Raw genomic sequence first — 72,089 nt, 5'->3', positions numbered from 1 at the left:
AAATTAAAATAATACAAGACTAACAAGGGCCAGAGGCTCCTGACTTGGGACAGGCGCAAAATGCGGCGAGGTCAAACATGTTTGTGATATCTCAACCATCCTGCTATATCGCTAGCCAATGTAGAAAAGTAAACGCATAACAATACGCACATTAAAATTCAGTTCAAGAGAAGTCCGAGTCTGATGACCAAAGAAAATAAACAAAATGACAATAAAACATAAATAACAACAGACTACTAGCAGTTAACTGACATGCCAGCTCCAGACTTCAATTAAACTGACTGAAAGATTATGATTTCATCATATGAACATCAGGCACAATCCTTCCCAATAGGGGTTTAGTAGCATACCATCATAACATATATGAGAAGAACATAACCCGTGTCATGTCAACAACTGGTTTTTGAATAAATATGTTTAGTTCCGATTCCGAAGACCCTATAAGTGAATCAATATTAACGCCGAAATATGCAATCTTTAATGACCTGACAACATTACCGTAACTATATCCCTTCTAAGTAAGTCTATTCAAAGGTTTTGTTAGTTTCTGAGGTGAATACTGACACCTTTGTACTTCTTAAAAAATATTTCCAAAAAAAATTGGATGTGAAATACCGGAACGTATAAGAATTTCTGCCTTCCTTTTATGTAGAATTCTTTTGTAACAGAATCGTTCAAAATTTCGTGAACACGTCAGGGACTTTTGTTAATTGGACCCTCTTAATTAGAGTATACATAATCGATCAAAATTTCGTGATCACGTCAGGGACTTTTGTTAATTGGACCCTCTTAATTAGAGTATACATACACAAGAAAAACAAGAAAAGGTTATTTTCCTCAATTAATGTCCGTAGCATGTTCATTTTACAAGCTGTATTATTATACTGTAATGATAACAAAGATATAATTTTCTTTGAATGAACATAAACAATTTTAGATAAATTTTCCTCTCGACAGTAACTTGCAAAATCATGTTTCTCATAGATCTCCTAGATCTGTACGTGTTGCCGCTTATTCAAGAATATAAACGCTACACCTCTTGTATCTAGTTTAGTGCTTTTTGAATCTTTGTGTCTCAAAATTTTTTCAATGTCCAGATTTGAGAATGAGCAAAATGTTGAGGCGGCCGCAATATTTTCGAGATGTAAACAAGCGATATGACGACTCGAATCTCTGTTATTTTAAACGTAAAATGTTCATCAAAAACAATTATTTTTGATACACTGTTTTTCCAAAAGAGTTATTTGCTTACACGATATTTGCCGCGGGAAAAGGAAGTTCTTCTCCTTGAAGGTATGAACAACATACTGTAATATCTAATTATTTTATAATTGGTTGCTATAGTAAAGTATTACAATATTGATTAATTTATTGTAATGATATGACATAATTAACTCATTTCACAAACAAACAATTTTAATACCTATATTTTTGTACTTTCAAAGTGTCTTTGCATATCAATAATCGTCAAGTGGATGTGCATGATGATGGAAAACTAAGCACCTTAAATGCGTAGCTTGTCTGTGAAAGGAAACAAATAATCGTTCCCTTTTATTAGATTGATAAGGGGCCCCGCTGAACTGTTTGTCTCACCGACGACTGTTGTGTCAGTGTAAAGTGTAATGTTGTCATAAATAGCGCGGTAAATGTCCGAGTCGAAACCGTGACAACACCAAAACAAAAAATACATTGACATTACAAAATATATCTGATCAATGCCAGGATTAGAATGACTCATGTCAACAGACGTTTATCAACGATCAGTAAAAATTACGGTCGTCCCCGAAGTCTTTGCATAATTTTTGTTTTGTTTTGTGCACATCGATTTAAGATGACTTTTTATCAGATGGACATCCATTTTATATTCATTGAAAGACCTGATATTTTCAAACTATTTGGCATTTTTTTTTCTACACGTTAAGTTATTTTTCATGTATTATACAGTTTTAACATTATTCACATAGCTTATATTTGTGAATAAACTCATCAAATATACCATAACTAACATTGTGTACTCCAGACGTCGAAATTTTATAAAAAAAATATATATAAATACCTATATAGCCTATGTAGCTCACCTTACTCTTTGATTAATGATAGATATGGGTTCTATAGAACCTGGTCGCTCATTTAATCATTTGAGTAATGATAGATATACACTATATAGTGCCTTGCCGCTCATTTAACTATTTGAGCAAAACAGCTATAGGTTTTATATAACCAATGTCGTTTATCTTATTCTTTGCGTTATGATAGATAAAGGTTCTATAGAGGCTTCGTCACTCACCTTACCCTTTGAGTTATGATAGATATAAGTTCTATATAGCCTACGTCACCCACCATAATACTTGAGAAATGTAGATATAGGTTCTATTGAGACTACGTCACTAACAATATTCTTTGAGTAACGATATATAGGTTCTTTATAACCTATGTCGCTTACGTAATTATCTGAGTTATGATCGATATAGGTATTATATATCCTTTGTCACTCGCTTTAATATTTGGGTAATTATAGATAGAGGTTCTATATATGATATGTCGCTCACCTTATTCTTTGAGTAATGATAGATATATAGTTATGTTATGTTGAAGTTTCGTAAATCGCTTTGTCAGGAATATGACAGTTGTTGTCCATTCGTTTTTGATGTGTTTTGTCATTTGGTTTTGCCATATAATTGGGACTCTGAGATTGCATTTTCCTTACAGTTCAGTATTTTTGTGATTTTACTTTTTGGAAGACAAAAATCGGCGCTTAATTTTGAAGATGAGAGTTAGGTATTCACAAATCTGCAAAGACATTCAAAAGTTTAAGCAGACCATATTTAGGTCTAAAGTTTTAAATTCTAATACCTATTTTTATTAATTGGGTCAAAATGTCGATTATTTAAATAATTTTTTTTGCAAAAAACAAATCGCGTATGCCGTGAGAATGTTGATAGCAGAACACTGCTCGCGTTATTGTCATGTAAAACGGAGCTATTTCATTTTTTTTTAAAAGTTGTCGCTGGTAATATCACAAAATCAATATCATGAATGACATTATGCAAAGTTTTCCACAAAATATAACCATTGCTTCATTAATGTTATGTTTTCAATATGGTTAAAAAGTCTGATCGATGAAACCATAATTCCTGAATATGTAATTTATATTTTCTCTCTGACACTGAAAATCGTCAAGCATATGTCTTCATTAAACGTTTTACTGTAAATTATTTTTTTTTTTTTTAAATCCATTACTTTTTTTTCGTAACGTGTTTATGTCATTAGTAATGAAAGTGGTTAAGCGTTAGTCACTTCTTAGATGATTTTATGAAGTTGGACCAATCTTTAAATCTGAATTCAGTATGTATGAATGCATGATTCTCTTTGTAAAACAACTACAGTTCGATGAAATACTCGTGCCAGGAATGTTGAGATCACCAACTCAATGGTTTAATTTAAATTGATTATGATATGCATGTACCTACATTTAGAAAAGAAGCAATAAAGAGAATGAAGCCAGGTGCAGCATATTCATGTTAATATTTTTTCATTTATAAAAACTCTACAATGGATAATCTGTTACGATTCTTTCAGGAGATACATTTCCACAAACATATTTGCCTTGAGCTTTTAATTTTGCAATTTCATAAGGCATGGACTTTCCGTTTTGATTTTTCCTCGGAGTTCAGTATTTTTATATTTTCCTTTTTACTGAGTACAATAGTTAAACGTAAGAAAAATTAAAAAAATATCTTGAAATAGCTTAGTTGTAAGATATAAAAAATGAATAATTATTCTTGAGCAACGGATATTGAAAATGAGTTATAATTCAAATGATCCAAGGCAAAGCAGACTTTACATCTACCAATATGTCCATGTCATATATAGAGTCGATCGTTCGCGTATAGTATTCAAGATATGGACCTGACCACGGTAAGTAAACATCAACCACTGAACCATATAAATTATAACTATGTCAGACAGATATGGACAACTTTTAATCATTACATACACACATTGAAAGAGACCTATTGCATAAAGTAAATGAAAAATGACTTTCCTACGATAACACTGACATTGACAAACGATTGGAAAATAGCTGATGGTCAGATGAAAACAAAACAACTTAATATCATTCCATACGTAAAATGTTGTTGCTTAACGTATTTAAAACATTGTCAAAACTACGAAAACGTAACGTTGACAAATGACTCCTGACTATGAGGTCAACGTCAGATGAATCCGACCAAATGGACATGAAGATATTATAATCTTTCAATGCATCAAAGATAGTATACATTTTACTAATTGTACACAACACACAATTGTTAAATTGAGCAATACGAATTAATCAAAGTTAAAAGCATGTATTCTGCTGTTCTTCGATTGACACTCGTATTTATTATTAAAAAAATAGTTTTTATAAATTGAATTCTATATTCAAATGTATTTTTCATTTAATTTTTATTTTGTTTAAAGTTTAACAGTTGGAAGATTTAACACATTGTCAAAATCGGTATTTAATACTGAACTTTTAAAAAATATTTTGAAATGTCAGTAAACAAATTGTTTATTCTTTTCTTTTGTCTAAATTGAAAAGAAACAATAAAAAGTCACAATACATTCTTCAATGTCAAAATTATGTTTCAAAAACAAACTTCTCAGCAGTTAATGTTGATTCATCTCGATCACATTTGAACGACGTATTGGTTTTCCAAAGAAGGACGATATTTCTGCTCTCATCTTTTTACTCATGGTTATATAGATGACGAAGTTAGATAGACATCCAACTATTGTAAATAATTTTACACCCTCAATGATATTTGCTAAATATATGAATTTTTCAATTGCGGAGGAAGGACTAAGGGTTAACATTCCCAATAAAATTGCAATACCGAACTCATATTTAAAGACTACACATTTGAGAATAGATGTATCAAAAGGGTGTTCTGCACTGAATTTCACAAAAAAACCAAGCGTATATAATCACTTTTGGAACTTCTGATATAAGAAACACAACCAGAACGATGACCACCATAATGATCGATCTTCTTTCCTGTACTCTTTGTTGTGTCATCCGGGCTCTTAATTTGTTGGTGGTTAATTTGTACGTGATTAATATGGTAGACATCAGCATAACAAGACAGCAACATGAAACTAGTACGGCCTGTATCATCAGGTAATACAACGAAGAGTACTCCAAAAATAAGTCGTTGACTGAAATTTTACATCTATTTGAATCTTCTGCAGGCTCAATATACACAGAAAGATGGCGAGGAAGACTAATTGCCATAGACAACAAAACACAAGAGAAACAACACATTATAGATTTTCTGTTTGACATTTGACATTTCGTCCAAATAGGAAATTGAATTGCAACGACTTTCTGTATCCCGAGGCAGGTTGTTATCATGTAGGATGCAGAATGGAAAGTGACGGATAATATTGACATATGTGTAGCAGCAGCACATTCCGGGTATGGTAACGTACATACTTGGACAATTGTTTCAGTAAAAGGTTTAAACTCCTCTATCACCGTACAAACATATTTTGATTGAAACAAAGGTTCTGCCCCATAGGATGAAAATGCTGTCAAAAAGTCAGCTAGAGCTAACCCTTGCATTAGTATTGTTGCAGGCGAGAATAACGTTTTACGGCAAAGTATAACAAACACAAAAAAGTTAAATATCATCGATATGTACGACGTTATTGTACCACCAGTTGAAATATTTTGCAGGTATTTTTCTTCGCCTAAGTCGAAAAATTCGTAATAGCGCGACCCCATTATTCGTCTTTGTTTAATTTTTTCACTTCGGTAAATCCAAATTTGTGATTGAATCTGCCATTTTCATCCCATCTTCTTGATTTTGCTATAAGTGCTTCCAAGTTCATTTTTCAATGGATTTATTAGGAAACTTTCGTGCACATTTTGTTCGTCACTATCTTATTACTAATAAAATGTACATATAGGCACATCCCTTCATAATAACTTTGTGTTTTTGAAAACATGGTATTTATAAAGCGACCGAAAATCAATTTACAAATTAGTTTGAACTTTTAGAGAAATGTATCATTTTCATTTCTCGCTTTTACTAATGTATTTTGATGAATATTCAGATAAGTATTTGTTATTTTAGAAGTAAACGTGATATCTTTAAATTTTATTCCATCTAGGAACTACATTAACTTGTATCAATGATAATCAGCCCCACCTTAAATTATTTTTTAAAAACCCGACATAATTCACAGGTAATAAAAGATTTTCTGCAAGCAGAAACACCAATAAAAAAAAAGATTGTAAGGGTTCCGCGGAACCCAGTGTCTCGCCTACTTTTGCTGTTAATCACACACTCAACAAAAATGATTAAAAAAATAAATAAAATTATTCCTCTTGACACTATCTTTGGATTGTCAGATGCTTCTGTTCAAGTTTGGTAAAAATTCAGGCTAGTTTAAGAATCTTAAAAATGTTTTAAAAACTTTAACTGCAGACTGTATGTAATGTTAACTGGAAGAAAAACTAAGTTCATTTATAAGAAAATGCGGGAATTATTTTAAAAAAAATACTTTTGGATGCTATCTTCTGATAATAAACAAGCTTCTGGCTAAGTTTCGTACAATTCCAGGATAGTTTAAGAAAGTTATAAAATTTTTAAAAACTTTAACCACAGAGGGAATGCAATGGTTCCTGGCAGAAAAACTAAGTCCATTTATAATTAAAATACGGGAAAAATGGAATTTTATTTTTACAAAATTTACTCCTGGATACTATCTTATGAACATAAACAAGCTTCTGTCCAAGTTTGGTAGACATCCAGGATATTTCAAGAAAATTATTAAAATTTCAAAAACTATAACCACAGAGTGAATATTTGTTGACGCCGTCGACGACGCCGACGCCGACGGAATGTAGGATCGCTATGTCTCGCTTTTTCGACTAAAGTCGAAAGCTCGACAAAAACCAGCAGCCAGATACTTAATTATGTAAATTACATATTTTGCCTTATCCTACATATGGGTCATTTGATGTTTTCCTTAAAAGCTAAAAGTCTTACATTGAATTCATATATTTATAGCTTTAAGACCAAAACATTGTCGAAATTGTCAAAAAATCAAACAGAACTGTCGTATCAGATGATGTAAAGGTCTCGGTAAATCGCCGAATGCACGATACTTTAATACCTTTTACGCATATATAAATGTAGTTGGAGATTCAAAATATTCATTTTATTAAAATTATAAAATTAAACATAAATGTATTAAAAAAAATATTAAAAATCATAAAATTAAATATAAATTTCCAGAAGATGATTATTAATTCTGATTAAATTGTACATAATGATTTGACTATACATGTATTCTATATTTAAGGGGGGGAAATAATTTTAGAATTGTCTTTTTTCAAATAATACAAATAAAATTGAGATTATAAGTAATCAGTATGTGGTTTTAATGAAAATATAAAATCATGCTTCAGCAGTACAGAAAAAAAATATCCTTTTAGTTCACAAAAATTTAAAACCGTTTTTCGTATATCCTCCTTCCCCCTCAAATGGTCGTCCCCTAAATTCAGAAAGTCACCTATGAAAAGTTTAATGATGTTTTTCAAATCAAAATGTGTATCAAAACTCCGTCTTTAGAGATCTAAAATATATGTTTATCATACAAATAAACAGGCTCTTTCGTAATTTGGTTTATTGCTGTCATATTTCGCTTACGCTTATAATGAAATGGTGTATCACGACTAAAGCCATGTGCAAATGTCTGCACAACGTTTGTTTGTCTTTACGATCTTGACTATATAATTTAAATTTAGATGTTACACGTCTTCTGATTGTATGAAAGTTTTTTGTTTTTTTATTAGCTCAGAGATATAGTTTTGTCATGTGATCGTGACGTCATTAATGTGTTTTTCATGATTTAATCCTTAAAATGGAATTTAAGTATAAGTAATGACTTGAATACGGTTTCTGTCTATTCGAAGTATTTAGTGTATACCACATTTTTAGATTATTTCTTTATAAACAGAAAACTTATTACAGTCATCCTTATATGTATAACTACTAGAAAACCTTTAAAACGCTACATGAACATTACCCGCACATAACATTGCACGAGGTAGATCCGATACTCAAAGATTTATATAATATTCAGAGAGGATAATGAAGTTTATTTTCAATGACACATGGAATGTCTCAACCAATCAACCACCGATTTTGATATTAATATCAACGTACATTTTATATCTTTTAAATCGTATCTCATTAATCTGGCTACAAACTCATCAAAGATGAATCCTTATATTCTTTTACGTCAGAGTGCGTTTTGTTTATACTAGTGTTAATAAAACAAACAAAACGCGCTCTGACGTAAAAACAATATTAAGCCAAATCTTTGATGAGTTTGCAACCCATCTAGTTAAAACCATTGAAAAACCAAATCACTATGGACAAAAATTTAATTAAAAAAAACAAGATACATTTACTGCAGACGGGTTGATGCAAGCAGTGTCAACAGGACCAGCGTACTATGTTGGGGAAATATCTTGACACACATTTCTAAACTGGCGTGGTAATTGCAAAGTCGGAAATTATCAAAACAAAACAATAAATGACATTGAATGACATATCTGTCCAATGCCAGGATTAAAATGACACTTGTCAACGGACCTTTATCAACAATCGGTAAAATTACGGTCGTCCCTAAAGTATAATGTATTAGTATAGTTTTTGTGCACATCGATTTGTTGATGACTTTTTATCAGATTTGTGTTTATTCATTGAAAGACCAAGCTGACATTTTCAAACTATTTGCCATTTGGTTTTCTTTACGTAAAATATTTTTTACGTGGTATACAGTTTTAATATTATTTACATAGCCTATATTTGTGAATAAACTCATTACACATACAAGAATAAAAAATATGTATGCCAAAAGTGCGTTGAAAATTGATACAATGAATGAACTATTATAACAATTCAAAACTGGAAGTTTTGATAAAATGATATATAAATAACACTGCCACTGAAAATACGTAGAAATATGAAAAACAAATCAGTTTGATTGTTCAATTGTATTGGACATTATCATTATGCTTATACATTAGAATGGCAAATACTCAAAAATCTATTCTTTTGTTATCCTTTAAAATTATACAGCCAACAAATATTTATTTTCTGTTTGGATTAAATATCCAGCACTGTGACGTTTGTCCTCTAAATCAAATGACTCCAAACTTTATATTGAACATTATTATTATGATTATAGCTTAGTGAGGTTGATTACTTCAAAATGCAATTCTATTCTGATTACTTTCCATTTTACAGCGTATAATTATTTATTTACTTATTTGAATTCAATATCGAGCGTTGTGACGATTGTGCTCTTAATCATGTGGCTCAATTAGCGATTTAAAACATGGTTTTCCTAACGAGTGTCATTTTGGTTTATTGTTTTCTTGATGTTTTCTAATTTTTCAAATTAAACTTTGAGCTTTTAAAAAAATGCAGAATTAATGAGCCCTTTTTTCATGTTATTGTTTCTAAATCTCTTCTATTGCCTTATGGTAATTTTGTTTCTCATTGTATTTTGAAATGATTTTTATTGTTTGTTAACTGTGATTGACATAATTCATCGAAGATCAGGAATATATTAAAATTACGCAAACAGCCAAAAATATGACTGACCAGTTAATTAGTGTTGAAAATGAGAAAATAATCAATATAAAAAAGAAGATGTGGTTTGATTGCCAATGACACAACTATCCACAAGAGACCAAAATGACTCAGATCCTCAATGCTCTTCAACTTTGTACTTGTTTGGTTTTATAAATATTTTGATTTGAGCGTCACTGATGAGTCTTATGAAGGCGAAACGCGCGTCTGGCGTACTAAATTATAATCCTGGTACCTTTGATAACTATTAACAACACTGGGTCGATGCCTCTGCTGGTGGACGTTCCGTCCCCGAGGGTATCACCAGCCCAGTAGTCAACACTTCGGTGTTGACATGAATATCAGTAATGTGGTCATTTTAATAAATTTCCTGTTTACAAAACTTTTGAATTTTTCGTAAAACTAAGACTTTTTCTTATCCTAGGCATAGATTACCTAAGCCGTATTTGGCACCACTTTTTTGGAATTTTGGATCCTCAATGCTCTTCAACTTTGTACTTGTTTGGTTTTATGACTATTTTGATTTGAGCGTCACTGATGAGTCTTATGAAGACGAAACGCGCGTCTGGCGTACTAAATTATAATCCTGGTACCTTTGATAACTATCAGACATTAACAAAACTGTTTGATATGTTTATCTACGTTCAGACTTGATACTTAACTTTTTTTAATCAATATTTGTTTCAAATTAATTAACACTAACGAAGTGATGCTTTCAACTTCACAATTTGTAACTCTTGAATTAAAATGAAAAGGTCATAATTGGGAAGCCGAAATCATCTCTTTTGTCGCAAAGTTTGTTTTCAACCGACCCTCATAGTCAATTTCTAGATATAAGTCATAATTAACTGGCAAAATCAAAATCTCAAACACATAAAAAACGAAAGGATAACAACTGTCATATTTCTGATTTGGTACAGGCATTTGTTTTTTTTTAATGTGGAAAAAGGTGGATTGAACCTTGTTTTATAGCGCTAAACCTCTCACTTGTATGACAGTCGCATCAAATTCCATTATATTTACAACGATGTTTGAACAAAACCGAAATATTTTCACATTGGGAATGGTGGTATATAGGGTTAAAATATCAAAAGTTATGTTAGAACTAATTTCAGAAACATACCGAGATTTCAAATTATCCAGAAGTTCTTAAGAATTAATATATGGTCAATACCACTACGCAAGTAAAACAATTTTGTCGTTCAAAGTATTTTCAAATTTATTACAGAACAATAACATTACGACATAATATAATAGAACAATAACATAATGGCGGGATCTTTAGAAGTACAGAGTCACGTCATATGAACCGAAGAAACACAAAAAGTCGCACATACAAAACACCAGCAAAAATGAAAGATATTAGTACTGAGCCACGTCAAACGTCAAACAGAAAAAAGACCAAATAGTAAAAGTAATATTAATACTAGAACAAAGACAAATAAAAGAACAATATAACACGTTGTAAATATGATTAACAACGTCAGTACGTAGAATCTATACAGCAAGACCATCATGTATTATGTGTGGAGTTAAAACGGGAAAATGATCAACAAGACCTACCCCTGGTTCATCAACTTTCTGCTCAGACACTAGTGAAGTCTAAGAAGGAGCTGCAAGTTCTTGAATATCGAATAAATTGGGAAATGTATATCCCATATGGAGGTGAAGTTGTTATATTGCTACTAAGGTGGAGTAAATCGATAATATCGAAATTAAAATCGTCTCGTTTGTCATCGATGCTGGTACTGAGCTGACTGTGTATGTCAAATTCGAGGTATAAGTCTAAAAATGAAGCGGAGGAAGCCATGTCTGTTGTTTCTTCAATTTCTATTTTTTGTGGATATATCAATGGAACCCAATCAGAAAAGTTAGGATTAAAGATGAAAAGAACGTCATCAATACATCTGGAAGTGAAATTAAATAATCTGGCTTTTTTTTATCTTTTTGTTTTTGACAAGTGTCTGAAGGAACTCCGATTCATATGAAAATAAAAAGAGGTTGGCAAGAAGAGGTGCACAATTCGTTCCCATAGGAATGCCGACAATTTGTTGAAGAAAATGTCTAACTCCAAATTCAACACATATGTTGTCGATAAGAAACTTTAGAATTACAGGTGCATTGGGGACAAGTGCATACAGAATGTGGCTTGGTTTGACAATACCTACTTAATAAAGATTAAAGGTGTTTCTACAATGTTTTACTTATTGAAATTATAATGGATGCTCCACCACTTGATCCTCAATGCTCTTCAACTTTGTTCTTGTTGCTTATGAATATTTTGATATGAGCGTCACTGATGAGTTTTATGTAGACGAAACGCGCGTCTGGCGTACTAAATTATAATCCTGGTGCCTTTGATAACTTTTAATAGAAATTCCTTTTGCATTTTTAGGTTAATCATTGTTAATGTAATGAAACAAATGTTAACTTGTTTTTTCAATGTTACATTTCAAATTTAGAAAATTTCTTGTTTGTTTGTCATCTTGCATTGGCATGAATAATATATATAGTTAATGAATGGACTTTGATCTTATCAATGTCGCTAAAATGGCGTAAAATCGAAAAAGTACACTAATTAATTGCATCAAACCAAAAATATATATCAAACGTTTCAGACTTTTTCGGTATTGTAATCAGATTGGAAGCATCTTGTGAATAACACAGAAAGTATTGTTTTGAACATGTATCTATGAATGTTCTTTTAATAACACATCTAAAATTGGGTGACCTATAACTGTAAATGTTTGTGTGATTTTGGTCTTTTGTGGATAGTTGTCTCATTAGCAATCATACCACATCTTCTTTTTTATAACCTTAGCGAAGTCGATACTGAGAACAATTGGAACGTCTGTGTTTACCTTGACAGTAGCACATAGACATTAAAATATCAAACTCATTCGGTAATACCTGTACCAAGTCCATATTATGGCAATTGTGTTTCACTTGTTCTGTTGATTGATAGCATTTGCTATTGCCAGTTTGTATAGATTTTCGATTATTTTATATATGTTTTACAGTGCGTTGTAATTCGGTCTTCATTTTTTGGGGGTTATATTTCATTCTTCATTTGATTTGTTGACTTTGTGGACATGTTGTATATGCAATGGGCTTAGTTTTACATATTTGTTTTTTTAAATGTAATAATATGTAGATCTGAGTGTCATACATTATTCAGCCGCTACAGTGCACATGCTGGAAATGTCTCGCTTAATCTGGTAAAGTGACAACACCAAAAAATTCAAACATGGACCATTGTTGCATGAAAATGAGACTAATGTCAGATGAACCCGGCCAGACAACTTGATCACTATGGCCTCATTGGCTGCATATATGAATAGTTAATGTTAGTGTTTAGCTACTAATTGGCCTTTGGTACTGCAGATTGCTTGATTTTTTCCACAATATCAAGCATCCCTTCAGCATAAAGTACTTAAATCAGAAGTGCTATCAAAAGTACGTATTTATAATCTTGATATGGATATTGCATCATGGGGAGGTTGAAAACTTATGCAATGGGAAAGATATTTAATGTAGACGGGGTGATACCAGGAGTGTAAACAGAGCCAGCCTATTTACTGAAATATAACATACCTATTATCTGTATGTGGATGCTTTTATTATCGGGAGCTGGTTGAATAGTTATTAAAAGAACCAGGATTATAATTTTATATGCAAGACGCGTTTTTCGTCTACATAAGACTCATCAGTAACGCTCAGAACAAAATAGTTACGAAGCCCAAAACGTACACAGTTGAAGGGCATGTTGAAGGACCCAAAATTCCAAAAAGGTTGTGCAAAATACGGTTAAGATAATGTATTCCTGGGATAAGAACATCCTTAGTTTTTCAATTCAAAGTTTTGTCAACAGGAAATTTATTTAAATAACCATATAAATGACACTGAAATGCTAACTACTAGGATGGGCTGAAAACTTACACAACTGGAAAGATGTTTACTGCAGATGGGATGATCTCCGGGGTTTTTTTTACAGAACCAGCCTATCCTATTTGGTGAAATATTCGTCACACATTTAAAACAATCGTGGTACTTGTCACAGAGTCGGAAAATGACAAAACCATAAAAATCAGATTGACATTATGAGACATTTCTGTTCAATGCCAGGATTAAAATGACACTTGTTAACAGACGTTTATCAGCAATCAATAAAATTACGACCGTCCCTGAAGTATTCGCATCATTCTTTTTTTCTACACATCGAGTTCGGATGACTTTTCATTGAATTTGGGTTTAATTCTTTTTCATTGAAAGACATGACATTTTCAAAAACTATTTGGCATTTATTTTTTCCTACACGTAAACATATGTTTCCGAATACTGTTTAAACTATATTTGAATAGCTTATATTTGTGTTTAAACTCAACATATATACCAGTTTTAAAATTTAAGTGCATTTTGTGTTTCGTTCCTATTGTTGGTGTAAAAGTAAACAAACACCTGAACTACATTTGATACTGTCCCCTTAGTTACAAGGTCCCTTAATTTACCTATTGTTGTGAAAAATGATTTTATCTTTCTTTAACACAAAATGCATTTAAATCTTATATTTTTAGTGGATGCTAGGTCTTAAAACTTTTCTAACTGCACATGTTAGTTTGTACTCAGGGAACTTTTTATGGTATAACACACCATTTTCAGCTCTTATTTGACACAAAATAGTGCTTTTGATGTCAATGTTTACTTAAACAAACCAACAAATTTACAGAAATAAAACTTTTGGTGAAAGAGAAATGTATTTAGAACATTATGAGCTTAAAATATACCTGTTTATGAGTTTGCAGTAAAAAATCAGGATTAATGCGCTTCATAGTATAATAATTAAAGATATCAAGAAAACCCGGGGTTATTTTTCGAGTACTTCTGTTCGAAGGTCAGTTTTTGTTGGAAGATTTTTAAGGTATGTTGAATATTGGCATAAAGAAACCAGGGGCCGTGTCAATGAAAGTATCCTAGGATATGTCCTAAGATAGGTCTTAGGACATTATTTAGGGTGGTCTTAGGACGTGTCTGAGACATGTCTTAGGATGTAAAACAAAGCTGTCTTAGGACAGTCCTAACTACGATTGTCCTATGACCATCCTAACACATTTATTTAATTGAAAATATATGTAGAGATTTGTATGACATAGATTGAATTGTATTTTAGAACCTATATGTGAAGAGAGGGAGGATGACTCTTATATAGAAAACAATTAACGCAAAATAAAAGTTAAAGTTTTTACGGAATACTAATAAATACGTTATTAAATACGATAAAGATATAAATGAATTTAATACTAAAACAAAAGTAAATGGTCACAAAACTTTGTGATATTCGTGCTGCAATTTTAGTACATAAACTAGTTTTTTCCTTAGGTCCACTCGATTTCATTACATGTATAGAATCAGAATTAGGTAAAAAAAGAAGTAAACTTTTTCCCATATTTGAATTTTTTGAAATATGTTGCTCAAGGTGATACATGTAGTATTGTTTATAGGCTTCAAAAAAGGCAGCATGGAAAAAAATATTATAATACAATTATATCTTTAACAAACATTAAACGATATTTTTTTTTATTAATTTTATCTAATGATAGTTTAATATTGTATTAGTATTGGATTAGTAGTTTATGGCCTTAAATTTTCAAAATCTTACTTTTTGACCTAAAAAAGATTGAAAGTGGTTACTATACTATCATTTCAATTGATCAGTTAGAACAAAAATTCTATCATTTTCTGATTTTGGGGTTTCACCGATTTCGCTGAACGGTGTCAGAGCACCAATTAAATATCCCTATCTGTTCAATAAAATATTTACAATTTTCACAGCTTTCTTAAAATTTTAACTTAATTTTAACTTCTAGGGCTACTTTTACATACGTTCTAAATTGGAAGGAGTAATTGGTGGTCTGACATCTAAATTAGTTTCCGATATTTGTTTTAAACTTTATAATATGTAGATGAATCTGAGTGTAATCCATTATCCAGCCGCCACAGTGAACATGCTAGGAATGTTTCGCTTTCTTTGTCGTGATTGCACTTATCTTGAATGTCTTTCAAATATGCACAGATATATTATACGTATATAATCAAATCTGGTAAAGTAAAAAAGCAAAAAATTCAAACAAAGACCATTCAGCCATGAAAGCAAGACTAATGTCAGGTGAACCCTGCCGTACAACTTTTACACCATGTGCCTCATTGGCTGCATAAATAAATAGTTAATGTTATTGTTAAGCTACTAATTAGCATTTAGTGCAGCTGTTTGCTTAATTTACCCACAATATCCAGCATCCTTCAGCATAAGGTACTCAAATCAGAAGTGCTATGAAAAGTACATAGTTATAATCTTGATGTGGATATTGCATCTTGGGGAGGTTGAAAACTTACGTAATGGAACGACATTTAATGTAATACCAGGATTGTAAACCGAGTCAGCCTATCCTATTTGGGGAAATTTTCGTCGCACATTTCAAAACTAGCCTGGAAAATGTCAGAGTCGGAAAATGGCAAAACAATAAAAAAAAACCAGATTGACATTATGAGACAAATCTGATCAATACCAGTATTGAAATGACCCTTGTCAACAGACGTTTATCAACGATCAGTCATTTACGGTCGTCCTTGAAGTATTTTCATAATTCATTTTATTCTGCCCATCGGGTTTGAATTAATTTTCATATTTTTTTTTTCATCAAAAGGCCTGACATTTTCTAAAACTATGTGGCATTTTTTTCTACACGTAAACATATTTTTCACGTAAAATACAGATTTATCTATATTTAAATACCTTATATTTGGGAACAAACTCATCATAGCTACCGTGTTAAAATTCACTAGATACTGTGGTATATAAAATTTAAGTGCATGTTCCTAATTGCACATGTTTGTGTGTACTCATGGTAGTTTTTGAGGTGTAAAAACAGCCATTTTTTTCTATTTGTGGTGATAACCTTAATGATAGATATAGGTTATGTAGAGCCTTTGTCGGTTCCCTAAATCTGTGCGCATTTTTCAACATTGAAGATCAAAATTGTGATTTATAAATACTAGACTTATTTTCGATCATATTATTTAACTCAAAATACTTGACTTGTTCTCGACCACTTAGTAACCGTGCTGAAGAGCCTGAATTAACTGGACTCAAGTCTGGGTCATGTTAAAAATCAAGAGGGGAAAATGGCGATAGTGGGATGCTACAAAAGAAAAGATGATAATGGGCAAAAAAATATAAAGAATAGTGTTAAATGACATAAATAAAATTAAAGAAATTCATATAGAATTGATGGACTGCCCATGTAGACCCTTCTTACTGTTAATCACCAATTCATCATCAACCTGATTTTCATTTAAATTCCAAATGTGAAGAAACTGATATTATAAAATTAGGGTCTTATTTGGCCCAAGAACGTGTTAGAATATGTTAAAAACAGTTATAAATAAGAAAGGATTGTTCAGTTTCTGTATGTATAAATTGACATTGAAATTCCAATTTTTTTCTAATCATTTGTGTCTTTATAAGCATTAATAAATTTGACATGTGTACACTTTATGAAAACAGTCCCCCACATTCTGTTGAATAGATTAAAAAACAAAATTTGTAAGAACCGCGCATTTTCGTGCTTATTTTACGGTATTTTCCATTGATCTTTTGTTGTTTTCTCTTTCATCTCCACTCAACCTAGATCTCACAAGGCATGGGGCGAATTCCATTGCAATATGCATTATATTACAATTACTTTGACAAAACCATGCATCATATTTCAATTACATGCATTTATCAAAGTAATGCATTATATTACAATTACTTTTGCAAAGTAATGCATTGAATTACACATTACATATTTAATCAAGTGAAAAACAACATGAAGTCACAAACGTTTCGAGCATTTGCAGAAACTATTCTGTTTACTTCATTTAAGTAAACATGTAAAAAGTCTTTTAAATATGACTATTACATTTACGCATCATATTAAATGAATTCCAAAGGTTTATCTCACACATGCTTGATGTAGAAGATTTACCAAGGCTGACGACAAAAGAGTGATAACTCTATATCTATAAATGATATGTTCACTTACCTGATAAAAATCAGATGTTGTGATATGCAATGATTCCTTCTTAGTGTGTGTAGAGTATCAAACTGGTTTTAATAAGATTGTACTTTCACCAGACAGGTTATTTTTCTTTCAGCATTTTTTATGTTAAATTATCAAACCAGGTGCCCCGCAATATACGACCCCAGTGGTCATACCCTGAAAATTTGGGGCAAACTTGGTCACAATATTCAAGCTTGATACTGTCTGAATTTGGATTGTGATAAAAAAAAAAATACATAATATGGGTTTTTGTCACAAAATTAGTGTGGTCAAAGATCGAACCAATCTATTGCACCAATACTGTGCAATTAAATATTCTTCTTTTTTTTCTTGAAAAAAAAATCTTTAAAAAAAATTGAACACAATCCCCCCCCCCCCTTTTGAAAGCCCCATTGGAGCAATAACCCTTAAACTCAATCCCATGCTTTCTTTGTTAGTATTGAACCTTGTAGTACAATTTCAGAGAGATCCATACACTTAAACACAGTTATCGTCATGATTGTTTGGAAACTACAAACATGCTTCTTTTTGGCACTTTTTAGGCCCCTACATATTTCGGGCAATTAACCCAAAACTTGATCCAAGCCTCCTCTGTGTTACAAGGTACATTGTGGTACAATTTTAGAGAGATCCATACAATAACACACAAGTTATGTTCTGGAAACTAAAAAAAATGCTTGTTTTGGCCCTTTTTTGGTCCTTAATTCCTAAACTTTGGCCCCATAACCATGAAAATGAATCCAAACCTTCTACTTGTGGTTTTAAACATTGTGATCTAATTTCAGAGCAATTGAAATACTTGTACACAAGTTATTATCCTGAAACTAGAAAAATTCTTGTTTTGGGCCCTTAATTCCTAAATCCCCTATCATTATACTGATATATATTTCGATGATTGCTGTACGTATAAAATTCACATTAAAATAGGTTAATATGTGATAACTCAATTCATCTCGTTGTGTTATGAGGACATTGGAAAAAAAATGTACTGACATCCTCTACGTAGTAACAAAAAGTAACTGTCAAAGCTGCTAAATTTGGGTAACAATTCTAAAATACGATTTTCCAAAAGATTTATATAATCAGACATGTCTTCTAATTTCTCTTTATAGGCAATATTACTTATTCAAAATTTTGAAAGCCTCGTTTCGTCCGATTTGAACTAGTTTATTTTAACCTTACTCCTTGTTCATCTTGCGATTTAAAACATAATATGAACCAATCTCGGTAGGAATCATTTAAAGGAACAGCGGTATACTACTGTTGCCTTTATTTAAAGGAAAAATGTCGTTTGTGTATGTGTTACATATTTGTTTTTCGTTCATTGCTTTTATATGAATAAGACCGTTAGTTTACTCGTTTGCATTGTTTTACATTGTCGTGTCGGGTCAAATTTATTCGTTCATTGTGTAATCATACGTTTTTTGATTGAGTTAAGTCTGCCAATTGATATTTTATCGTGTGTTTTTCTATGTTGTGATGTTATGCTATTGTTTCAGAAAAAGGGAGAAGGTTTGGATCCATTAAAACGTTTAATCCCGCTGCAAATGTTTGCACCTGTTCTAAGTCAGGCATCTTATGTACTGTAGTTGTCGTTTGTTTATGTAATATATACGTGTTTCGCGTTTTGTTTATATAGATTAGACCGTTGGTTTTCCCATTTGAATGGTTTAACACTAGTAATTTTGGGGCCCTTTATAGCTTGTTGTTCGGTGTGAGCAAAGACTCCGTACTTTAACCTATAATGGTTAACTTTTTAAATTGTTACTTGGATGGAGAGTTGTCTCATTGGCACTCACACCACATCTTCGTATATCTATCTACTGACTATGAATATGGGCTTTCCTCATATTGTTGTACAGTGACCTATAGTTGTTAATTTCTGAGTCATTTTGTGGAGAGTTGTCTCATTGGAAAGCATACCCCATCTTCTTTTTTATATTATCTGGAAAGCATAAAACCTTGAAGAAACGATCATTTTTTTTATTCGACACTGTCTGTCTATAGTTTTATTTTACCCCGATGTTTTAAAACAATATGATAAAGCATTTCCTTGCAGTTATTCTGGATGTATTTTTTTTAACAGTTTTATTTTCCAGTTTTAACATCAGTATACCACTGTATCCATTTTGACTACTCTAACATTTTTCCAATGAGAAGGTGTTGGATCTCTCATGTATATTTTTTGTACTATTTAAATATCAAATAGTTACTGAATAAGCAATGGCAAATTTTTCAGGCATGTTCATGATGAGAAAAAAGTCAACTTTGTTGTTTGGTCTCTTAAGTGAATGATTAGTTTTTTCATTGGCAATCACATCAAATCTTTCTTCTTTTTTTTAATACATATTGAGTAAAAGACACTTTAATGATAAACTCATCATAGATACAAGGACTAAATTTAGAATATACGCCAGACGAGCGTTTCATCTTCAAAAGACTCATCAGTGACGCTCGAATCCAAACAAAGTTAAAAAAGCCAAATAAGGTACAAAGAGCATTGAGGACCAAAATTCCTAAAAGTTTTGCCAGATACAGCTAAGGGAATCTATGACTGGGGTTGAAAAGCCTTAGTATTTCAAATAATTCGAAAATTTGTAAACAGTAAATTTATAAATATAACCATATCAATGACAATTCATGTCAGCACAAACAGTGCTGACTACTGGGCTTGTGATACCCTCGGGGAAACAAGTCTCCACCAGCAGTGACATCGACCCTGCGGTTGTAAATGAACTCATCATTGGTACAAGGACTAAATTTGGAATATACCCCAGACAAGCGTTTCATCTTCAAAAGACTCATCAGTGACGCTCGAATCCAAAAAAGTTAAAAAAGCCAAAAAATGTACGAGGTTGAAGAGCATTAAGGACCAAAATTCCTAAAAGTTTAGCCAAATACAGCTAAGGTAATCTATGCCTGAGGTAGAAAAGCCTTAGTATTTAAAAATATTCAAAAATTTGTAAACAGTAAATTTATAAATATAACCATATCGATGACAATTCATGTTAGCACAAAAAGTGCTGACTACTGGTCTTGTGATACCCTCGGGGAAACAAATCTCCACCAGCAGTGGCATCGACCCAGTGGTAGCACACATATATCTCGAGTATTTCTCCACATACTCAGACAGTTTTAATGTTAATGTACTCTTTTTTCAAAGAAAAATTGAATTCATTTACACACTACTTGCATTTTATCATAAAAAGTACATTTAAATCTTTTAATTGATTTATGTTGTTTATTTCTGCACTATTTGATGTATCCTGGTGAAAAGTTCTTGTTGGTGGTGGAAACCTTGGTTGCCAGAGAGAAGCATCCCTTCAACAGGAAACTTTAAATTTCCTTTTATTATATTATTCAGGGTCAAAAGCAGGAGAAGGGTCCATACTCACATTCTTTTGTGTTGACATGCGTAAATAACATTATGAGAAGCTAAAAACAAAAGTCAGATACTGAATGAACAATGTTTGTTTTTTATTATCAACAGACTTTTAGACTGAAAATATAATTCTTCATATAAATTATTTAAGGCACAGTACTGATATAACAGTGTTAAAAAGTAACAACAATCAATAAGACATGAATTTTGTAATCTGATTTTTTTTTGTAGTTATACTAAATATTAAATATCTGAACATTAAATTTTAAAAATTGTTAAAAAAAAATCAGCAAAAAAAATAACAACGGTATTTTAAGAAGCTGTAAACACATTTCTCTTGCAGTCTTACAATTCAAACGAGAAAAATTAGTTAACATTGTATTTATTGACTGCAAGCATTGTTGATGCCAAGTTGATGTACACTTATACCTAACATCTCTATATATTAAGAAATCAAACCTTCACATACATTTCAATTTATAGTAAACATATTAAAATGTGTATATTATCTTGACCAAAGGCACTTAAACGAAAAAATTAAAAGTAACTGCCATTCTAAATAAACTAAGTTATTCTAGCTCATACAAAATTTGCTCATGTGTGAAAAAAATTATGTTTGAAATTTTTGCAATGGAATAAATAAATGTGAAACTAAAGTTCATTTAATGAACAATTAAGAATACATATTAGCATTTAAACACTTATAAGTTAACATTCAAACGAAGCTCCATTTGGCCAACAATAGGGTTTCAAATTATTAGCACTACACTAAAAAAAATATCTTTGACTGCAAAGCAAATGTATATCAGTGAATGATTTATTTTAGCAGCACTTTAGAAAAAAAATCGGTTTACAAAACTCTGAGAAAATATGCAATAATATTGATATACTGATACATGTATATATAACAATGCTGGAAATACAAAAATAAATAAACAATTGAATTTGGATCATATAAGAACATCTAACAATACCTATTGAGCGCATCAGTGGTAAATCCAAAAACCAATCCATTTAATTATTTTTTTGTGTCAAAATGTCTCAATTAACATGTGCCACTTGGGCTGGCATATTCTTATACAGTTCAACTATAAATGTTCATATACTTGTTATGCATTTTCAAGCTCCTTTTCTACTGTAAAAGTTGAATCAAAAGGTTATCTCCCATATTTGGTTACCTCCCATTTCAATAGAAATAATCAAAATGTGAATGTATAGAAAATGTTCACAATTCATTTTTTTTCTCTCACTTTAATCAAGTTTCACTTAAATTTTTATACCCAGAATTTTATGTAATTGCTCCATATTTTTATTTCTTAAAAATTGAATGAAAAAAATAGTAAAAAAAAACACAACACAAAAATTTTCAGAACATGTATACCTTTCTTTTGCTTACAAAAATGTATAAGGTGTAACATTTAAACACATTTATACATTGGATCTAATGATGTTATTATGAAATGAATTTTTAAGTCAAAATATTTTTAAGTTCAACATTTCCATAGCCATATCAACATTACAATAATGGCGAATTGTAGTTTGCTCTAGTAAAAATTCTACTCTAAAAAAATGACATGGCATGTAACTAGACATATATAATGATTAAGATAAATAAAATATTTTAATCAGAATGAATTTATGTGTAAGAAAATAACTTTAATGAGTAAAATGTAGATTAATCAAAAGAAGAAAATATATATTTAGAATGAAAAAGAAAACCATTGTAAATATAACCATATAACTTAGAATGATTCTATTGAACCAAAAAAATAAAGTTTTCTGTGTTGTTTTTTTTTAATTTTCCTTCCTCTGCCCCATTAAATGATACTAATAAAATTGAGAATGGAAATGGGGAATGTGTCAAAGAGACAACAACCCGACAACAATAAACATATACATGTAACTACATTTTATAAAAAAGAGCAATTTAATTACACAGTATTAAATTGCCTTTAGAATATAATCTGATAATCTCCTTTGATTTGCACCTCATTAAATATTTAACACTTTTGATTTGTAGTGTAAAACTAAGGTATGAGGGTTTATCAAGAAGTCTAAGAACCATGCATATTTGTACCTTAGTATTTGTATAAATTTTGTAAATGTGTACATGTAGCTACTTTTATCTCTGTCACACCAGAAACAACAATGCTGACAATTTATGTGAAAATTATACACAATAGTGAACACAAATGTTTGTAACAAAAAAGTCTCAGGGTCTCTTTTTACAAAACATCTTATGACAAAAATTGATTGTTAGTTTTACTGAACTTTTCCTGACTTACACATATTTTTCTTACACGATTTTTTGGTGAAATGAGTCTCAGAAATATTAAAGCAGTGGAAAAGTTTGTGTCTACAGATTTTGGAAGAAAAATAACCTTTCTCGTTGATTCTGAGTTTAACTGAAAGCAAAAGTTGATATTCCTTGTATGATAGACATTACAAACTATTTATAGTACATGTATTAATACATATTTTAATGAACATTCAAAAGCATTAGTAATATGTTATATTAACAGACATGAAGCTAACAAATCTCACTTTTGTTTTTTTGGCAAGTACCGGTAAGTAAAATACACATTACAATATATGTTATACTTATATAAAAATGTCTACTGGTAGTTTGCAGAGTTTAAAGCATGTGTATGATGTGGTTAACATGGTTACCAAATGACATAAAGTGCCCTTGGAAAGTAAAAATACTTGGTAAAATTTTATAGCTAAAAATATATACATGAGCAATATTTTAACAAATATTAAACAATACATTGGAAGATGTTTAATAACAGAAAATAATTGGATAAAAAATATTATTTTTAGCCTTAACCTAGATAAAAACTGAATTAAAATGAATGATTATACAAAAATATTGGAACTTTGGAAGGAAGTATTACTGAATAACATTGTTATTTTTGTTGGCATCCTGTGTTCAAATAAACAAATTTCTTTATTTTTAAGGTTAATGTTTTTTACCTTGGATGTTTAACAGATTTTTTTTAATATCCTCTTATGACCTAGCTTCAGCAAAAATTAACTTTTCAGGACAGTTTGCTAGTAAAAATGAGCACATTGCTTTATTCAGATGAATTACTGGTTTACCATACATCAATCTGATGTCATTTAAATGAATATAACTCTTTAATAAATAAATTTTATAAAGAAATAAGCAAAAAAAGCATCCAATATGATATGATTATAATCCCCTTTAAGGTGGTACCCAACACCTGGACTAAAATTAATTTGGCTCGTTTAATTTTCATAAAATTTTAACAAAGTATTTACTTTGACACATTGACAAAAATATAAAAATTTCAATAAATTTGAACCAACAGTTTTATCTGGAAAGTTAAACTGGTTATATAGCAGTTTGAAAACACTTATTTTGATCATTGATAAGCTTGATATTCCCTTAACATCACAACGTAATTAAAATGTTTAGCTGATTTTGTAGAGGTACCACCTTAATTCAAAATTAAAAAAAAAGCATGTTCCCTTGTATCAATAAGCAAAGAGTTGTCTCTTAAATAAGCTGGGTGGTATTTAAATACAGAGCACTTTCAAATTAAGTGATTTGGTTCAAAATCAATCTTAATGTCTTATATATATAAGAAAAAACAACTGAAATTTGGAAAATGAATAAAATTGTACAAAGCTCAAAGTTGTCATACTAACGCCAGTAAATAAAATTTTGAAAACTAAATACAATAAATCACTTCTTCACTTAGCTAAATTATAAAAGCTTTCAACAAAAAATATTTTTTAAGTCATTTTCAACATTGAAGGAAATAATATCCTTGAAGAAGTTAATGATTGATAATTATAAATATATCTTCAAAATTGAGAATGAAAATGAGGAATGTGTCAAAGAGACAACAACCTGACCAAAGGGCAGACAACCATTTCAATCCATTTTTTTTTTATAAATGTTCTAATAAATGTAAATTGAAAATGTTTTGGCAAATGAAAAGTTCCTTTTAATTTTCTTAATCTTATAAAAATATATGGAATAAAGTTTAGACAATTTGAACTATCATTCCCATATACATATATGTTTAACTGAGGTTGTAATATGACCATGATAACCCTTTTTAAAAAGCCTTTTCCAACGAAATTCAAATTAAACTAATTTAAAGGCAGTGAAAAGGGCAGTCAAACCATATTCTATATTTTCCCAATAACTTTTAACACTAATATAGTGCATTCTTCATTTCTTTCAGTTTGGACTGCAAAAATAAATTAACCACAAAGAAAACAATATAAAAAAAACAACAGATCTATATCTTAGAAACTTTAAACTTAAATCAAAAATTATATAATCGGAGGTAGATCTTAATATTCTGTTCTAAAAACAACTTTGTTACTCACAATGAGATTCAAGAGATTTTTTTTCCCAATAGTCAGTATCATTTACAAGATTAAGTAAGAATATAAATATATATAGCTGATAAGATAAAACATGTAGTAGATACAAAATGTATATTAACATTCCACCATACTACTGGAAGTCATTGTATGACTAGGTGCTAGCTTTTTTAAAGAGGAAAAATCAGCAATGGCCACTGGTGAGGGGTGAGTATCACGAATTGAAAGACGTTCCTGTTCTCTGGTCTCTATCCCAGAATCCTCCGACAATGGAGAACCATTGCTTTGATATTTAGAAGTCCAACCAAGTCCTTGAGCTTGAGCATAAGCTAAATATCTTTTTCTTCGATTTATTTTATACAATTTAATTCTTTCTTTTTCCTCGTCACTATCAGAGACAGCATTTTCCCATCTTAAACTTTCCGTAGATTTCAGTTCGTTTCTGTTATTTCCTTTCCTTGGGTCACTGACGGTAATCTTTTTTAAGTTTTTAGCACCACTTTGATTCCCTGATTTGCTTTTAGTTTTACTGCCTTTAGAAGAAACAGTTTTAGATTTGGATGTTACTTGCATATTGGTCATTGATTCCGATAAAGATTGAACAGCTAAGGGTGAAATAGGGGAGGCTACTGGTTTGCGATCCTGTTTAATGTCAGATAAGACTGTCCGTTTGTCCTCATTCTTCACAACAGGGGTATCTAAAGGTTTTTCACTTTGTCCTTGAGTAGAAGAGTCCGATTCATAACCTGAAAAGATATAGAATTAGAAAAACTTTACATTATGAGATGAAAATGATGCAAAGAACAATTACATGTATCTGAAACCACTACAAATGTATATGCATGCTTAATTTTTTTACATAAATAAGGCCGTTAGTTTTCTCGTTTGAATTGTTCTACATTGTCTTATTGGGGCCTTTTATAGCTGACTATGCGGTATGGGCTTTGCTCATTATTGAAGGCCGTACAGTGACCTATAGTTGTTAATGTTTGTGTCATTTTGGTCTTTTGTGGATAGTTGTCTCATTGGCAATCATACCACATCTTCTTTTTTATATTAACTGCTGAAAGAAAAATATTTAAAAACAAGCTTTTCTGCTCACTGATGATACCCTTGCCCAAATACATTGTATGCATATTCAACTTCTTGGAAATAATTGCCATGTGTAAAATGATGTTATTAATGTTGGGTAAACAGTAAGTTGTTAAGTCATGTAAGTGAAGAATCTGTAAATGATTCACATCCTATAGCTGACTTATACATGTTATATAAACCCTGAAACCAAATTTTAAAAATCCTTATGAAAGAATTGTTTTAAAGTTCCTGAGAAAGATGCTTGACAAACAGTAATTAAAAACAATACCTTTTTTATTTTATTTTTTGTTGCACTTTAACTATTTTATTCAAGGCTAAAAAAATAATAATGGAAAAATGCTTGACAAACAGTAATAAAAAAACTTTACCTTTTTTTTCAAGAATGCTTCAAAAATGAAATTTTAAACAAAACTTTACAATTTAACTTTTCCTGTGTTTTTCTCCAAGGAAGATTTTTGCGAATCCATGACATTCAATAGTTCAAAGTAAAGAGTTTTAAACAAAATGTAACTGTGTATTCCATAAATTAACCTTAATCACCGGTGAAAAACAACAAAGCGTTAAGTTATTGAACGACTAGTCACTATACACGCGATTTAGGTATAAAACTTTCCATATCATATGTTTAATGCGTGAACGATTTAAATTTCAACGAAAGACAAAAGCTACAATATATGAACAATGACCAGAAATCGGAGATTTAAAAGGATTAAATTGGATGGAACATCATGCTCAACCAAGTGTGAATAATTAGGAAAGTAATATCTTTAAATATTGATAAATGATTTTTTAAATTTGCATACTGTGAATTCATTATTATATGTTGGATACCAATTTTTATATATTTCGTTAGTACAGGTCTTGGGAAACTAGGAATTTAAATGTTTTATTTATTTTTCATTGAAACAACAAGGTCCTTTTAATATTCATGCATTCAAGTGTTCCTCACTCCACCAAAATTGCTACCCACTAAAAATAAATAGCATATAGTGTAACTTGACTAATTTTTAAATAAAGTAGAGTTATCTCCCATTACACATTCTTTTAATGACCAAAACTTATGATACATGTATACAAACTTAAAGTAAAATAAGACTTTAGAAACTCTGTTTAGTGTTAGGGAAAAACCTTTTATCAATAATGGTGTTGGATCTGAAGGCCTGGTAGCCATGAATTCTTTGTTGGGCTTTAACTTGGAGTCTTGTCACTTTAATAGTCAAAATTTCATCTGAATTTTGACCCTTTTTGATTTTTTTTTTGTGTATAAATCAAAGTATGGTCTAAGTAATAAAACTTTCAAGTAGGATTATAGAAACCAAAATCAGAAATTATTTTAGCTAAGCAACATACTGGATTTGTCATTTTTAGCACATTTTTTTGTATTTTTGAGTACATTTCAATGTTAGTAAAGTTTTATGACTGTTAATAACTTTAAATCAACCAGCAATGATCTTGTTTCAGTGTTTATATTTCAATATCATGTAGAGTAAACATTGCACCTATTGGTTTTTTTCTTGATATATTTAGAAGTACATGCACATATATGTATACTGTAAATTCAGAATTTATTGCGAGGTTTTTATTATAAGAAAAAATATTTACACATATGTCTGTAAACATATTTTTCAGAAATTGAAATAATAAATGTTGATATTTGTCCATTCTTCAAAAATCTAAAAAATAAATCTAAGCAATAATTTACAGTAGTTTATTTTTCCTGAAATTTTTTAAAAGAATAAATCAAGTTCAAATGAAGACTACAAACGGACTAGCACAATTGGTAAGTAAATTATTCTGTAGCAGTTACAGAATGTTTTTTTTCTTGTGTCATCATTATAATATTATTCGCCACAGAGACGAGTAGCTGAGTTTTTTCTGTTAATATATATAGTCATTATGCGCATTTAATATAAATCTTACACTATATAAAAGCATATACATATGTACATTTAGTATCAAAAATTTGTAAGGGTTCCGCGGAACCCAGTGTCTCGCCTACTTTTGCTGTAAATCACAGGCTCAACAAAAATTAGGAAAAAAATCAATAAAAATATTCCTCTTGATACTATCTTTTGATTGTAAGAAGCTTCTGTCCAAGTTTGGTAAAAATCTAGGATAGTTAATGAATCTAATAAATGTTTTGAAAACTTTAACTGCAGACTGTATGAAGTATTAACTGGAAGAAAATCTAAGTCCATTTAAAAGTAAAATACAGAAAAAATGGAGTTATCTTTTTACAAAATTTACTTCTGGATACTATCTTATGATCATAAATATGCTTCTGTCCAAGTTTGGTACCAACCAAGGATAGTTTAAGAAAGTTATTAAAATTCTAAAAACTTTAACCACAGAGTGAATGTAATGTTTCCCCACAGAAAAACTAAGTCCATTTTAAAGTAAATAAAGAAAAAATGGATTTTTTTTTACAAAATTTACTTCTGGATGCTATCTTTTGATCATAAACAAGCTTCTGTCCAAGTTTTGTACAAACCAAGGATAGTTTAAGAAAGTTATTAAAATTCTAAAAACTTTAACCACAGAGTGAATGTAATGTTTCCCCGCAGAAAAAAACTAAGTCCATTTATAAGTAAAATAGTGAAAAAATGGAATTTTATTTTTACAAAATTTACTTTGGATACTATCTTATGATCATAAATAAGCTTCTGTCCAAGTTTGGTAGAAATCCAGTATAGTTTAGGAAAGTTATTAAAATTTCAAAAACTTTAACCACAGAGTGAATATTTGTGGATGCCGCCGACGACGACGGAAAGTAGGATCGCTTAGTCTCGCTTTTTCGACTAAAGTCGAAGGCTCGACAAAAATACTGAAAGTTATCAGATTTGAACAAAAATACATACATGTATATTGTTAAAATTATCTAAAGTACAAACTATGACAAATCATGACCATATCATTGTTAGGACCCTCGTAGTAGCAATATATTAATGTCAATGTTTGAAAAACTAATCTCTAATAAATACAATAATCTCTAATCTATATGATCAATAATCAAAGTTACATAAAAGCTTTAACCTATTGACCATCTAGATAGGTTTAATTTGGTTTATTGGTTTAACATTGTGTATTGTCTTTTAAATTGTGTCAAGTCATATATTTTATACAAACAATTCAGTCAACTCATCCAAGTCATTCAAATTTTAGTTACTTTAAATTATGACATGTATGATATGATGTACTATGATGTGTATACTTAAGATTTATATAATACCCATTAGTTATGAAAGTACTTAACATTTTATATTTAATCGTTTAAAAGATTTTGATGAAATAAAGGGTCTACATCTTAACCCTTGTCGTGCGGGGGCCGTAATATTACAGCCGTACCCAGAATACCGTTATTTTGGCATCAATGGCGCTCCATACATTTAGAAGTCATCGTAATACCATTTATTTCGTAGTGTATGCACGTTTCCTCAATCTGAAACTATTCATGTCATGTTTCTCACTTTAAATATTCAATTTGAGCTCAAATACGAACTTCAAAATTTGATATTGGACAAAATTGGGTTTTTTGGAGGGGTGGGCTTACCTTCAAGGTCTGAATCACGGAGTTCAGAGGACTGAAACCTTGACAAATACCGTTAACCTAAAGGCACATAACGACTGGTCGTGTCTATTATCAAAATACGCCGAGGAAACGACTACTTCCGGTTACAAGTCCAGTTAAAGTTCAAAATTGGAAAAATTCCGAAAAATGCAAATGACCTTCTTTACACTGATGAACCCAGATCAGTTTCACTCCGACCTAACAACTGTTGTGATAAAAGTGTTCACTGGTGTCCACGCTACATGAAAACTACAGATGGATGCATCTATTAGCATCTCTCGGACTTACAGGTCGAGAAAAAGAACGAAAAAAGGTCAAAATTGACGCCTTTTGTACCTGAGGACCAACTTTGGGGCAAATTCCTGCCAAAAAAATTCCGCCTCCTCACCCTGACCACCCCACCCCGTGATCACCTATTTTAGATTTATTGTAATCAGTATGCATCAGCATCAGGGTAAAGCTCATTTGCATATCATTTGCATATTTTTGCAAATACTCAAAATTTAGACAATTTCTGAAAACAACTCAGCATGGTAAGGGTTAATAACCCCCCTCCCCAAAAAAAAAATAAAAAATAAAATAAAATAAAATATACAGATATTAATTTTGTAAAATAAATTTTATAACTATAAACAAGAGTGCCCTTGCTGAAATGTCTCGTCTCCTTTACTAATCATTGCATGATATTAATTATGTTGTTAGTCCTAAAAATAAAGCTTTATTACAACTGTCACATAAACTTAACATTAGACAAGAAAACTAAACATTGACCAATGAACCACGAAAATGAGGTCAAGGTCAGATGAACCATGCCAAGCAGCTATGTATATCTAAAAATTCTTATATACATCAAATACAGTTGACTGATTGCTTATAGTTAGAAAAACAGACCAAAACTAAAAAACATAACACTGAGCAATGAACTGTAAAAATGAGGTCAAGGTCAAATTAAACCTGCATGACTGACATATACATGTAGTTCATAAAATATTTCAATACACCAAACAAAGTTGACCTATTGCACATAGTATTAGAAAAAATTACCAAATCTCAAAAACTTAACTTTGACCACTGAACCATGAAAATGAGGTCAAGGTCAGATGACACCCTGCCAGTTGGACATGTTTACCTTACAGTCCTTCCATACACCAAATATACTAGACCTATTGCTTATATATAGAATCTGAGATATGGACTTGACCATCAAAACTTAACCTTGTTCACTGATCCATGAAATGAGGTCGAGGTCAAGTGAAAACTATGTGACAGGCATGAGGACCTTGCAAGGTACGCACATACCATATATAGTTATCCTATTACTTATAATAAGAGAGAATTTAACATTACAAAAAATCTTTTTTTTTTTTCAAGTAGTCACTGAACCATGAAAATGAGGTCAAGGACATTCGACATGTGACTGAAGGAAACTTTGTAACATGAGGCATCTACATGTATATGTACAAAGTATGAAGCATCCAGGTCTTCTACCTGCTTAAATATATAGCTGTTAAGAAGTTAGTTTACACCTCCGCCGCTGTAGCCACCATCGGATCACTATCCCTATATATGTCAAGCTTTCTACAGCTCGACACAAATTGGAAAACTTCTGTGTTTACATGTACATGTTTCCAGTAGATATAGGTTTCAAAATGCATTTTAAAAAACTAAGAAATGACTCAACAACTAGTAATTGATTAAATTGAGTCTAGTCTTAACTTAAGTCAGCATATTCTGTTAAAGTGTAATTAAACAAACAAAATTTTACATAATTTTGGGAACAAAAACTTTATACATGTACCTGCACTCATTCAGGCTAACTGCATATAGTGCAACTATTAAGAACAGCCAATTAATGAGGCTCCTGGGTATAAATAAAAAAAAATTTAATGTAGGATTTCGCTATATTTTTTTATAAATGAACTTTATCATATACATGTACTTCAAAGATTGATGAAATAAAAGAATGGGGTCACCGTTAATTTAAGCCCACAACCTGCCTCCAGAAGAAACATACATTTTTGTTCATGTCCTTTTTTCTGTTGAACTAAAAGGAAAAATAGAGGTACTTATATCGAAATAAAAAAATAACCTAATTACAGAAATCGCTTACATTTAACAATTATTTAGTTTGTGTACACCAACATTAAAAAATATAGGTCACTGATGAGTTAAAAAGATATTTCAAATTTAAAGCCAAAAAAATGGCATATTTGCACGAAAGGGAGATAATTTGGAGCTTTTTCAATAATATAAACATTTTAAAAGTCATCTTGGGCCAAACTGAATAGATTTTTTGGGTTGATTTTTGTACCATACATTTATCATAAAGCAATAACTAATAGTGTAATGAATAAAACTTGTAATGAAAAAGTAAAGGTTTAATATTTTGCTGAAATTTTTGTACCCAAGAGCCATCTGAAGGCACGAAATAAGTGGTGTTATTTGTATTAAGTCCAAATAATTGTTTCAGTCTTAAAAAGTAGTTTCCAACTTCCAAGTTCTAATCATAAAACAATTGTTAACAATTTTTTTCATACATTTATTTCATGCATACACACTGTAGTAAAAATTCACAGAATCAGTCATACATATCATTTTTTTTTCCATTAATCTGACAAATTCGTTTTAGATTTTAACTACAGACATGACAGACCTGTCAGAACAAATGTCATGCATTATACTCTATGACTTGTATTTTCTTTAAAGTAAATTATCTTAATTACTGTACTAGTGCATCAAAGTTCATTTACATATTGTTGAAGGTTTATAAAAAAAACAAAATGTACAAGTTTATATATAATGCAGCAAATTATTTAAAATATTTTATAAATTCATTATTTCTGATAATTATGACTACATTATGTACTTTCCAGCATGCCCTTGAATAAACTGGTTCCGATATGTCTATATTTTACAGTACGTCTGTATCCAACAACCCCCCTCCCCTGATTAAATAACAAAGCTATAGTACATATAATACTACATTTGTACATTGAAACAATTACAAAAAGTAACCAGGAAGACTCATGTTACTTATCTCTACAACAAAGTTCTAGGTCAGGTAACCGTTTTATTCAAGCTTTAGTAATATGATCACAACAAAATTAATTAAGAGAAGGTTGTATAATATATTGAATGACCCCTCTTAAAGAATTTGCTACAATTGCTTTCATTTCATTTCTACATATCAAAATATTTTGAAATCAACATATTAAAATGTAATCTATCTTGACAATTTAACAAAGAAAGTCAAATTGATATATTAGTACATGTATTTATATTTTTTTAAGCTATGTCATGTGATAAAATCTGAACAAAAAGAACATAGAATGAGATAAAAGGATTGAATTTTACACATGTTTCAATATTTTTCTAGCCTACAGTGACTGTTTAAATGTTGATAAATTTGTATTTCAGACTAAAGTTTCCATACTTAATCCTTTATTTTGATTTCCTTTGATTCCTGAATTCTTCACCTTAAAAACTTATAAAAGAAAAAGCAGAAGAGTAAATTTCCCAGGTGTTTTTAATCCACAAGACTTCGTTAGTTTCATATTCATGTACCTTATAGATCCATATTCAATTTGGGCAATTAAAGTGAATTTACGAATTAACAATCCAGGATACTCAAGCAATTATGTCAAAACGAAGAAAAAATCACCAAACATAATTTTTTTCTTAATCATCAGACCAAATACATGTAGCTTTGGTAGAAGCTGATGCTTAACTTTAGAAAAAATTTCTTCAATTGTGTGTAATTTTGATAGTGTATATGCAAGGGAAGAATTTGGTTGATTATATAAGGAATCATCTAGGCATGACTGGAGCAGACCCCTCTCCCCCCTTTATATGTACATGTAGGTCTATCAGCGGCCGCCTTTACAAAAAGTTCTGGATCCGCTACAGGTTCCATTTAAACATGTTAAACTAACCATCACAAACTTCAATAATTGATGACAACCTCTGTTACCAAAAACAGAATTGTAAGTGACTAATTTGCCTCTGGGATTTCTTAGAGGCAATTAAGGCAAAATAATTAGAAAATTAAGACCTTCATTCAACAGAAAGAAAATCAAAAAGAACACCTTTTAAGCCACTATGACATAAAATGCTAATTTGTATGACTTGTATGAATGTTTTGGCCTTTAGTTGCATTAGTTTAAATTGTTAAATGATATGATCATTGAATAATTTAAATATGTCGTAATAGACCAATAAATGGAATTTTATTGATGCATTTCTTTATACAACTGAACATAATTTAAAGTTTGAGTTCAAACTGATTTAAACTATTTGCCTACAACATTGTAATTCTGAGCATGCTGATTAAAACCTTTAATTTAAATCTATTCAAGACAGATATATATCTCTATGTATAAGTACTTTCCCTCTTTGGTTATAAATTTTGGTTGGATGAGTCAAGAACTGTATATCAGTAAAAATAAATAAATTGAAATAAAAGTAACCTCATTATAAATTATTGCATTGACGTACATTAATGCAGTACTAGTGCACTAAATATTACATGTTTTTAAAGTAAAACATTACTCTGGGAAAGTCTTGGTAAGTTTGGTGAACCTTTGGAAGTTCAGTCTGAATATCTCTCCATTCATATGACAAAAGTAACTGGATATAATTTGGGCTGAATGACCTAAAGGGAGGCCTGCTTTTAGTGATACTCTATATAATCACCCCCTCCCCCCTCCCTCCCCCAGGACTGCCTATCATTTCAAATGTATACTCCCATATATATCCCACCTTAACTGTAAAACTATATTTTTTTAAGTACATTTAATGATCATGTTGGTTGCAGTGAAAAAACCTGATAACCTGATAACATGTACCTAGTGAAATTACTCCACTAGTTTTTTAAGTTTTTTATTTAGTAAAAAAAAATCCAAACATGACACAAATAGAGATTTGCTGTTAAATCTCATTCTTATTAATTATTGTGCAACCTTCTGACATGAAGTCATGCAGGGTATTCAAAAGTTCAATATTAGTGTTTCTTAAAATGATAGTGATTTTTTTAGTATTTTATTAAATGTGACATATGCATCAGTTTACTGTAATTTTGCAGAAATCAGAATTTCAGCTACATGTACATGTGTATCAATGGTTATTATCTATAGAGACTTTTCCTCACTTTAAAAAATTACCACACAATTTCCTGTAAAATTTGACATCAACATTTTACAAATTGTTGTTTAATGTCAGATGGTTTAAAGCAAAGACTATAATATATCTAAGGGAATTTGAGAAAAAACTCAGCTGATGTGAGAACAGTGATCTTGAAGGATTTTTTTCTCTATGGGGTCCAATTGGCCCAACAAAAATAAATTTAATGAGACATTTTTGGATTAATGGGTAATCATGGTAATGTTGTCAAATGGTCAATTGTCAAATGACCATTTGGTTACTACAAAAAAAAAATCAGCTAAGAGTATGAAGAGGGAGTGGAACTTATAAACCTGTTTGTTCTAATTGAAATCATGGATATTTTTCCTTTGCATTAATATTTACGAGAAACCTTTAATTACAATGTTAAGACTGGTACTGTTGCCTTGTCATGTTATTATGACGTTAAAGTATTGAGGTCATGACGTTTCCAAGGACATTTATCTATAACATCTTTTCAATGATTGAAAAGGAAATACAAATGTAATGTCAGCCATGTAGTTGAGAGGAAAAATAAAGAACTGAAGAATGCCAATGGCCATATGTCTTGAAAAATTGGTTTATTTATACAATTAAATAAAGTACAATGTATGTTCCCTATTGGAATTTTGAAAACAAGGATTGTTCTTTTACGTTAAATTTTGGTCATATGTTTTGTTATTACTTTATCACAATGACATGAATAACAGTAGAGAGTAACATTGATAGATAAGACTTAACAACAATTCACTGAAGGCATGTTTATACTAAAAAATGTACAAACAAGACCAATTATTGACAAGGACTGTTAAGCATCTTTCATGGAGACAAATACTACATTAATATTAAAAAAGTCCTTTTGGGTTTTCTTCGAAAAATAATTGTGATTAAACTTTAAAGATTATAAGTTGCGAAAAGTTCTCGTTCTTGTGACTTGTACTAGCCAAATTTCACAAATTTTAAAGTTGTTTATAAAAATTTATATCATGGATGACGGATAATTACTTTTTTGGGGCAATCAGTGGCGGATCCAGAAATTTTCATAAGTGGGGGCCCACTGACTGCCTAAGAGGGGCTCGCTCCAGTCACGCTTCAGTGATTCCCTATAAAAGCAACCAAATTTGTATCAAAAAGGGGGGGGGGGGGGGGGGGGGCGGGCTAAATCCTCCTCTGGCAATCAGTAAAACCGCATCATATGTTGCTTATATTACCATATGAAAACGCCCGAGCCATCCCAAAAATAGTTGGTGCTCCTATAACACAACACATTTACAAAAAAATGTATATACACACATATGGCAACACAGAAAACAATAGAAAATCTTTTTTAAGATATATCTATACCTTTAGATAAGAATTGAAATGTATTGTGTGCCATGTTGGCGCTTTCATTAGTCACTTAAGGCTCCATTTCTGGTCATTAAGCGCTGCAATTGGTGCATGGCACTTGACCTTCATGATTACTGTTTATAAAATCTTTGTAAAACTACATGTAAATGCGTTTAATAAGAGTCAAAATGGGAATCAAGACTACTAGCTGCTGTACTGTAGCTCTAAGGTACTTATGTTATTTTTCAACTTTTTGCAGTCCATAGCAAAATAAAAAAATATATAAAAAGGATAAGAGTTATGGTAATACACCTTATCGCTAATCCCTGCTGACCCGGCCACTTGAACTTTTGACGCATACAATAATCACTTTTCCATTGAGAAGTCAGATATTTTGTATTGTGACTTCAAAATTTTACGGGAACTTGTGTGATATCCAGTAATGGCAGACAAATAGCGATAAGGTAAAATTGAGAATGGAAATGGGGAATGTATCATTTTGCTGACCATAGAAAAAACAACAGCAGAAGGTCACCAACAGGTCTTCAATGTAACAAGAAATTCCCGCACCGTAGGCGTCCTTCAGCTGGCCCCTAAACAAATATGGCAGTGTCTGCGCGTACCCGCATGTGGGTACGAATAGTCAAATTGCCGTTCTAGGCTGCGCGTACCCACATCCGGTTTTCTAATAAAATGCCATTGGATCGGGTATACAACGTGAAATATCTACGGAAATTATCGATAAAATGTGGATATCGTGTAGAACGAGTGAAAAGTATGAAAAATAATATTTTCAAATTGTATTTATTAAATAATGATACATAATAATCATTGCAAAATTAAATGCACAATGATGGAAAATGAACCTGTACAGTCCCTGTAAAAGAAAAACATGATAGAAATTAATACTATTATAAAATTTTAATGCAAATTTAAAGATTTTTTTTTTTGTTAAACAGAAGCTAAAATTTTAAAATATATAAAACTACTAAAATAAAAGCATGAGTTTATAAAAATTAAAAGTTAAAGAAGAAAGCTGAGACTACTATAACACAGTAGTCTCAGAAGCAAGTAATAATGATTAATGAAACGTGAACGGAGGCTGGCAACATTTGAAATGTGCAGCCGGGTTGAAATCCGTGCCAAAACAATCATATTTGATATGTAAAATGTGTTCCAAATCTTAATTAGTTACATGAATCTTTTGTAATTGGTTTAAATTGATATTATAACTTGCTTCTTTAATTTTTATAAACTCCAGCTTTAATTTTAGTAGTTTTATTTTACTTTTTTCTTTTCAGAGACTGTACAGTTTCATTTTCCATCATTGTGCATTTAATTTTAATTAATAAATACAATTTGAAAATATTATTTTTTCATATTCTTCACTCGTTCTACACGAAATCCCTATACTATCGATAATTTTCTTACATATTTCACGTTTCATTCCCGATTCGATGGCCTTTTATTAGAAAACCGGATGTGGGTACGCGCAGCCTAGAACGACAATTTGACTATTCGTACCCGCATGCGGGTACGCGCAGACACTGCCAACAAATATATACTAGTTTAGTGATAATGAACGCCATACTAATTTCCAAATAATTTAATTGTACACAAGAAACTAAAATTAAAATAATACAAGACTAACAAAGACCAGAGGCTCCTGACTTGGGACAGGCGCAAAAATGCGGCGGGGTTAAACATGTTTATGAGATGCAGAGCTAACACAATTTTACAACAGTTTACAACTACAACACTTTAGCACTTGAACTTCTAGTGGTTACTCAACCAACATGTTAAAGTTTTATCAAAAATAAAACATAGTTTAATACCTGTTTGATCTAAAGCCCTGACCCCTTCAATTTCTAAGGCATCTGGACTCGGATCACTATCTTTAGCATCTCCTTTTGACGCAGATTTCCGTTGTTTCTTTTTCTTGTTTTTACTGTTAAGTTTTGCCATAGTTTTGTCAACTACTACTGACAACCTTTTCTGATTTTTCTTTAAAAGTGTCTTTGCTTCCATTTTGTGATGAAAGCCCAATATAACGTGAATATGTCGACTTTTTCATCTTTTATCTGCCGTTATCATCCATGGCTGTTGACAGGACCGAAGAACAAAGAATATAAACTATGAGTCCGCAAAAATTCCAACAAATAGTTCATGATAACTTATCATTGATTTTCAAAGTTTGATTTTTTATTTAAATCAAATAACAAATTTGGTATCAAATATGACTTCTGTTATGACTATTGATTATCTTTAAATCATATCAATTTTATTTATGAAAGGGGAAATAACGGAAACGTGTTACGTAGTAATATATGTTGTTAGGTACTATTTTATATTCTACTTCCGATGTAAACAACCGGCTTGAAATGTGCGATGTCTTGTGCGCCAAATTCAAACAATGAGATAGACTTTGATGACGAAGATGACGAGTTACTTTTGAAATCTGTGAATGAATGTAACATGAATTCTGTTTCAGTAGTTTAAGGAAAATTGTTCGCTAATTTCCCCTTTTAAGGAATTTATGCACGTGGGCACGCCCACTTTTAATGCTCTAATACTAGTTTAAGTCTGGCCACAGCTTGCCTCACTAACCACTTGTGTTTGTAGAGTGCAAGTGGAAAGTGGGATTTGCTTTGATGATATTGATACACAAGAGTATGTTCTTTAAATGTTTTGAGGGTATACATGTATCCATGATTTGTAACCTACATGTCACATTGTGTTTGAGCAAGCACCTGTATGTCTACGTTAGTATTTATAATTAAATAGGTACTGGCTACAATTACTATATATATAAAGTAGTCTATTGCATTTAGTCTGAATGATGGAATGCCAGATTGGGTTAGGAACATAACAATATAATATAATATTCTCAGTCTCAACAAACCGGGGATGTTTCAATGTGCACATCAAACAAATTTTAAACATATATATATATATCCAAAATTTTGACAATACAAATAATAAGCACAGTAAGCAAGCATATAAGAGAATTCAGCAACTATACTTAAAAGTTAAATATATCTACATCTACAAATTAATTGTTTTGTTTAAATTGTGGATAAAATGGCTCTTTCAAAATTTCAATTTTGGAGCCTCCATGGGGGAAATGAAGGTATGAAGTGGTAAAAATATCTGTGCGCAATCAAGCTTGTTATTACATGAATTGCATCTTGCAGCATGCTGTTAATATTTCTACTGCACAAGTTCCTCATGTTCTTGTTTGTACTTACATTTTTTGTATTCTTACATGTATATAGATATAGGAAGATGTGGTGTGAGTGCCAATGAGACAACTCTCCATCTAAATAATAATTTAAAAGAGTAAACTATATACCAGACATGTGCTATCTGATGATCTTCTAGGTCATTTGTAGGTGATGGATTTAAGCAACTAAAATTACTTAATGTGAATGTACAGCCTTCAGATACTGTCCCAAACAAATATAACAGATAGCAAACATCTACAACAATTGAATTACATGATCCTGTCTTGAGACAGGCGCATACAAAATGTAGAGAGGTTAAATATATTTATGAAAAACAGTAAAAAAAAAATGAATGAAAATTTAAAATTACATAATGTAGAAATTGAAATTTTTCTAAGGTATTGAATTGTATTTATTGTAAACACATTTTGTTACAGGTGAAGCAGAAGTTACAAAAAATTTAACAAAAGCACAATTTCCATTAACTTCGGGAGATGGGCAAATTGTTCCATTGCAAAAGTTTAGACATGGCTACCTATGGGTATCAGATTTGTCCTCACAGAGTTGGTGTGAACAACAGATGTTCTATAAGTTTACAGTTCCTGGGGTCATTGAGGAGAACCCTGCAATGACAAAAGGCACAGATTTACATCTTGCTCGAGGTAGGATGTTTGGTACATTTTGTATTATTGGACTAAAAATATTAATAGGCGGATATTCTTTAGTTGAAATCTGTCACTTAATCACATATATATATATACATGATATATATATTTGGATTTAAAGCGATGAATCTATAAAAGTTTAAAATAAAATATATGTAATTATATATAAACAATAATTTGTGGTCATTGTCAAATGAATAAGTTTACTATTGTAAGGGCATCATATTTCACAAATATATAATTTCTTTACTTTTATGAACTTTTAATTATAATATATATGTTCAACAGACAATTTCTAACTTTTGTTTTTTTTTATTTAAGTTGTGTTCTAAACATATATGATAGATATATAAATTAACTATAATTGGTTTCAATGTAATTACAAATGTATAAATACTCCTTGATATTCTTTTTGTCTAATTGGCTTATTACTAATTTGCCCCCCAAAGGCACCATTTCATAACTTGACAATTTACTGATTCCAAAATAATGCAAAATAGAATTTAGGTTGGTGGCAATCTTGTTTAATTTAATGAATTATATGTGCTATGAGTAGCTTTAGTTTACCTTTCTTTCTACTTACACTGAAAGGGGAGTTAATTTGATAAATAAAGACTGAGTTATCTCCCATACATATAGTTTTTATTATTAAACCTGCACATAGCATTTGTTTGAGGCATTTGTTTGAGTTCCTGTTAAATTTAAACTGATTGAGTGATCATCATATATTAAAATTAATAACTAACATGATAACAAACTACAAAGTTTTGATGATTTCCTTTATAAAGCAGTTAGAGTTGTCTCCCAAATCTTAATTGTCTTATGTTTCAAATTTAATTACAGCTTTCATTATAGTCCTTTCTGGATTATTTAATCATGAGTTAAAGTAGCTCATAAAATGTTGAGGTTTTACATAATTCAGACATCAAAAACTATACAAACAAAAAACTTTAACCACATCTATACATGTAGGCAAAGGCATATTACTTTCATATTGATATCATTCATTCCTTTAGATGGAATTCTGTAATTAAAATTATGGATGTGATATTTTCTGATTTTCTGATTTTTCAATGTGTTCAAGTCTAAAAAATATTTCATTAATGAAAGAAATTGTGTCAGTTTGTGTTAGTTAGTAAGGACTTTTGTGGTCTTACTCCTGTAATTTAAATTATCTATGTGATATTTTCTGATTTTTGAATGTGTTCAAGGCTAAAAAATATTTCATTAATGAAAGAAACTGTGTCAGTTTGTGTTAGTTAGTTAGTAAGGACTTTTATGGTATAACTTCTGTAATTAAAATTATCTTTGTGATATTTCTGATTTTCTGATTTTTCAATGTGTTCAAGTCTAAATAATATTTCATAGATCAGAATGTAGTAAGTAAGGACATTTATGGCCTACTATACCATTGTATACAACTTTTGTGTCTTTGTCCTTGGCCTATTATACAACTTTTGTGTCTTTGTTCTTGGCCTATTATACAACTTTTGTGTCTTTGTCCTTGGCCTACTATACAATGTTTGTGTCCTTGTCCTTTACATTTGATACCATCTAGGGATAATCTTGGGTGCTTTCTAAAGGTAGGCAGTTCCTGCTCCATTAGTTACACCTGTTGTGTTGCTCATAGTATGTAAAATTATGCCATAATTTGCTACCTACCACTGAGTGAATTTTATAGAAACTTTCAGAAGACATTTAACCACATCCCCAACATTACCCATGGAGAACTACATTTTGTATCCTCAACTCCTCCTTAAATTTAGTTTTTCAAACCAAGCATCTCTATTCCTGTATAACTAAATGTGTGCATTTTTTAGTTGAACTTAAAATATTCTTGTTAGAAATAGTTTTTGAGTTATCTCCCATTTAGCATATTTGATCAGGATCAAGAATATATTCATGGATTCAGTATGGAGTCTGAAGATTTTACATTGCTTCTGTAATTCCTACAACCTTACATAAACAATTTTTTTTTACCGTAATTTAACAAATTTAAAGCCCAGAACTATCATAAAAATATGTTGTTTATTAAACAATAACCAGTAATGGACAAGGTGATTCTTGTAACTAGATAAAAAAATAATTTTTTTTCAAATATAACATTTAAATAACTTTTATGCTATAGATATATTTATACATATGAAAAGAAATATTATAAACAAAAAAACTCAGTCCCAAGAGGCGGATTTAGGGGAGGGGCCTTTTTGAGAAAAAAATTGGTTGCTTATATAGGGAATCATTGAACCCTGAATGGAGTGGGCCCCCTCTTAGGCAGTCAGAAGGCCCCACTTATGAAAATTTCTTGATCCCCCACTGGTCCAAGTATCCCCCTAATAATTTTATGTTTTTTTCATATGACATATGTTCTATTGCTCTTAAAAATATTTGGAAAGCTATTTTGGAAGGTTCTTTTTTTACATTTTAAGGTATAATGCAATTGATTATAGTATTCTTTTATGTTCTATATTTTAACTATTATTTTGATATTTCAGAACTAGCAGCACATGATGTTGTACAGGTACAAGTCACCTCTAGTGAAGACATCTGGGCTATCAAAGTCCTCAATCTACTGACAGCAATCAATGCATTTCAGTTTGGTCAAACTATTGCTAGAGAAGTACCAATATTTGGTGTTCCATTCAAGGAGGAAGATATCTTTGTGGTTGGGTTAATTGATGAGTTGAGGTTTGACCCTGATAATTACACAATAGATTTATCAGAGCTGAAGACACGAACCTCTAGGATGAATCCATCCAAAGCCATAACAAAGCAGCATAAAATTCAAGTGATGTTATATAAAAGATTATTTGATAATTTAGTTAAAGGCACTTTGTCAAAAAACACTATAGCTAAACATTTGAGACTAAATTTGAATAAAGAGTTTGGAGATCAAATTGTAAAGCATTTGGAAGAGAAAACAATTATCAAAAAAAAATTGAACGATTTAATGGATCATGTTTTCGAAAAAATGCAATCCTTGACTTGTATCAACCAGTTACATGTGGAATATGTGTACCAAGGTACAGCAGAAACCTTAAGTCATGTGAGTCATCCATATGATGAGGGAGAAATCAAAACTCTATATTTAGATTATCTAAAATTCTGGAAAGGTGAAAGGTCACCTGTTGGTGTTGATATTGAAGAAGCCTGGAAGTGTCAAAGATGTGATTTTGAATCAATTTGTGAATGGCGGACAAAGAAATCAGAAGAATGTGCACAGAGAAATATTCATAAGAACCATTTGTATTGAATTGAATAAATCAAAAAAATTATATAATCCTGATTAAATGATTGCTATTTTAATTTTGAAAAAGGTTCATACCAATTAATGATTATTTTTTATCCCATGGGTACATGTTAGTTGGGAATAGAAATATGGTCACATAGATCTTCTAAAGACTGGCAGTAACCCATTGCCAAAGTGAGGCCTCTGTTTGGTAGGAACCTATAAATATGAAGCTATTTCTGGTCAGAACAATGCCTCATGTAGAGAGTGCCACAAAAGCCATTGAGGGGTCAATAACTATCGTATTAATTGTTATCTCCCCTAACATAAATGCAATATTTGCCACTGGACATTTAGTAACCAGCAATCAACCATTCATTGTGACATGAAACTGTCTAACTGATGCCTCTCTTTGAGGTATTTGAAAAGTGCATATAAAAAACAATAGCCTAACCCCTCTCCATTTTTCATCCTGGGTTGGGAACCACTCTTTCTAAAATAGCTGGATGATTTCAGATGTACCTCCAAGAGAAAAAGAGCCTTAACTTTCAATTTCAGAGTTATGTAAATAAGAATGATGATACGAACACAGCCTTAGTTTTAATAGCAAACAAGTCTCAGGATCTTTAAAAATTCATATACTTTCTAAAGTTAATTTTGAAGTTTTTTCACCATATGTATCACTTAACCTAAAACCCGCATAAGAGGTCTTTTGATAACGACATGCTCACCCCAAATGTGGGATATCGTGGGCCAGAAGATTTCAATCCTGTTCAATCCAAATAACTTGCCGCTTCTCTGTAAGGCAAGCATAATTCAGAGGTACTGAACGCAAAGACTGATTGCCTTGGATTCACAAAGTAATTTCAAAACCTATTCAAACATCAAAAAGATAAAAATAACAGATCTGGGATATTCGCAATAACACAAAGCAAGGCAAAAACACATACAAACATCAACAAAGAAAAAATAACAGATCTGGGAGTACTCGCAATAACACAAAGCAAGGTAAAAACACATACAAACATCAACAAAGATAAAAACAACAAATCTGGGAGTACTCGCAATAACACAAAGCAAGGTAAAAAAACATACAAACATCAACAAAGAAAGAAAGCACAGATCTGGGAGTACTAGCAATTACACAAACCAAGGTCAAAACACATACAAACATCAACAAAGACAAAAAGTACAGATCTGAGAGTACTCACAATATTATACAGAAAGGTAAAAACACATACAAACATCAACAAAGAAAAAAGTACAAATCTGGGAGAACTTGCAATAACACACAGCAAGGTAAAAACACATACAAACATCAACAAAGAAAAAAAGGACAGGTCTGGGAGTAAACTCGAAATTACACAAAACAAAGTCAAAACTCATACAAACATCAATAAAAAAAAAGGAACAGATCTGGGAGTGTACTCGCAATTACACAAACCAAAAACACATACAAACATAAAAAAGACAAGAATTGCAGATTTGAAAATACTTGCAATAGCATACAGCAAGTTCAAAACCCATACAAACATCAAGAAAGACAAAAATTACAGATCTGGGAGTACTCGTAATTACACAAAGCAAGGTCAAAACACATACAAGCATCAACAAAGAAAAAAAGGATAGATCTGGGAGTATACTCGCAATTACACAAAACCAAGTCAAAACACATACAAACATCAAAAAAAAAAAGTACAGATCTGGGAGTACTCGCAATTACACAAACCAAAAACACATACAAACATCAACAAAGACAAAAAGTACACATCTGAGAGTACTCACAATAACACACAGCAAGTTCAAAACACATACAAACATCAACAAAGACAAAAGTACAGATCTGAGAGTACTCGCAACAACACACAGCAAGTTCAAAACACATACAAACATCAACAAAGACAAAAGTACAGATCTGAGAGTACTCACAATAACACACAGCAAGTTAAAAACTCATACAAACATCAACAAAGACAATTATTACAGATCTGAGAGAAATCGCAATTACACAAATCAAGTTAAAAACTCATACAAACTTCAACAAAGACAATTATTACAGATCTGAGAGGAATCGCATCTATACAAAGCAAGCCTAAAGCTCATGAAAATATCAGCAAGGACAAACATTACAGATCTGAGAGTAATCGTAATTACACAAATCAAGTTGAAAACACTTACAAACATCAGTAAAGACAAAAATTACAGGTCTGAAAGTACTCACAGTTACACAAAGCAAGTCCAAAGCATAAACATATATCAACAAAGACAAAAATACAGATATGATAGTACTCTCAATTAAACACAGCAAGTTCAAAACAAATACAAACATCAAAAGACAAACATTACAGATATGATAGTACTCTCAATTAAACACAGCAAGTTCAAAACAAAGACAAACATTACAGATCTGAAAGTACTCGCAATTACACAAAGCAAGTGGAAAACACATACAAACACCAACAAAGACAAAAAGTACAGATCTGAGAGTACTCGCAATAACACACAGCAAGTTTAAAACACATACAAACATCAACAAAGAAAAAAGTATAGATCTGAGAGTACTCACAACAACACACAGCAAGTTCAAAACACATACAAAATCAACAAAGACAAATGTACACACATGAGAGTACTCGCAATAGTACACAGCAAGTTCAAAACTAATACAAACATAACCAAAGACAAATATGACAGAGCTGAGAGTACTTGCAATTACACAAAGCAAGCTCAAAGCACATACAAATATCAGCAAGGACAAACATTACAGATCTGAGAGTAATCGTAATTACACAAATCAAGTTGAAAACACTTACATACATCAACAAAGACAAAAATACAGATATGATAGTACTCTCAATTAAACACAGCAAGTTCAAAACAAAGACAAACATTACAGATCTGAAAGTACTCGCAATTATACAAATCAAGTTGAAAACACATTCAAACACCAACAAAGACAAAAAGAACAGATCTGAGAGAACTTGTAATAACACACAGCAAGTTTAAAACACATACAAACATCAACAAAGAGAAAAGTAAATTTCTGAGAGTACTCACAACAACACACAGCAAGTTCAAAACACATACAAAATCATCAAAGACAAAAAGTACACACATAAGAGTACTCGCAATAGTACACAGCAAGTTCAAAACTAATACAAACATTACCAAAGACAAATATGACAGAGCTGAGAGTACTCGCAATTACACAAATCAAGTTGAAAACACTTACAAACATCAGCAAAGACAAAATTACAGATCTGAGAGTACTCGTAATTACACAAATCAAGTTGAAAACACTTACAAACATCAGCAAAGACAAAATTACAGATCTGAGAGAACTCGTAATTACACAAATCAAGTTGAAAACACTTACAAACATCAACAAAGACAAAATTACAGATATGAAAGTACTCACAGTTACACAAAGCAAGTCCAAAGCATATACATACATCAACAAAGACAAAAATACAGATATGATAGTACTCGCAATTAAACAAAGCAAGTCCAAAGTACATACAAACATCAACAAAGACAAACATTCAGATATGACAGTACTCGCTATTTAACAAAGCAATTTCAAAACACATACAAACATCAACAAAGACAAAAAGTACAGATCTGACAGTACTCACAATAACACACAGCAAGTAAAAAACTCAAACAAACATCAACAAAGACAATTATTACAGATCTGAGAGAAATCGCAATTACATAAAGCAAGTTGAAAACACTTACACACAACAGTAAAGACAAAAATTACAGTTCTGAAAGTACTCGCAATAACACACAGCAAGTTTAAAACACATACAAACATCAACAAAGAGAAAAGTACAGATCTGAAAGTACTAACAGTTACACAAAGCAAGTCCAAAGCATAAACATATATCAACAAAGACAAAAATACAGATATGATAGTAATCTCAATTAAACACAGCAAGTTCAAAACAAATACAAACATCAACAAAGACAAACATTACAAATCTGAGAGTACTCGCAATTACACAAAGTAAGTTCAAAACACATACAAACACCAACAAAGACAAAAAGTACAGATCTGAGAGTACTCGCAATAACACACAGCAAGTTTAAAACACATACAAACATCAACAAAGAGAAAAGTACAGATCTGAGAGTACTCACAACAACACACAGCAAGTTCAAAACACATACAAAATCAACAAAGACAAATGTACACACATGAGAGTACTCGCAATAGTACACAGCAAGTTCAAAACTAATACAAACATTACCAAAGACAAATATGACAGAGCTGAGAGTACTCGCAATTACACAAAGCAAGCTCAAAGCACATACAAATATCAGCAAGGACAAACATTACAGATCTGAGAGTAATCGTAATTACACAAATCATGTTAAAAACACTTACAAACATCAACAAAGACAAACATTACAGATCTGAGAGTACTCGTAATTACACAAATCAAGTTGAAAACACTTACAAACATCAGCAAAGACAAAAATTACAGATCTGAGAGAACTCGTAATTACACAAATCAAGTTGAAAACACTTACAAACATCAGCAAAGACAAAATTACAGATATGAAAGTACTCACAGTTACACAAAGCAAGTCCAAAGCATATACATACATCAACAAAGACAAAAATACAGATATGATAGTACTCGCAATTAAACAAAGCAAGTCCAAAGTACATACAAACATCAACAAAGACAAACATTCAGATATGACAGTACTCGCTATTTAACAAAGCAATTTCAAAACACATACAAACATCAACAAAGACAAAAAGTACAGATCTGACAGTACTCGCAATAACACACAGCAAGTTAAAAACTCAAACAAACATCAACAAAGACAATTATTACAGATCTGAGCGAAATCGCAATTACATAAAGCAAGTTGAAAACACTTACAAACATCAGTAAAGACAAAAATTACAGTTCTGAAAGTACTCTCAATAACACACAGCAAGTTTAAAACACATACAAACATCAACAAAGAGAAAAGTACAGATCTGAAAGTACTATATAGCTAACAGTTACACAAAGCAAGTCCAAAGCATAAAAATATATCAACAAAGACAAAAATACAGATATGATAGTAATCTCAATTAAACACAGCAAGTTCAAAACAAATACAAACATCAACAAAGACAAACATTACAAATCTGAGAGTACTCGCAATTACACAAAGTTAGTTCAAAACACATACAAACACCAACAAAGACAAAAAGTACAGATGTGAGAGTACTCGCAATAACACACAGCAAGTTTAAAACACATACAAACATCAAGAAAGACAAAAATTACAGATCTGGGAGTACTCGTAATTACACAAAGCAAGGTCAAAACACACACAAGCATCAACAAAGAAAAAAAGTATAGATCTGGGAGTATACTCGCAATTACACAAAACAAAGTCAAAACACATACAAACATCAACAAAAAAAAAGTACAGATCTGGGAGTACTCGCAATTACACAAACCAAAAACACATACAAACATCAACAAAGACAAAAAGTACACATCTGAGAGTACTCACAATAACACACAGCAAGTTCAAAACACATACAAACATCAACAAAGACAAAAGTACAGATCTGAGAGTACTCGCAACAACACACAGCAAGTTCAAAACACATACAAACATCAACAAAGACAAAAGTACAGATCTGAGAGTACTCACAATAACACACAGCAAGTTAAAAACTCATACAAACATCAACAAAGACAATTATTACAGATCTGAGAGAAATCGCAATTACACAAATCAAGTTAAAAACTCATACAAACATCAACAAAGACAATTATTACAGATCTGAGAGGAATCGCAATTATACAAAGCAAGCCTAAAGCTCATGAAAATATCAGCAAGGACAAACATTACAGATCTGAGAGTAATCGTAATTACACAAATCAAGTTGAAAACACTTACAAACATCAGTAAAGACAAAAATTACAGGTCTGAAAGTACTCACAGTTACACAAAGCAAGTCCAAAGCATAAACATATATCAACAAAGACAAAAATACAGATATGATAGTACTCTCAATTAAACACAGCAAGTTCAAAACAAAGACAAACATTACAGATCTGAAAGTACTCGCAATTACACAAAGCAAGTGGAAAACACATACAAACATCAACAAAGAGAAAAGTACAGATCTGAGAGTACTCACAACAACATACAGCAAGTTCAAAACACATACAAAATCAACAAAGACAAATGTACACACATGAGAGTACTCGCAATAGTACACAGCAAGTTTAAAACTAATACAAACATTACCAAAGACAAATATGACAGAGCTGAGAGTACTCGTAATTACACAAATCAAGTTGAAAACACTTACAAACATCAGCAAAGACAAAATTACAGATCTGAGAGTACTCGTAATTACACAAATCAAGTTGAAAACACTTACAAACATCAGCAAAGACAAAATTACAGATCTGAGAGAACTCGTAATTACACAAATCAAGTTGAAAACACTTACAAACATCAACAAAGACAAAATTACAGATATGAAAGTACTCACAGTTACACAAAGCAAGTCCAAAGCATATACATACATCAACAAAGACAAAAATACAGATATGATAGTACTCGCAATTAAACAAAGCAAGTCCAAAGTACATACAAACATCAACAAAGACAAACATTCAGATATGACAGTACTCGCTATTTAACAAAGCAATTTCAAAACACATACAAACATCAACAAAGACAAAAAGTACAGATCTGACAGTACTCACAATAACACACAGCAAGTTAAAAACTCAAACAAACATCAACAAAGACAATTATTACAGATCTGAGAGAAATCGCAATTACATAAAGCAAGTTGAAAACACTTACACACAACAGTAAAGACAAAAATTACAGTTCTGAAAGTACTCTCAATAACACACAGCAAGTTTAAAACACATACAAACATCAACAAAGAGAAAAGTACAGATCTGAAAGTACTAACAGTTACACAAAGCAAGTCCAAAGCATAAACATATATCAACAAAGACAAAAATACAGATATGATAGTAATCTCAATTAAACACAGCAAGTTCAAAACAAATACAAACATCAACAAAGACAAACATTACAAATCTGAGAGTACTCGCAATTACACAAAGTAAGTTCAAAACACATACAAACACCAACAAAGACAAAAAGTACAGATCTGAGAGTACTCGCAATAACACACAGCAAGTTTAAAACACATACAAACATCAACAAAGAGAAAAGTACAGATCTGAGAGTACTCACAACAACACACAGCAAGTTCAAAACACATACAAAATCAACAAAGACAAATGTACACACATGAGAGTACTCGCAATAGTACACAGCAAGTTCAAAACTAATACAAACATTACCAAAGACAAATATGACAGAGCTGAGAGTACTCGCAATTACACAAAGCAAGCTCAAAGCACATACAAATATCAGCAAGGACAAACATTACAGATCTGAGAGTAATCGTAATTACACAAATCATGTTAAAAACACTTACAAACATCAACAAAGACAAACATTACAGATCTGAGAGTACTCGTAATTACACAAATCAAGTTGAAAACACTTACAAACATCAGCAAAGACAAAAATTACAGATCTGAGAGAACTCGTAATTACACAAATCAAGTTGAAAACACTTACAAACATCAGCAAAGACAAAATTACAGATATGAAAGTACTCACAGTTACACAAAGCAAGTCCAAAGCATATACATACATCAACAAAGACAAAAATACAGATATGATAGTACTCGCAATTAAACAAAGCAAGTCCAAAGTACATACAAACATCAACAAAGACAAACATTCAGATATGACAGTACTCGCTATTTAACAAAGCAATTTCAAAACACATACAAACATCAACAAAGACAAAAAGTACAGATCTGACAGTACTCGCAATAACACACAGCAAGTTAAAAACTCAAACAAACATCAACAAAGACAATTATTACAGATCTGAGCGAAATCGCAATTACATAAAGCAAGTTGAAAACACTTACAAACATCAGTAAAGACAAAAATTACAGTTCTGAAAGTACTCTCAATAACACACAGCAAGTTTAAAACACATACAAACATCAACAAAGAGAAAAGTACAGATCTGAAAGTACTATATAGCTAACAGTTACACAAAGCAAGTCCAAAGCATAAACATATATCAACAAAGACAAAAATACAGATATGATAGTAATCTCAATTAAACACAGCAAGTTCAAAACAAATACAAACATCAACAAAGACAAACATTACAAATCTGAGAGTACTCGCAATTACACAAAGTTAGTTCAAAACACATACAAACACCACCAAAGACAAAAAGTACAGATGTGAGAGTACTCGCAATAACACACAGCAAGTTTAAAACACATACAAACATCAAGAAAGACAAAAATTACAGATCTGGGAGTACTCGTAATTACACAAAGCAAGGTCAAAACACACACAAGCATCAACAAAGAAAAAAAGTATAGATCTGGGAGTATACTCGCAATTACACAAAACAAAGTCAAAACACATACAAACATCAACAAAAAAAAAGTACAGATCTGGGAGTACTCGCAATTACACAAACCAAAAACACATACAAACATCAACAAAGACAAAAAGTACACATCTGAGAGTACTCACAATAACACACAGCAAGTTCAAAACACATACAAACATCAACAAAGACAAAAGTACAGATCTGAGAGTACTCGCAACAACACACAGCAAGTTCAAAACACATACAAACATCAACAAAGACAAAAGTACAGATCTGAGAGTACTCACAATAACACACAGCAAGTTAAAAACTCATACAAACATCAACAAAGACAATTATTACAGATCTGAGAGAAATCGCAATTACACAAATCAAGTTAAAAACTCATACAAACATCAACAAAGACAATTATTACAGATCTGAGAGGAATCGCAATTATACAAAGCAAGCCTAAAGCTCATGAAAATATCAGCAAGGACAAACATTACAGATCTGAGAGTAATCGTAATTACACAAATCAAGTTGAAAACACTTACAAACATCAGTAAAGACAAAAATTACAGGTCTGAAAGTACTCACAGTTACACAAAGCAAGTCCAAAGCATAAACATATATCAACAAAGACAAAAATACAGATATGATAGTACTCTCAATTAAACACAGCAAGTTCAAAACAAAGACAAACATTACAGATCTGAAAGTACTCGCAATTACACAAAGCAAGTGGAAAACACATACAAACATCAACAAAGAGAAAAGTACAGATCTGAGAGTACTCACAACAACATACAGCAAGTTCAAAACACATACAAAATCAACAAAGACAAATGTACACACATGAGAGTACTCGCAATAGTACACAGCAAGTTCAAAACTAATACAAACATTACCAAAGACAAATATGACAGAGCTGAGAGTACTCGCAATTACACAAAGCAAGCTCAAAGCACATACAAATATCAGCAAGGACAAACATTACAGATCTGAGAGTAATCGATATTACACAAATCATGTTAAAAACACTTACAAACATCAACAAAGACAAACATTACAGATCTGAGAGTACTCGTAATTACACAAATCAAGTTGAAAACACTTACAAACATCAGCAAAGACAAAAATTACAGATCTGAGAGAACTCGTAATTACACAAATCAAGTTGAAAACACTTACAAACATCAGCAAAGACAAAAATTACAGATCTGAGAGAACTCGTAATTACACAAATCAAGTTGAAAACACTTACAAACATCAACAAAGACAAAATTACAGATCTGAGAGTACTCGTAATTACACAAATCAAGTTGAAAACACTTACAAACATCAGCAAAGACAAAATTACAGATCTGAGAGAACTCGTAATTACACAAATCAAGTTGAAAACACTTACAAACATCAGCAAAGACAAAAATTACAGATCTGAGAGAACTCGTAATTACACAAATCAAGTTGAAAACACTTACAAACATCAGCAAAGACAAAATTACAGATATGAAAGTACTCACAGTTACACAAAGCAAGTCCAAAGCATATACATACATCAACAAAGACAAAAATACAGATATGATAGTACTCGCAATTAAACAAAGCAAGTCCAAAGTACATACAAACATCAACAAAGACAAACATTCAGATATGACAGTACTCGCTATTTAACATAGCAATTTCAAAACACATACAAACATCAACAAAGACAAAAAGTACAGATCTGACAGTACTCGCAATAACACACAGCAAGTTAAAAACTCAAACAAACATCAACAAAGACAATTATTACAGATCTGAGAGAAATCGCAATTACATAAAGCAAGTTGAAAACACTTACAAACATCAGTAAAGACAAAAATTACAGTTCTGAAAGTACTCTCAATAACACACAGCAAGTTTAAAACACAAACAAACATCAACAAAGAGAAAAGTACAGATCTGAAAGTACTATATAGCTAACAGTTACACAAAGCAAGTCCAAAGCATAAACATATATCAACAAAGACAAAAATACAGATATGATAGTAATCTCAATTAAACACAGCAAGTTCAAAACAAATACAAACATCAACAAAGACAAACATTACAAATCTGAGAGTACTCGCAATTACACAAAGTTAGTTCAAAACACATACAAACACCAACAAAGACAAAAAGTACAGATCTGAGAGTACTCACAACAACACACAGCAAGTTCAAAACACATACAAAATCAACAAAGACAAAATGTACACACATGAGAGTACTCGCAATAGTACACAGCAAGTTCAAAACTAATACAAACATTACCAAAGACAAATATGGCAGAGCTGAGAGTACTCGCAATTACACAAAGCAAGCTCAAAGCACATACAAATATCAGCAAGGACAAACATTACAGATCTGAGAGTAATCGTAATTACACAAATCATGTTAAAAACACTTACAAACATCAACAAAGACAAAGATTACAGATCTGAGAGTACTCGTAATTACACAAATCAAGTTGAAAACACTTACAAACATCAGCAAAGACAAAAATTACAGACCTGAGAGTACTCGTAATTACACAAATCAAGTTGAAAACACTTACAAACATCAACAAAGACAAAATTACAGATCTGAAAGTACTCACAGTTACACAAAGCAAGTCCAAAGCATATACATACATCAACAAAGACAAAAATACAGATATGATAGTACTCGCAATTAAACAAAGCAAGTCCAAAGTACATACAAACATCAACAAAGACAAACATTCAGATATGATAGTACTCGCAATTAAACAAAGCAAGTCCAAAGTACATACAAACATCAACAAAGACAAAAATACAGATATGATAGTACTCGCAATTAAACAAAGCAAGTCCAAAGTACATACAAACATCAACAAAGACAAACATTCAGATATGATAGAACTCGCAATTAAACAAAGCAAGTCCAAAGTACATACAAACATCAACAAAGACATAAATACAGATATGATAGAACTCGCAATTAAACAAAGCAAGTCCAAAGCACATACAAACATCAACAAAGACAAAAATACAGATATGACAGTACTTGCAATTAAACAAAGCAATTTCAAAACACATACAAACATAAACAAAGACAAAAAGTACATATCTGAGAGTACTCGCAATTATACAAAATAAGTTCAAAACACATACAAACATCAACAAAGACAAAAATTACAAATCTGAGAATGCTCGCAATAACACACAGCAAGTTCAAAACACATACAAACATCAACAAAGAAAAAAACTACAGATCTGGGAGTACTCGCAAGTCTTCTAAGCAAGTTCAAAGTACATACCAACATCAACAAATATAAAAGTACATATACGAGAGTACTCGCAATAACACACAGCAAGTTCAAAACACATACAAAAATACAGATATATGGGAGTATTCGCAACTACACTTAGCAATTTTAAAGCATATATATGATACAACCATAACAAAGATATAAATTACAGACCTGGGTACTCGCAATTACACAAAGCAAGTTCAAAACTAATGAAATCCGATAAAAAAAAACTTTGTGTAAGACTATTTATTAAATATCAAATTAGACTAATGAAGAACTGAGATCACTGAAACGAACCACACGTTGGATAAATAAAACTAACAACATGTCAGGATAACTTGAGGATAAATCGGTTAAGAATTAGAGAAAATATTATAAAGCTAGATTTAGGATTATCAATGATGTAAACAAAAAGAAAATTGTTTACGTCCGATATAATCCTAAGTTAGATATACACCTTTGTATTGAGAACATGGTTTTGAAATATCTATCAAGAGAACAAACTCGACTTTTTGTCATTTTTTACAATTGTTATAAAATGCCGTTATAATTTTTCTCATATGCTTCATATATTCATGCGTGTCTTTTACAGCCAGCATGGTGTTTCCTCATGGTTGAAGGAAATACAGTGACTTGGACAATATCCGCTTATTCGATGGTTGTATCATTGACAATATATTATAATTGTACCACATCTCTTATTTTTATAAAATAGAAATAGTATTTTGAGATTAACATGCGGTCACAACATACAAGATTCTTTATAACATGTCATCAAATATTCTAAGTTAACAGTAACTACTAAAAATCAGCCTCCATTACTAACCAATGACTTTGTTAATTTCAATGACAAAAAATAAATAACTTGTTAATGTCTAAAATTTTCTGCATACATTTCTTTCTTTCATTTTTCACAATGCTGCTAGGTGACTAGTCTGAAATAAGACACACATGTGAAATATAACCTAGTTTGGTATTAAACGCATATTTTCGTGTAATTATGAAATTCTTTGTAACTACAAGACTTATCATTTTGTAAGCCAGATGCGCGTTTTGTTTACAAAGACTCACTATCAAAATACAAATATAGGCATAAAAATGTAATAAGTTGAAGAGCATTACAGTAGCAAAATTCTAAAATGTTTTGCCAAATCACAGCTAAAGTATTAATTGATAGATAACTGTTGAAGTCAAATACTAGTATGACAGACACCAATCTAAAAAAAACCACTTAATTATAGGCTCCCGACCTGGACAGGAAAATAAAGAACTCGTGACGCAGATAAACACGTTCTCAACCCTTATATTGATTGTAAGTACAACAACCACTGAAAGTAAAAGACTCAAACAGTACCGTTGCAGCTTCTTAGCAGCAGATAGTTCAAAGCCAATTATAACTAATACATACAAATTATGGTCCCCCGGACTAAAGCATCCCATTTGTCGAGATGTATTTTTTGTGGTTAATGAATCAATATATAAAATTAGTAGTACATTTGTCAGACATTCCACAGAGTTTTAAATTTTCTAATGGAACATTAGAGACAGAGAAAAAGGTAAGCGGAAAATGAAATAATTACAAAAACTTCGGAATTTCATTATTGATTTTTGTTTTTCTGAGATTTTCTCTGAGATATAGAAAATCTTAATCTGGCATGTAAATACATCAATGATTATAGCCGATAGATTAAGTTTGAAAGTTGTTAATATTCACAAGATTTTAAACAATAACCTGACCTCTTAATACAATAGTTTACATATTAAAAGATTTGTTCTCCTGATTAAGTCGGTGGTTATGTTCCCTAACTAAACATAAGAATGGGTAGCTCGGGTCAAGTCTAGAAAATTTAACCTGGATACAGTGATCTGGAAAAAAAAGGTAAGATGATAATAATGGATGTGTTTATTTGACACAATTTTTTTGGAATTTGGAACCTCAATGTTCACTTTGTACTTGATTTGCTTTAAAACTATTTTGATTTGAGCATTACTGATGAGTCTTATGTAGACGAAACGCGCGTCTGGCGTACTAAATTATAATTCTGGTACCTTTGAAAACTATTATTTACAATTCGTAAATTAACTTATATAATAAAAAAATACTTTTGAATAGGTACTGGCAGCGTTGCTATAGCTACATCAGAATACACCAGTGTAAATGTATGATTTTGTTTTAAATTGGATATATTTTAATTTTATTTCGTTTTATTAATTGCTTTTAAAATATAGAAACAGTTAGATGTTTTTTACGTTATCATAATACAAAGAAACATTAAGAGATCGAGTCTATTTTGGAGGAGCTTTTTTTGTCGCCTCTGTTGTATGTACTTATTTCTAATTGCTGTTTTCACCCTTTTAGTCAATCAGCGTTTAAAAATTTACTGTTTTGCACACTGAAATGGGAATCGTAGACCACAGCTCACAATATGCTGTGGATCACATATACTTGGAAGTACTTCATTTTCGTGTCTATCTTTCAAAAAGAGTCTATTATACTTGTTTAGTCTGAAAATGTTTCTTAAAACAGGTAACTATTATGCCTGAAATATAAATACTAGCAGAGGATACCGAAATAAACGGTCCAACACCAAAAAAAAAAGCAAACACGAACATAATTGAAATTTAAAAGATTTTTTTTACAGATTTAAAAAAAGGGAAGGACAAACAAATTGTCTGGCTCCTAAATACCTTCATGCAATTTTACTTATGCATGCACAATTTTTTTTATTAGACATGAACATGGAAAAGCAAGTTTCGGGGTTATACTCCATAGGCGATTCCCATGATAAAAGGAAGACTTTAGAAATAACGAAAGTCATGAAAGGCGCACTAAGCGTGTCGAAAAGTAGAACCGGTGAGACCATATTCAGAAGTAACGAATTTCATAGAAAGACAATGGAGAAAAAAGTAAACCAGTACAGATCAGCCGCATTAACAGAAATAAGTTCGTTTGAAGCAAAGAAAAGAACTATCACACAACGATTTTCTACAGTTTTTGGCAAACATAAGGCCACTAATGAAACGATGCATGCGTATGATGAAGTCATAACGAAAGCTCTTGAAGACACAAACGAAAAACCACCAGTTTCAATTGTCAAAATCAATTATACCAAAAACCACGAATCTGAGAATGAAGATGACGACGAAAAGAAAGAAGATGAAGTTGGTGGAAATAAAGATGGCGTAAAATTACCCCATGTCAGCAATTCTCAGGGGCGTGTCCAAAATGTTCAAAACGATTTGGATGGATCTGAGCGTAAAAAGTCTGTATTCATACCAACAGGGGTGTTAATGCCAATTTCATCGACTGTCAAATATTCACGTTTAAAGTTTAACGATGAGAAGGTCGAAGAAGAACCGGAAGTGGTTGTAGAAGAGGTCAAAGAGCTATGGCCTCTTGAAAATTCAACAAAATATGATAAATATATTAGAACACAAAAAGATAGACATGAGGTTCTCGTAACTAGGAACATTTTGAAGAAAATAAAATCGAATATTTCCGGCAAAAACACTTTATTGAGATTTAAAATGAAAGCCATCCTAACAGACGATCCGGAAGACTTTGTTAGAAACCTAACAACTTCCGCCAAAACAGCACCAGGGGGAAATGCAATGAAAAGGACAAACAACTCTAATCGTAAGTTCAAAAAATTCATAGCAAATCTTCCAGCGCAGAATACAAGACCACAAGCAACTAGTTATGCGTCACTGCAAACAAGCAGATTGTTCCCACCAATAACTGCAGGTTCCGTAAAATCGACCAGTACATGTTTGTCACTTAGGCGTTCTAAAACAATGCCAATTTGAGGAATACCACTAGAACTATAGTATATTCACAATAATCAGGCAATATAGGAACATTATAAACTACCAATATTGTGTCCCTTCTTATTGCCATCATACATTTATATTTATGACTGGAGTTGCATGGATAGATTTGTTAGAAAGCAACGAATACATTTCGATTGAAGGCTGGAACGGATATTTTATAGATAAAAAAAAGAAAGTTATTTCAAAAGTTCCAACAAAATACATGAGCGCATAAAGTTACGACATTTGTCTGTGATATAGAGAAAGGCAATCTTAAACATACAAGAAGTTTCTCATCACGCATTCAGTCAACAATCAATTTTGATTTTGAAAAATAAAACTGACAATTAAAGGTGAATGAGTGCACAAGGACTGATTTACAAACTGTGGATTTGACTGTGTTAAGTTTACAGTGGACAGTCTGTTAGTCTGTGGATTACTGTCTTAGTTCTATAGTCAAACTCTGAAGTGTCATAAGGTACAAATATGGTACTAAGTCTACTCCATGACCACTTGATGTCAAATATTGTTAATCACCATTAGTCTTGCTTTCGAGATTAAGCTTCTTAATAGGATATAGATATATATATGACAAGCAACACCTTTAGAATGTAACGGTTATTGGGATAATCTCATCGATTTCTAGACTGGCCCTACCTGTATGTGCGTCAGACATTACAAGTACTTAAAAATAAGAAGATCAAGATTATAATCTACGCAATTAAACATTTGTGTTTTAGTACTTGTTGTGTTGATATAAATATATATATATATATTATAATGTTTTGCATTTACAGCAACTTCTTAATTCGTATAAACAAATATACAAGCTAAGAAAACTAAAATGAGAAGTACACGTTTATTCAATAGATAAAACTGTTGAAGTTTCTAAATTCTACATATAATTATATAAAAGGCATTTCGAGAATCAGAAAAAAAAACAATAATATTTTCGTGTTTTGTTTCATTATTTGAGCTACGCCATGCGAAAAAGGTACATAATATGTTTTGGATAACTTTACAGGGCACGTTGTCAAAGTTCAATTTTATCCGTAAAAAAATGTTATACTTTAAGCATTCAACATATCATGATCAAATCTGACCCGAATTCGCCTTTAAAAAAATAATCTGATTTGTTATAACTATTCGGAAACGAGATTAAGCCATTTACGAAACTATGTAATATACAAAAAATGTTTTGTAAGCGAGAGCCTTATCGCAACTGCTATCCAAATGGCAATCTTAGACTATTAGACAATAACACATTGACAAATGAGTATAAAATGTCAAACCATTGAGTAAAAAAAGTAAAAGGGGTGTAGGCCATGACTGACGAGTGTGCATACCTCACATCTTTTAAAATCATTTGAAGAAAATATATGAATAATTATGGACACGATTTAGTGTTTCTAGATAAGTGTAACTTATAATTTTAGTATTTCAAATTTTCGTGTTTTAACCTTTTTGTATGGACTCGCTCCTATATTAAGAGGTGAATTACGGCATCTACCAATAAGATGTTATTTCTTTGTTTTCTAAATTTGTCAGAATGAGTAGCGACTTAACCTGCATATGAGATTAAATTAAGAATGGAAATGGTGAATGTGTCAAAGAGAAAACCACCCGATCAAAGAGCAAAAAAAAACCAGCCCCACAAATGGATCTCCAATACAGCAAGAAAATCCCACACACGGAGGCGTGCTTCAACTGGCTCCTTAAAAAAATATGTATACTAGTTCATGTAGTGATAATGAATGTCAGACTAAACTCCGAAATATAAAAAAAGAAACTAAAATTAAAAATCTCAACCTTCCACAATACCTCTAGCCAATGTAGAAAATACAAACGCATAGCATTACACACAGTAAAACTCACTTAAAAGATTTCCGAGTCCAATTTCAGAATAGGTGACAAAAGACAGTCAATAAAATGACACGGATACATAAGTTAACAAAGGACTACTAGAAGTTACTGACATGTCAGCTTTATACCTCAATTAAACTGAGTGAAAGAGTAAGTATTCATCATATGAATATCAAACATAATCCTTCCCGCTAGAAGATATACATTTCCCAACTTATTCGGAATTAAAGAGCGTACAGCTTCTACTCAGACTTTGTAAAATGTCACCAGTGTCTGAGCAGAAAGTTGATGGACCTTTTTCTAAAAGTATTCATCGGAAGATATCTTTGTCACCCGTGTGAACTCATTGAACCTTTAAGAACGTATTACTAACTATGTTCTTACCAATGTTGAAATTAGATCTTTGAATATATTTGGTACAACAATCGATTTTGTCATCAGTTAAAATTAAAACATAACTAAATTGGTATTCTTTTCGAACGGATTTTTTTTTGGGGGATGTAGAAATATACATCCACGTTCATTTTCTTTATAGAGATTTCTCTATGTATCTATGGTTTACATTATACTAATTTATCAAAAGATTAGCTCTTAACTATCCTACTGCCCGTCGATACTTTTATTTTTGGCATTGCACAAGTCATGTCTGCATTGTTCATATATAAACGATCCTTCTTAGTCGTAAGTTTTTTTGGTGAAACCGACCCCTGGAATGTAACTTAGTTACTTATTTATAGTTATATCTGCTCTCTATATTAAATATATACCAGCTTTGACTTTAATATAGGTGTTTGGTAAAAAAATTTTTTTTACTTCTGTTCAAGTACTATGAACAACAAAATTATTTACTTTGTAAGATGACAATATTTCCGTATTCCATTTACTGTATACCTTACAACAAAATTATTTTCATGCAGCCGATGATGTACTTGTCTAGACATAAAAAAAATCTACTTATCTTTTAAAGATGCCAAGCTGTTGGTACATTTTTCGCAAAACACATTTATGGATGAGTACTGATTGATAGTTCAATTCAGATTCTTAGATACATGTTTTTTTATAAGTTGTTATTGACTTTGAACCAGCTGTGAGTAACTGCGAGTACTCTCAGATCTGTACATATACTTGGTGTCATTTTGTTTTAAAGATCGAGATGTATAAGGTGTCATACCACCAATTAAAAGTCCCTATCTGTTCAACCAAATTTTACAATTTTCACAGCTTTCTAAATATTTTACCTTAAGTTTAACTTCAAAGAAACCAGGTATGTCCTGAATCCTACATGTATCAGCTTTCTACATGCCAATTTTCAATAGGTGTTTAAAATCATATAAAAAAGAAAAGGTGTTCCGAATAGAGGTACCACTAAAAATAACCCCTGGTTTTCTGGAAATCTTAAATTAGTATACTATGGAGTGCATTAATCCTCAATTTTGAATGCAAACTCATAAACAAGTAAATTTTAGCTCAAAATGGTCTTAATATAATTCTCTTTCACCAAAAGTTTCATTTCTGCCAATTTGTCGGTTAGTTTAAGTAAAAAAGGACATCAAATGCACTATTTTTTGTCCGAGTAGGCCTACTTTCACATACGTTCTAAATTTGAGGGAGTAATTGGTGGTATGACACCTATAAGCACGCGTCCACGTCCCCCAAAGGTTTTGGTAGATGTATTTCTATTTGTATCCATCTCTTTGACACATTTCCCATTTCTATTATCAATTTTATATTTTATTTACTATTTGAAACCATTGTATGAGTTAAGCATTTTCAAACTGATTTTTATTGTTTTTTCTTTAATTTGTTGTATTTTAACAACCCAATCAAACCAACATATAGGACATGGCCTATTGACAAATGGCGGCCAATTTGAAATGTTTATTATCATCATTATATCTATCAATGTGTCAAATTTCATACTTTTACCATGATCAATTGTGCCAAAATATTAGACTTAGCCGCTGGACTGAGCCATGAGCGTCCACGTACATTGTTTTTTTGTCAGGAACCTGTAGTTCATGCAATGGTTTTCGTTGGTTCATGTCTGTCCTTTTTGTATTTTTTTGTAAATTGTTTTTTTTATAATTTAGGCCGTTTGTTTTCCCAATTGAACTGTTTCAAATTTTTTTCATATGAGTGCCGTTTATAACCGATCATACGGTATGGTTTTTTTCCTCATTATTGAAGGAAGCCGTACGCATGGTACGGCAATCTAATGAAAATTAGATTGGCTCACAAGTAGTAGAACGTAATCAGAGATCAATATTTTAATTATATTGGCAATACGGTTGTCTACCTTTGATGGATAGGTGTCTCCTTGGCAATCAATCCACATTTCCTTACTTTTGTATTACAACGCAATAAGAACGGACTTTCTTAAATCAGTTTTTGATTTTAACGAAAAACAAAAAAAATGCAAATCTGGTATAACCACTTGTTTCACGACAGGGTCTAAAGGGGGCGGTGCTCAGTTCTGCATTCTAGAATTTGTGCCATTCAAATAAGTCTTTTCTGCGTTTATAATTTTTTTTCTAATTATGATTAAGTAGCCAATTATTCACTTGTTTTACATTTTTTACCCAGTTGTGTCTAGCTTTTTTGGATTGTCCACTTTTCGCTATCCCGTAACCCAAATCTCTTTAGAGATATTTGGTTGCCAGAGAAAATTAAAATAAATATTTGTGTTCAGCCTTCATACTGTTCAAAGATACTGCGAATTAAATAAAACAACATATTAATGATAATTTTATATTTGATATGTAAACTAATATAATTAACATTGCATTTATAAATTATGTAAGTTCCATATTTTCCTCTCTACCGTCATCCCACGCAGAGGAATAAATGCACTAATTTTATTAGTATTTCTCAGTTTATTCATGTTTTTAGCACTACATTGTATTTTAACACTTATACGTCCGAGTGAGGCTCCCGAGCTAAAATCTGCTTGATCATTTAATGAGATGTTGGCTTGTTTATGACACTTTTCGTTGCGACTTCTCATAAACCCTTCTCTTGGAGAAATGACGTGATCTTTCACAGGGGTATTTCTGGCAGACATTTGAGACTCGGTTCTGATTCTGAGATTATTTAAATGTTGTTCTATCCTCATCTGAGCAAAATTGTTTTCTATATTTAGTGTTCCTAGATTAGGAGTTTTCTTGGCCAGTGTCAGTGGGATTTTTACTGGTCTTTCGTCTTTAACTCTCGGCGTTACCACATCCTTGCTTCTAGGCGTTACTATGTCTTTGACTCTCGGCGTTACCACATCCTTGCTACTAGGCGTTACTATGTCTTTGGCTCTAGACGTTACTACGTCTTTCCCTCTCGGCGTTGAAGCGTTTTCGTCTATCGGTGTTACAACGCGTTTTTGTTCGGTTATAGCTGGTTCTACGTTTTTTGAAAGTCGATGCAAGTCGTTTGTTATGACAAGACGTTGACGTTTTTCCGGGTCAATCTCATTACTTGTCATCGGGACTAACGGAACTTTACTCTTTAACTTATCTTCAGCTGGTATCGGCAAACATTTTGAGCGAGGTGTTCTGACTTTATTTTCTAATCCAATGTCCAGGGTTTTTATCTCGATAGATTGTTCTTTATATACAGTATATGCGTCAACACCATGCGAATGTTTATCAAACTCTGCACTTTGAGGTACCTTTAAACATGAGGAGTTAGCTTCTAACACAGCGTCAATCTCTGTTGATTTATTCAAGCATCCATTTTGAGTATTCAAATGATCGTCTGTATTTGAAGCTGTCGCTATACAATGTTCGCATGGTTCATATAATTTCCCGCTTTTCTCGAATTTCTTTTTGCAAACTGTATACTCCAGAACATTTCCTACTGAAATCTTAGGTATTGGAATCATTTCGTTATGGCTGTCATCTTTATCGCTTTTACTTCGTGCTCCTTCAACCTGCAGCAAGTTGGTCACGTTACTTGTTTCTGTTTTCTTAAAATCAACAGAATTTCCTAGACTTGCCTTCTTTTTTAGTGAAATGCGTAGATTTCTGTTCACAGGAATATTTTGAAATATTACGTCGAAATTGTCGAAGTTTAATATTCCCGTAGTATTTCGTGCAATGTCACTTTTGCGCGGAACTGCTAATATTCGTCGTGGTTTATCCTGTAGCTTGGGTGTGTTCGGAGGAGAGGATTGGTTGGTCTGCTCATTACGATTAACATTTGAATTAACTGAAAGTGACACTGACCTTTTAGAACGCGCCCATTGATTGTAATGATTGTCTCGCACTCCAATTTTAACGTCCAGTTTAAATTTGCTAAGGGGTTTTATACTGTCCACTGCGCATTGGTCACTCAAAATTTCTCTTCTTGTATAGGATTCTCTCCTTTTTAAAGCACTTGCAGATCTTTCGTCGTCGTTATCTCTAACGTGTTGGTCATTTGAACACGAAGTCTTGAGTGAGGTAAGGTTTTTATTGATTTTTAAAAATGCGTCACTTTTCGACCTTTTTAAGTTCTTGCGCCTCGTTGCAAGAGAATCTGATATTTTCCCACTTTTACATACTCGCAAGTCTTCGCTTTCTTTGTTTGAGTTTTCGTTGTTATCTATTGTTTTGCTACGAGATTTAGTAAAAGAAACGCTTCTGCTAACCAAGTTTTCTTCGGCAAATTCTTCTGATTTTATATTAGATTTTGTTGGTGTTCTTGTTCCTGAAAATGCCGCACCTCTTACACACATAGAATTCCGACCGTATTTTATTCTTTTTTCCGTGTAAAAATCAATTACAGAACTCATTGTTATAACCGACTTCAGTCTTATTTCAACATTTGAGGTTTTATAAACGTTGATGATATCACTGAAATGTCTAAATCCATTTTCGTTGTTTAACCGATGTATTCTTAAAATTTAGTGAAATGATTTTCCATTATACTAGAAAATCCACACCAAACCAACATCTACTCTGTCCAATGTCCATTTCCATATAAACTGTTCATATTTGTCCCTTAGAAACAATGCTGGTGTGACAAATAGTTGTTTTAATTATTTATGATTTTTCACGGGTAGCCTATTCTTGCTCCGAAAATGTACCAATCAATAACTATTAGAATTTAGTGTAAGTATGTTAGTACTTTTTAATGGAGGTTTTAGATCATAAATGATAAGGAATGCCTTATATCTCAGATCAATTTTATAATCTCGACTCTGATCACGCGAGACTTTTAAGCATCGTGTAAAGAAGTACTGAACTATGTGGATTTTAGTCCTCATTTCATTAATAGCCTGTCATACAATTTTAATTTTTATATTCCACTTTTCTGTACTTAATTGAAAAGTTCACACACTATCATGCCTCACTTCCATTATAGTTTCATTGCTTTTAATAAAAAATATCGGTAAATGCTAGAATCAACCGAAATGGGAAGTTCAATAATGAGAAAAATTGTACATTTAAGTCTTGTCTTTAAATCAGCTGCGGACAAACTCGGGCTTCGTTGTTTTAATTTACATGTAAGACTTATGGATTCAAGTAAGATTTTACGTGTGTCAAAAAACGTTAATAACTTTTTACGTTTCGCGTTTTTATAGTTTTTTATTGTGTGTTTTTTTTTTTCTTTTTTGTAAAATAATCATTTGAATTCAACTTTTGGACAATTCAAGATGGTTTTTGAAAAGTTTTCTTACTATTTAACAAAAACAATTGCGGCCTGTAAAAACTAAAATATCGAAAACAGTTAAACAAAACCAAAAACTAAAATAAACAGCGATTAATGAGCCAGCCGGGATGCAGAATTATAAAAATGCCATAATGTCTGCGTGGGAAACGGAAAGTTGATAATTTCTAATGTATATCTGTAACAATGTTATGTTGCTAAAGCCACGTAATGTAGTTAGTAAACTTTTAATAGTTGTTCATTATTTATCACAACATTTGAGTGCCAAATATCGCTTTGACACGCGAACATCTGGGTTAATGAATTAATCTGGAGGTCGTTAGAAAATGGCTAATTACTTAAACTCAATTTTGATACCATTATTTCATACAGATTTCTTACGTAAAAATCCATAAATAAAACAACAGAATCCCATTCTGGATCGATTACGTATGGATTAATTTGCGAAAAATAATAATACATTATTTTCATACAACAATCAAACAAAAAAAAAAAAATAAATAAATAGATAGATAGATGTTCATGTACATAAAGAGAAAAAAATGATTTAAGACAAGCATCAAGTAAAAAATCATTTATTTAAAATGGCAAGTTAAAGAGAAGACAAAAACAAACGATATATAATAATTGAAATAACAGAAACAAAACAAAAAGAACATAAGCAAAGATTTTAAGCATTAATTATATTTGAAAAGAAATCGAGCTACTATATCAATGATAAGTACAGTAAGCTAGAGTCACACCATCTTCAAAAATTAATTATGATATTTAGTATTTCATCATCTGATATGCATTGAATGGTATAATTTCGTATCAGGATATAAACAATATTGAGTTTGAGTCATATTTAATAAAGTTGCTCTGGTTTTTCCACCCAAAAATATAAGCACATCATTTCACAAAAAATGATTTTTGTTATGTACACTATGTTCTTTCCCCCTCTTGTTATTAAAAATGTACTACCAGAGTTTTTACTGATTCCTTACGTAGGTTTTTTTTTTATTGTATACGGGACTGTTGAATCAAAAAAAAATATCGGATTTGAGAATAAAAGGGAAGCTGGGTCTTTCCATGCACTGACCATGCTGACTGCGATAACTCGTTTTCTATATGTTCAGTGGCAAATAGTTCAAACATAAACATTATAAGAACACCATTTATGAAAAGTTGATTAAAAAAAAAAATATCGGATGTAGTTCAATTTCTAGCGGAAAGTCTCTTATAGATATCATTTGTGATATGAGTGCCAATGAGACAACTCTCCATCAAAGTCACAATTTGTAAAAGTTAACCGTTATAGGTCAAAGTACAGTATTCACACCCAACAGCAAGTTATAAAGGGCCCCAAAATGACTTACAAAACCATTCATACGGGAAAAACAACGGTCTTATCTATATAAAAAAGAGAAACGGATTATGAACCACACAAACAAACGACAACTACTGGTTACTATTCAGGATTGGAACAAGATACGATTTAAAGCCGACAGAATTACAAATGGGTATGAGTTCAGGCGTTATTTTCCTATTTTGAGTTTATTACTTAACTGTGTATTGCTACCTAAGACGTGTGTATGAGATATTACGTGTTAGGCCTGCACTATCCGCTTGGTATAATTTGAAAGGGCACTTTTGTAGTTGATAGGCTCCAATATGTGCTGCTAGTTTGACACAGCCTATAGTGTGTCGAATTATGAATGTTCAATGTCCTTCCATTCAAGTCCCCTCAGTTTGTTGAGATAGTTTTACACCATGCAATAACCATTCCGGAATATTAGAATTTATATTCATACACCATGCAATAACCATTCCGGAATATTAGAATTTATATTCATACACCATGCAATAACCATTCCGGAATATTAGAATTTATATTCATACACCATGCAATAACCATTCCGGAATATTAGAATTTATATTCATACACCATGCAATAACCATTCCGGAATATTAGAATTTATATTCATACACCATGCAATAACCATTCCGGAATATTAGAATTTATATTCATACACCATGCAATACCCATCCCGAGGCGTCAGATATGATATTTGAAGTTCAGAACACCATTCAATAACTATCCCATGACCTCAGAAATCATCGGACACATTGTAATAAAAATACTGAGACGTTGAACATATATACATAGATATAGGAAGATGTGGTGTGAGTGCCAATGAGACAACTCTCCATCCAAGTAACAATTTAAAAAGTAAAACATTATAGGTTAAAGTACGGCCTTCAACACGGAGCCTTGGCTCACACCGAACAACAAGCTATAAAGGGCCCCAAAATTACTAGTGTAAAACCATTCAAACGGGAAAACCAACGGTCTAATATATATTTGATCACCACTCAATAAAAAAACCGGGACGTAGGAACTTATATTTGTACACCATTCAATAACATCAGAACTTATGTTTATGCACTATGCAATAACTATCCGTATATGAACGTTAAATCATATATTTGTACTTCGTGCAATTATTATCTCGGGACATCCGAAAGTTTGCTTGTACATCCTGGGACGTCTGTACACAAAGCATTAACGATGGCAAGACGTCATAAAAGATAATTGATTACAATAAAAAAAAAATCCCAAGAAGTCAGACATTATATTTGTACATATCCATTAACCATCCATGGCACGCCATAACTTATATTTGCATACCATGAAATAATCGTATAAAAATAAGGAGACACCGACAACCACTGAACTATATGATCCTGACCTGGCCTATGGAATAGGCACACATATATAATGTGGTGGGGTTATACCAGTTTGCCGCCATCAAACATTCCCTCTAACTTTGTACAGTGGTGTAACAGTTCAACATAAGAACAAACAAAACACGTACTTGAAAGGGGCTTTACTCATCAGATAATTGCAAAACAATAAGCATCAAACCATTCCATGATCAAACAAAAAACACAAACCTGACGTGACAGCGTATTTATACATCCAACAACAACTACGTAAAGAGTTGAGAGTACTCGCAAGCCAAAAGCAAATTAAAGAAAAAATATGATGTATCCGAGACTAAATTTTCAATCCATTTACATCCAACATTCAATGTACTAAGTGTATAGAAGTCATTACCAGTCAGTTAAAAACACGACCTTGTGCAATGCCAATGCCAAAAATATAGTTATTGAGAAGTTTTTGGTGTATTTGTTATTCGCAGCCGCAAGAGGTTTCCTGTAATACATAGATCTTTTGTTTTCGATTCACGAATAATGTGTGCGTTGTTCTAAAAGGAACATGCTACACTGTACCACAAGAATTGTCTGATTGAAAATATTATTCAGAACTATTCCCATTGTCTTGCATGTTTTATATGTATGATATAATTTGAACAATAATTGATATACAGCTATGATTTAATATATTTGACGTAACAAAATAAGAAAATACAATCATACAATTACGCAACAGCTACAATGTATCTCAATATAATATTTTTTAATGTAAAAGAGGAAAGGCTAACTTTAATTCTATACATTTAAACTACAGAGTCATTTCAAAGAAACATTTGGATCTTAACAAATAAACCACAGTGGCATTAATGGGGCGCATTAATGTATCGTTATTAATTGCCATGAAAAGCTTGATTAAGAAATGTGAATATGTTATGAAAGACGGGTATAAATTAATTAATATCTATGTAATTAATGTATGACAAATATCATAAATACGTTTTAGAAATTAGAGTCATTCAACTAAATCTGAAAATTTTGAATCGGTGTCAGTAAAGTTTTCCCGCCAATCTGTTTGTAGTTTGAACAGCTTGACAGTGTTTTTCTCAACGGGTATCAATGTTATAGCATGCTGTGTCACAAGCATTGTGTCCCCTTGTGAGTTCAGACAGACTTTGTGCGGTGACGACAGGTTCTGCTTGATGACGTCACCCAACATTTCTCCCATAGTCGTTATAGCACAGATATTGTGAGATCTACTCCCAGCGATGTACACGCGTGTACCGTGTACAGTAATTCCACGTGGTGCCTTCAGAGAATGTGGTTTTAATTCCCATCGTTTCTCACCACGGACGGTCACGGAAATGACGGACTTTTTATACCTATCTGTAACGTACAACGTTTCCCCTATTTTATCGAACGCTACATATTCGGGAAAGAAAAATAACTGATGACCGTAGTGATCAGCGTTAATTGTCTTAATTTCTCTGCCGTCGCGGGTCATCAATTTGACGCATGGTGGAGCGGTGTAACAAGAAACTGCAATAGTGCCTTGAGATGAACTTATTCCCCAGCATTTTGATCCTGTCTGAAAACTTGACGAAACAGATATTTCTGGATTGCGCACATATAAAATTAAAACACGTTTTTCTTTGGGAATAGTGACTGCTATTTCGAAAGGTGCAATTTCAGTTATATCATAAGGCCGTGCTGACAAGACTTTCTCAGAAACCCATCGTTGCATGTCGTCATATAGCTTTATCTTTCGATGAACTTGGTCGACAAGAACAATTTTTCCATCGGATAAAAACGTGGCGCCCGTCAAACATGCATTATCACGGTCATTTGGTGTGCGGGCTACAAAGGTAGTATCTGGGAGTGCTCGTTTAATGGCTCCTTTCCGAACAGCCGGCAGTTTTCCCGGTGATATTGGTGTGTAGTTGACACGTGCTGAGATATCTCCACTTATTCGAGTTGTCCCACTGAGACGATATGCTGTTGGCTGAGGTGAACAATTTGTACTTTCAGATGATGTTTCCTGAGTTCTATCACTATCTTCTTTCATTCTTGAGGAAGGAATAGGCAGTAACTGAGATGAGTATATCTTTCCCTTTTTCGGAGAACCCCGAGCTGAAGCAGAATACAAAAAGGGTTTTGATGAATTACCTTGACCTTTAAAATTGTGATATTGGGATCCTCTTCTTTTCGAATTAACAGAACTTTTCCCACTTGTCCTTGCCGAGTTAGCTCCTTTAATAGTTGAATGTGAGGGTTTTGATATTTTGCTTGCAGACGACCCTTTGCCACCAAATGGAGTTGAATGTTTTGACATATTTTGCTCAACCTCATCATCTTCTTCGTCATCGTCTTCATTCTGTGTGATAAATATTGTATCTGCCCTCACGTGGTACGAAGGAGGAATATTGACTGTCTGTCGTGACACGGAAAAATGTCCAACCTCTTCAGCAAGACGTGCCAGCATTTCATTTATCGAATCGTCTTCACGAAACTCAATTTGGACGGTATTGAGCCGCTTACATAG

At 31.7% G+C, this 72,089-nt stretch overlaps 5 protein-coding genes across 5 annotated transcripts in view; 2 read left to right on the top strand and 3 right to left on the bottom strand.

Moving 5' to 3' along the window:
- Positions 1-25,622: 25,622 nt before the first annotated feature.
- Positions 25,623-38,797, bottom strand: LOC134680981 (protein LIAT1-like). Its single transcript, XM_063540307.1, has 2 exons — positions 38,490-38,797; positions 25,623-26,251 (listed from the first exon to the last, which is right to left on the bottom strand). The coding sequence occupies exons 1-2, from the start codon at positions 38,680-38,682 to the stop codon at positions 25,623-25,625; spliced, it is 822 nt and encodes a 273-aa protein (XP_063396377.1). The 5' UTR covers positions 38,683-38,797.
- Positions 38,798-39,004: 207 nt separating this feature from the next.
- On the top strand, positions 39,005-43,828 carry LOC134680980 (exonuclease V-like). The gene is made up of 3 exons (XM_063540305.1): positions 39,005-39,124; positions 40,316-40,540; positions 43,039-43,828. The coding sequence occupies exons 1-3, from the start codon at positions 39,043-39,045 to the stop codon at positions 43,794-43,796; spliced, it is 1,065 nt and encodes a 354-aa protein (XP_063396375.1). The 5' UTR covers positions 39,005-39,042; the 3' UTR covers positions 43,797-43,828.
- Positions 43,829-58,270: 14,442 nt separating this feature from the next.
- Positions 58,271-60,033, top strand: LOC134681926 (uncharacterized). Its single transcript, XM_063541553.1, has one exon. It carries the CDS (start codon positions 58,271-58,273, stop codon positions 59,342-59,344), a length of 1,074 nt encoding a protein of 357 aa, XP_063397623.1. The 3' UTR covers positions 59,345-60,033.
- A 3,962-nt stretch (positions 60,034-63,995) lies between these two features.
- On the bottom strand, positions 63,996-66,297 carry LOC134727689 (uncharacterized). The gene is made up of 2 exons (XM_063592071.1): positions 64,493-66,297; positions 63,996-64,444 (listed from the first exon to the last, which is right to left on the bottom strand). The coding sequence occupies exons 1-2, from the start codon at positions 65,970-65,972 to the stop codon at positions 63,996-63,998; spliced, it is 1,929 nt and encodes a 642-aa protein (XP_063448141.1). The 5' UTR covers positions 65,973-66,297.
- Positions 66,298-70,349: 4,052 nt separating this feature from the next.
- The window catches only part of LOC134680979 (uncharacterized), a 3,453-nt gene continuing 1,713 nt past the window's right edge, over positions 70,350-72,089 (bottom strand). The window contains exon 2 of the mRNA XM_063540304.1: positions 70,350-72,089. This exon is cut by the window's right edge and continues 1,083 nt beyond it. Coding sequence (XP_063396374.1) covers positions 70,563-72,089 — 1,527 coding nt within the window. The 3' untranslated portion in view covers positions 70,350-70,562.

The sequence above is a fragment of the Mytilus trossulus genome, chromosome 8 (genome assembly GCF_036588685.1).
Source record: "Mytilus trossulus isolate FHL-02 chromosome 8, PNRI_Mtr1.1.1.hap1, whole genome shotgun sequence".
Lineage (NCBI taxonomy): Eukaryota > Metazoa > Mollusca > Bivalvia > Mytilida > Mytilidae > Mytilus > Mytilus trossulus.
The sequence above is the reverse complement of the archived record's forward strand: the minus strand, read 5'-3'. Positions and strand labels throughout refer to the sequence as shown.

Coding starts and splice junctions, on each gene's coding strand:
- LOC134680981 (XM_063540307.1), bottom strand. CDS start 38,682: ATGGAAGCAAAGACACTTTTAAAGAAAAATCAGAAAAGGTTGTCAGTA. Junction 26,252..38,489: donor CAGGGCTTTAGATCAAACAG/GTATTAAACTAT, acceptor ATATCTTTTCAG/GTTATGAATCGGACTCTTCT.
- LOC134680980 (XM_063540305.1), top strand. CDS start 39,043: ATGTCTTGTGCGCCAAATTCAAACAATGAGATAGACTTTGATGACGAA. Junction 39,125..40,315: donor TTTGAAATCTGTGAATGAAT/GTAACATGAATT, acceptor ATTTTGTTACAG/GTGAAGCAGAAGTTACAAAA. Junction 40,541..43,038: donor AGATTTACATCTTGCTCGAG/GTAGGATGTTTG, acceptor TTGATATTTCAG/AACTAGCAGCACATGATGTT.
- LOC134681926 (XM_063541553.1), top strand. CDS start 58,271: ATGAACATGGAAAAGCAAGTTTCGGGGTTATACTCCATAGGCGATTCC.
- LOC134727689 (XM_063592071.1), bottom strand. CDS start 65,972: ATGAGTTCTGTAATTGATTTTTACACGGAAAAAAGAATAAAATACGGT. Junction 64,445..64,492: donor AGCCAAAGACATAGTAACGC/CTAGTAGCAAGG, acceptor ACATAGTAACGC/CTAGAAGCAAGGATGTGGTA.